The sequence below is a fragment of the Engystomops pustulosus genome, chromosome 3 (genome assembly GCF_040894005.1).
Source record: "Engystomops pustulosus chromosome 3, aEngPut4.maternal, whole genome shotgun sequence".
In the NCBI taxonomy this organism is placed as follows: domain Eukaryota; kingdom Metazoa; phylum Chordata; class Amphibia; order Anura; family Leptodactylidae; genus Engystomops; species Engystomops pustulosus.
The window spans coordinates 204947345-205019433 of NC_092413.1; the positions used below are offsets into that span (position 1 = coordinate 204947345).

At 45.9% G+C, this 72089-nt stretch overlaps 2 protein-coding genes across 2 annotated transcripts; both read right to left on the reverse strand.

Annotated features, from left to right (window-relative positions):
- Window positions 1-5295: 5295 nt before the first annotated feature.
- On the reverse strand, window positions 5296-18301 carry MATN3 (matrilin 3). Its single transcript, XM_072139659.1, has 6 exons — window positions 17931-18301; window positions 12108-12677; window positions 8700-8822; window positions 6825-6947; window positions 6641-6745; window positions 5296-5656 (listed from the first exon to the last, which is right to left on the reverse strand). The coding sequence occupies exons 1-6, from the start codon at window positions 18169-18171 to the stop codon at window positions 5607-5609; spliced, it is 1212 nt and encodes a 403-aa protein (XP_071995760.1). The 5' UTR covers window positions 18172-18301; the 3' UTR covers window positions 5296-5606.
- Window positions 18302-21874: 3573 nt separating this feature from the next.
- Window positions 21875-38789, reverse strand: LAPTM4A (lysosomal protein transmembrane 4 alpha). The gene is made up of 7 exons (XM_072143628.1): window positions 38595-38789; window positions 29055-29175; window positions 26866-26942; window positions 26329-26451; window positions 25478-25573; window positions 23887-23985; window positions 21875-22375 (listed from the first exon to the last, which is right to left on the reverse strand). The coding sequence occupies exons 1-7, from the start codon at window positions 38691-38693 to the stop codon at window positions 22283-22285; spliced, it is 708 nt and encodes a 235-aa protein (XP_071999729.1). The 5' UTR covers window positions 38694-38789; the 3' UTR covers window positions 21875-22282.
- Window positions 38790-72089: the final 33300 nt, after the last annotated feature.

Here is a 72089-nt window from a genome sequence, read left to right on the forward strand (position 1 = left end):
CCCTTTAATCTTATCATATAGTGACAGAGCATAAATGTCCGCCAATCTAGCAGACTCAATTTTGGGATTGGGGAAAACCCTTTAAAGGGAACCTGTCACCAGGTATTACCCCCACTAAACTACTAGTGCCCACGGGCAGGGTATAAAATGTCCTTTCTAAATTCCTTCATTTATGTGAAATCTCACTTTAAATAAAATTTTCCCCCAAGTCAGGCAAATATGACTCTTCTCACTTGAGATGAGTCAAGTTTAGTGGTTGCAGGGGTAGTGTCACTTCAGAAGCCCAAATCTTTTATTCTATAGCACATACAAGCATGTTTTTGTATCATATTAAAGATAAGATCCAGCTTATGGTTCTGTGATCTACAGGACTGGACCTACAGGCAGTTAAAAACAGGCAGGAACTGGATCTTTATCTGCAGCTTGCGTTTCCAATAATGTCTTTAGCTGCCTGTATCTCTGGTTCTGTAACTCTGTTATCTGAAAGATGAGATTCTTATCTCTAATATGACACAAAAAGCATGTTTTTAGGTGCCATAGTTTGGAAGTGACACTCCCCCTGCAACCACTAAACTTGACTCATCCCGAGTGAAAAGAGAGTCATATTTGCCTGACTTTGGGAAAGATTTTTTTTTTTTATAGGTAAGTGGGTGTTTACATGAAAGAGGAAATTTAAGAAACTACATTTCACAACCTACCTGAAGGGGCAAGTAGTTTATTGGGGTGAAAGGTTGTTTTTAAATCATAAAACATCAATAAATGGTTGGTTCTTTTATTGGTTTGTGGGCAAATCTACATACATTTTACATACAAAACAAAAAAAACATAAAAGACACAATAGTGTACACAGAAAAAAAGGTGTTTTATTGTGGAATGAATGACATTTGCTGAAGCAGTGGAACAATGGTAGTATGAATCAACAAGAGACAGAATGTCAACTAAAAGACATTTAGGGGGAAAAAATTTTTTTTTTATTGGCAGTTTTATTTTTATAAATATCTTTTCGACTCGGAATTTGTATGTCATAAGCGATAACTCTTTTATTCGTACGATTTGTAGGATGTAATGCTTCACAAAACATCATCCAGTATAATAATGGCAATGTTTCGGGGATGAAGGATGCAGGTAGTAGTTGGCATCGACCAACATGGAGTCCAATGCAAAAAAAGTGACGCCCAACTAACTGGGCCGTTATCAAGAAGATCATGGTCAACAACTGCAGGACTTCTAAGCTTTATAGGAGACCCTGTGTGCTGAGCAAAATAGTAGCAACCAGTAAGCCCGGAGCCTCTAAGTGACAGAGAACAACCACCACCAGTAATATGGTAGTTTATCACACGCACAGAAATATATGTTATATTTATACTCCGATAATGCTAGTAGACACTGGCGCGCTGTACACTAGAAACGCCAGACCACTCTCAAAGCTGTTTGGCGTATTCATGAGGGGGGCGGAATTAGGGTGACTGCCACATGACGCAAGGCAGTCCCCACCGGCCTATGGAGTGGGCGGGGCCGTCCGAGGTGCTGCTTCTTCCCCGGACCGCCCCGCCCACTCCATAGGCCGGCGGGGACTGCCTTGCGCCATGCGGCAGTTACCGCCCCTAATTCTGCCCCCCTCATGAATACGCCGAACCGCTTTGAGAGTGGTTTGGCGTTTATAGTGTACAGTGTGGCAGTGTTTGTTAGTGTTATGGGAGGTTTCCGATAACGCTAGCAGTGTAACCCTGCTGCGTCTGTTGTAGCACTAGTAAGCAGTTCCTAGTGCCATTTTTAAGGGTTACAGGTCCTCTTTAACTTAAATGTCCGATTATTTTAGTGGAACCTGCATGCAGGGGCGTAACTAGAAGAGGCAGGGCCCCATAGCAAACTTCTATAAACTTGCATATAACACTCACATATATACACATTTATATACCTATATATAAACATACAGTTCTTCACTCATACACACACATTTATACACACTTACACACATATAGAGCATATGCACATCACATATACACACATACAGCACCATATACAGAAGTACATCATATATACACACATACAGTATATATACACACCATACACCATATACACATCACAGATACGCACACATATACAGCATATACACATCACATATACACACATACAGCACCATATACAGAAGTACATCATATATACACACATACAGTATATATACACACCATTCACCATATACACATCACAGATACGTACACATATATAGCATATATACATCACATATATGTTATATACATATTATACTGTACAATGTGCAGCATAATATGTATATAATGTTGCACATCCTCCATTCTTTAGTGTGGCAGGTTTAATGACGGGGCCCCCTGACACTGCTGCTACCTCTGTAGTTACGCCCCTGCCTGCATGGCTCTTACACAAACTGTACTGCATGTTGCTTCTGAAATCCCGAAAATCCGAACCATACCAAAATCAGCCATATAAACTGATCCTAAAAGAGTGTCCCAGTGGGGGAGAAGTTTTATGTACAATTCTGGAAAACAAAAACAGTTTTTTTCTTCAGTGAAAATCAGGTTGAGGTGGGTCGCCCCTATAGCCACTATTTAGCTTTGTGTTGGTTCTTAGATATTATTTTCATTCTGAGCCACGTTAAAAGATTTCACCTGTCCGAAATGTCAGAACTTACAGTATCACATACTCACTGGGGGTACCAATTTTAGGATCCCAAAATATTTCTTGTATGTCCTACCCACTGTCTTTCCATTTTATGTCTGTGGGACATATGTTAATGTCTTAGGCTACATTCACACCGTATGGAGGACGTATATACGGCCGACGTATATATGGCCGATATACGTCCTCCATAGACGGCAATGGGCACACGGCACCCTATGGGAGCGGTACGGTGCAGCACACGTGCGGCACCATACCGCTCCGTACCCGGGAAAACCATAGGACCTGTCCTATCTTTTCCCGTAATACGGCGCCGTGCACCATGTATCCCTATGGAGAGGGGCGGGGGTGAGCTGCGCTCACCTCCTCCTCCTCTCCCCGTGCACTGCCGTTGCCTGCTACGGTACGGTACGGGCGGGTAACGGCAGAATGAATGCAGCCTTAATGCTATTTGTGAATGTTCTATAGGGCAGCAGACTCCATCCACCGGCTACTATGTAAGACCCAGTGTAGGTATAGAGTACATTGGGGCAGATTTATCAACCTGTCTAAGAGTAAGAATGTGCTTAGTTGCCCATGGCGATCAATTACAGCTCTCCTTTAAAATATTCATGAGCACTGGTAAAATGAAAGCTAAACTGTAATTGGTTGCCATGGACAACTAAGAACATTCTTACTCTTAGACAGCTTGATAAATCTGCCCCATTGTCTTGTTCTTGTGACCCGTGGGGGCCTTGAAAGCCCCTTTAAATTGTGAAGCAGAGGAGCTCATCAAATTTTCCCTCACATTACATTATTTATAATAAAAGAAATGTAGGACTAGGACCATAAAAAAATTGTGTATGCGACTGAGAAAGATAGGAATAGAGGAGAAAATGGGACAATAGGTCTATAGGAATATAGTGAAATACACAAATAAGATGCGAAAACATAAAAGTTGCGTAATAAAATACAAAAAAAGGGAAGCCTGGGGAGTAATCATACACGGGGATAGAAATTATTTAATTATATGTTTTTTTAAGTCATTAGTTTGCTTTATTTGTTCAGTCTACCCACAGTTTAAAGGGATTTGACAGATGACAAGATCCCTTAAAGGGAATTAGTCACCACGATTTACACAACCGAACTAACTGCTATGTTACATATGGCTATGCTCACATATGCCACCCATGCCTATATTTTTATTGTCCAGCTGCTTCTTCCATACCAAAACGTCACTTTAGAAATAAACAAATTAGCCTGAAGTGCTTTGGCAGAGCACCTCAGGGCTCCGGCTTCACATCTCGATGGACCCAGGAGTGATGTAGCTGAAGGGGGTAGAGTAACAGCGGGTACTGTTACTACTGCCTGGTGTAAAAATAAACACAGTCACATATGAAAATTCGCCGGCTGCACCGATTGAACAGAAGCGGGGACAGGAACGCCCCACGCCAGCCGGCCGCCCACCCTGGCGTGACACCGAAGCCCTGATAAATACTCCCCAAGGAAGTTTATCATTAATATCTCTGTAGGGTTTGGAGCTCTGTATCAGAAAAACAGACTACAGGCTGTCCCCTACTTAAGGACACTCAACTTACAGATGACCCCTAGTTACAGACGGACCCCTGTGACCTCTGGTGAAGCTCTCTGGATGCTTTTCCTTAGTTCCAGGCTGCAATGATCAGCTGTAAGGTGTCTGTAATGAAGCTTTATTGATAATCCTTGGTCCCACTACAGCAAAAAATTTTGAAAATCCAATTGTCACTAGGACAATTTTTTTTTGTCAGGAGCTACAATTATAAAACATACAGTTCTGACTTGCATACAAATTCAACTTAAGTACAAACCCAAGGAACATGTCTTGTACATAACCCGGGGACTATATAAAGCTCTGATCTCTTTAACTATACATTAAAGGGATTGATCTGTTATAACAACAGCACTGCAAAGATCAGGCTTTGAAGCTAGCGTATCTGCACTTTGTAGACAGTTGTGTACATTGTATAGTGGCTGTAAATGGGAGCTGAGCTGCAGTACCCCAACATGGCAACTATGCAGTGTATGGAGCTGTGCTCTTTTGGTTACAGTAGGATCCCTTTGTCTGACCTTAAACAATCTGTGTCTTATCACAGATAAATTATGAGTATCTTAGTCTTGGACAACCCTTTAAAACAGCATACAAAACCTTAACTCTTAAAGGTGTTGACCACTTTACCTCATGATTTTGTAATGTGTGTGTCGGGGGGGGGGGGGGCAGGATATGAGGTAATTTACCAATACACATCTAGTAATAGTTCTGCTCCGCTTTCTTGATATGTAAAGTGAAGCCTCCGGTCTTTTACCTCATCAGCCAGAGATTCCTGACCATAAAATGGCGGCAAATGGAGGGTCATGTGATCTCTAACTGTCCATGGGCAATCACACAGGACCTTATGATAATATTCATGAATATAACCAAGGTCCGGACAGGACCTTATGATAATTTTCATGAATACAAGGTTAAGGTCCTGGCATGGCGATTGTTCATGGACATATAGAGATCACATGACCCTCCATCTGCGGCCATTTTATGGTCAGGAATCTCTGGCTGCTGAGGTAAAAGACAGGAGGCTTCACTTTACATATCAAGAAAGCAGAGAAGAACTATTATTAGATATTGGTAAATTACCCAGTATCATGCCCCACACACATTACAAAATACATGAGGTGAAGTGGCCAACCCCTTTAATATAGGGATAAAATATGGAGATTCTCTTTAAAAAATGTGATTTTTTTTATTGATATGGGTTGAAACCAACTCTGTGGCCTATAAATAACCCCTCCACCTCCGACTGTACAGGACAAGTATCTTCTCTTCACTTTCCTTCTAACTGAACCAGCAAATGACGGTAATAAGGAATAGCGACACAAAGTACAAACAGCGCAAAAGCTTTGATTATTGCACAATACAGAAAGTCCATTCAGTTTCTCCTTCAGTTTCTTTTCCCTTCGTAGACTTGTAATTTTCTTGTAAGCTCATCTAGTGCATCGAGGTTAAGGTGGACATGACATTGGCAGAGGTGTTGGGATAAGAGGTGCAGAGACCTGGTGCCTAAGGGGGACCCTAGTGATAGAAATCCATACGCTCTGGATGTATGGACGGGTTACCATGGGTGAAATTCAAAAACTTACCTGACTATGATCAGTAGACACCATCAGGTCCAACTGTGGCGCTAATGCAAATAAGCAGAGAAGAGTCATATTTTGAATGAGATGAGTCACTTTTGCAAGGCGAGGATCACTTCAGACATGCCTATCTTTATCTTTCTATAGAAACAAGATTTGGTGTCATATTAAACAAATGAATCTCATCTTTCAGAACCACGGATTGTGGTTTTCTGAGCTACAGAACCAGAGACACATGCAAGTCAAAAGGCAGAAATTGCAATTTGATCTGTATATCACATTCTCATCTATTCTTTACATATCTGTATAGCTCTTTAATATGACACCAAAAGCCTGTTTGTAAGTGCTATAGAACAAAAGGTAGTGGCATCTCAAGTGACATTAACCCTCCAACCACTCATCTTGACTCATCTCTAGCAAAATATGACTCTTTTTACATGACTTTGAAGGAGATTTCTTTCATAGGTAAATGGGTATATATGGACATAAAAGAGTGAATCATAGAAAGAATATTTCACACCCTTCCTGAGGGGACTAGTAGTTCAATGGGGTAAAATCTGGTGACCGGTTCTCTAAAACTGGAGGAAAGATGTGGGTCAACAACCCGCTCCTCCACACCAATTCTCAGTTTGGGAGAAGTGTCAAGGAGCTTCATACAACACCTGATATTTGGAGGTTACGTTTAGAGGACATTCTCCAGTACATAGAACTAAAGAGCCTCAGGAATCTGTGCAGCGCCACACCTGGTGCTATAGAGGTACTACAGCTCATGTGATATCTCTGTATCGCTCCATGATGGACGGTATATCAGGGCTATTAGTACTCGCCATACAAAGGATATGTTTTGTAGTCAGAGACTCGATATAAGTGTTGACTTGGCCTTGAAATGCCACCAGACTCTCACACTTGCAGGGATCTTCTATCTGCACCGCACTCCGCGCCTCCTCTGTAACAGAGCAATACAGGGTCACCGCAGTCATGCAGAAGAGACGGACATACAATGAATTGATCAGGTAGAACCTCACGTGAACACGTCTTCTTGTCTGGGTTGAGAGAATAACCGTCACGACACTTGCATTGATAAGACGTAGCGGTGGCCACACAGATGTGCTCACAGTCATGTCTCCCCAGCGCACACACGTCTATACCTGACACAGAGACAGAAGCATAGGAATACTACATCCTAATCATGGGTGTAACTAGCAGGGTAGCAGGTACATTATCTCTGTACTGTGACATCACTGTGTGTATTATCTCTGTAGTGTGACATCACTGTGTGTATTATCCCTGTACTGTGACATCACTGTGTGTATTATCCCTGTACTGTGACATCACTGTGTGTATTATCCCTGTACTGTGACATCACTGTGTGTATTATCCCTGTGCTGTGACATCACTGTGTGTATTATCCCTGTACTGTGACATCACTGTGTGTATTATCCCTGTACTGTGACTTCACTGTGTGTATTATCCCTATACTGTGACATCACTGTGTATTATCCCTGTACTGTGACATCACTGTGTGTATTATCCCTGTACTGTGACATCACTGTGTGTATTATCCCTATACTGTGACATCACTGTGTATTATCCCTATACTGTGACATCACTGTGTATTATCCCTGTACTGTGACATCACTGTGTGTATTATCTCTGTACTGTGACATCACTGTGTGTATAATACCTGTACTGTGACATCACTGTGCGTATTATCCCTGCACTGTGACATTACTGTGTGTATTATCCCTGCACTGTAATATTACTGTGTGTATTATCCCTGTACTGTGACATCACTGTGTGTATTATCTCTGTGCTGTGACATCACTGTGTGTATTATCCCTGTACTGTGACATCACTGTGTGTATTATCCCTGTACTCTGGTATCACTGTGTGTATTATCTCTGTACTGTGACATCACTGTGTGTATTATCTCTGCACTGTGATATCACTGTGTGTATTATCCCTGTACTGTGACATCACTGTGTGTATTAACCCTGTACTGTGACATCACTGTGTGTATTATCCCTGTACTGTGACATCACTGTGTGTATTAACCCTGTACTGTGACATCACTGTGTATATTATCCCTGTACTGTGACATCACTGTGTGTATTATCCCTGTACTGTGACATCACTGTGTGTATTAACCCTGTACTGTGACATCACTGTGTGTATTATCCCTGTACTGTGACATAACTGTGTGTGTATTATCCCTGTACTGTGACATCACTGTATGTATTATCCCTGTACTGTGACATCACTGTGTGTATTATCCTGTACTGTGACATCACTGTGTATATTATCCCTGTACGGTGACATCACTGTGTGTATTATCCCTGTACTGTGACATCGCTGTGTGTATTATTCCCTGTACTGTGACATCACTGTGTGTGTTATCCCTGTACTGTGACATCACTGTGTGTGTTATCCCTGTACTGTGACATCACTGTGTGTATTATCCCTGTACTGTGACATCGCCCATATATACATTATACAGTTATATTAAATGCTAAACTTCAGGCATCCAGCAGCCACCCCAAGGAGAGCTTACAATATACTAATACTACAATATACTAATTCTAATACTAATACTACAATATACTAATACTACAATATACTAATACTACAATATACTAATACTAAGTTAATATTGAGTTCAATATGTAAGCAGTACATGGAGTGATCTTGAGCTCCTCCTAGTGGTGGCAGCCGGAATTGTATTTTAAAAAGTTAAGAACATACAGTCAAGATGGGGAAACTCCCTGTTATTCGCGTTACCACGTGCATGCTGCCTCCCCTGGCCACATCTCTGTCTTACATTGAGCCTCATACCCTGTGCAGCCCTCAGCAGTGACATCACCCGCCTATGACTATGGCCTTAGCTGACTTATCCTCCTTACGTGAGCACGTCTTCTTGTCCGGGTTCAGCATGTAGCCATCACGACACTTGCACTGGTAGGATGTAGCGGTGGCCGTACAAATGTGCTCACAGTCGTGTCTCCCCGGAGCACAGAAATCGACTCCTAGATAATAAAAAATATTACAAAATTCAACTTATCTTTGAAACGCATTGAAAAAAACTCTCACATTTAGTATAACATTTCTGGAGTACAAAGCACTTTGTTTTGTGCACAACAATGCATCTGCAGTGTAGCAAAATTTTAAATTTTTTTCATAATTTTTGCCAAATCCCATAAAATTACCATTTGCAAGTAACACCTAAAAGGAACCTGTCATCAGGAAGGTCATTTTACATGATGACGGGTTCCAATAGCCTCTGTCATGTTGTTTTGAAAAGTGCCTTTGTGGTCATTTGAATAATTGCACTGCTTTATAAACATTTCTTTAGCATAACCTGGCTCCAAACCAGTAGTGTCTAGTGAGTCCCAAGGGGAAGAGGGTTCAGTTAATTTGGCACAAGTCATCTTCTCCTCAATCTTTCCTACCCTCATCCACTTATTGCCTTCCCCCTCCCTCAGCTTCTTCTTTGCTCCCTCCCACCGCTCACTGCTGCAAGAATTTCTCATTTGAATTGCTCCCCCCCAGGACTCAGCACACACTGCTGGCAGGGAGCCAGGTGATGTTAAATAAATTACTAAAAAGTACTGAAATTATTCTGATGGATGACAAAGGCATTTTTTAAATCAACATGACAGATGCTATTGGAACCTGTCATAATGTAAAAAATGACCGTCCTGATGACAGGTTCCCTTCAAATCCACAGCATGCCTAGCCAACAGCATAGATTTCATTATCTGGTATACAAACTTCACTCACATGTGCAAAACGTATTCAAGGAAATCTACCACATGGCTGCACACTTACATGCTGGGATCTTTAACTTTATGCAAAACAGCCTCAGGGGCTCCTGGCTACGTCACCTCTTTTCAGCATTTATGCCCATCTCCTGCCTTTGAATAATTAGCAAACGCCAGGCGCTTGCAGAAGTCGGGAAGGGGCTTCCGTGACATAGCCAGAAGCCCTTGAATCTCATTTGCATAATTGTAAAAGACAGACATTTTTTTTTCTCTAAAACCAAGCTATTAGAAGCAAAAAGAAGAATGGATCCTATGGCACACACTAGCATACAAGCCTGCTTGGTTCTTCCATATAAGTTTGGCTCATCTCATGCCAGGAAGCAGCTGATAAAAAATTGTGGGAATTTGATTGGCTAACACTAGACCCCGCCTCCAGCCGCAAATGTGCTCTGGTTACAGCAGCTGAAGTGTCTTGACCCCCTCACAATCAGTCATAGATAAAACCCTCAAAGTGCATTTTATGACCTGTAAATCTATAGCAATTTTGCTGCAAAATAGATATCCGAGAAAAATCTCCTGGTCATAATAACCCTCTATGGGTCAGAATATCATCATTCTTAGAGCCAATCACTGACTTATAATGGTTAACATAAAAAAAATTACATTATATTATTATTGCTATATTATGTATTAGAACATTGAAAACATTTACTGTGAGTCTTCAGGTGACTCTTTAGGTTCTGGAACCGTAGTGGGGTCTACATCTGCCCCAACAAGTGTCATTCAAAGGGCATAAAGTTAAATCTGGATGGGTTTTATTACATAAGAACATGAAAAGTGCAAATAATCTATTTTATCACACAAGGTACATCTTATATCACGTCTTAGGTTCTGCCATCTGTCACCAGATCGCTACTTAAGGTTTTTTTTCAAGTAACTCAGGGCAATTTTAGTTTCCTCTGTAGTACTTAGGCAAGTAAAAATGTTTTTTTTTTTTACAAAAAGTAAAAAATAAATGTATTTTTTCTCCTTTAAAATATATGGTAGGAGCCAGAGCTGAGCAGGTTGAAAGCCCAGGACCAAGTGCCATGAATTTGCTGAACTTATCAGGTTAATCCAGGAGACATAGAAATAATTTATGAAAACATCTCCAAAAACTCTACACTTTTTCTGGTTGTATAATTGTATGTTTATAGACTGTGATGTTTATCTTTGTGTAGAACTTCACCCTCATTATACAAAACCCCCAAAACAAGTTCTGAAACCACATAGCCTCTAGACCAGTGGTGGCGAACCTATGGCACTGGTGCCAGAGGTGGCACTCAGAGCCCTCCCTGTGGGCACCCAGGCCATCACCCCAGCATGAAGTTCACAAGACAGGACTCAAAGAATCTTCCTGGAGAATCTTCCTACAATGATAGGTAAATTTGCCCTCCTCCTTTCAACTGCATTGGTGTCTCTAGGAGCCTGTACGATTGAAAGTTGTCAAAAAACAAGGAGAAATAAATTACTGCTTAAATTGCTGTGCTGGCACTTTGCAATAAATAAGTGGCTTTTGGTTGAAGTTTGGGCACTCAGCCTCTAAAAGGTTCGCCATCACTGCTCTAGACGTTACCCAATATTTAACCACACATTGGCCCTTCATCTTCTTACTATGAACATCATGCGTCTCCACCCTGTGTATAGTTATGGCCCCAATAGTCAGTACCCCAACGTACAAGTCTCGTGTCATGGTTATGCTCTTGCCCCCATCTCTGAGGTGAATTTGGCATTGGGGTTCCCAAAAAGATTTGTGTTTTGGGTTTTCCTAATGCTAAACATTGACCCATGAGCAGCCCTGGGGCCACTCTCCTCCTCAATCCCCTGTTCTAGCTTGTCCCCAGCTTGGACTTGATATCTCAGCACTAGTTGTGTGGAGAGGAGACAAAACCCAGAGGAGCAAGAGAGTGGCGCCCCATCACACCGGGGTGTGGAGAAGGGGCGATGTGGGTGCCCTCGCTGGCTCCCTGAGCTGACCATTTTTTGAATGGTGAATCCCACCACTAGGTTTGGTCTATCCCTTGGTCTCCAAGGCTCCATGTAGGTTTGTGTAACGCATTATAGAGAAATCCACCCAAAGATTTTCATCCAAAGCTTTTCCAAAATGTATGGTAACATCTCAGTGGATTATGAATCTTTCTTACAGCCTTTGAATTTGGGCAAGCCTTTCCTACTCCAAATATGGGATGATTTTAAGTTGGACTTACAACAACGTGAGAGATGATAGGATATAATTCTCTTCTTCTAGGTAACATGTACAAAATGATTCCCTTTTGCAACAGTGTCGTAAAGCAGATTGGTTTTAAGTTTAGGGTCAAAACAGACCCATCCGAGTACATAAGGATCCTCAAATGACCCCAGACTGTAACATAATAATGAGCCCAAAGGTCGAGCAAAAGACAACCCAATGTGAAGGGTATTCGAGGCGGTTTCTTTGGATTGATGGATGGTGGGACCTTGAAATCACTGGTGGATAAAGTCCAGATCAACAGTGAGTATACGATAACTTACCACAAAGAGACTCCTTAAACATGGATGTAAGTTTTTCAATTACTCCATAAGTTTCCACATAAAAGACATGATCATCTAATGGTGCGCTGGCCATCAGCTTCAGAGACTGTATGTCTGCCCTATCTACTCCCACCGCATAGATCTCTATACCAGAGGCCCGGGCCTTGGCTGCTACATCCTGAACCCTGTCTTGAGGTCTGCCATCTGTCACAATGATGGCTACTTTAGCTATCTTAAAGGTTGCGGGACGAGCTCCTGATTCCACAGTAAAAGCTTCATCTAGGGCCGTCTGTATGGCCAGTCCCGTCATGGTGCCAGTGGACAGAGGATTGATGAAGGAGATGGCTTTCTTCATTGCAGCTTTATTAAAGTAGGTCTTCAAGAAGAATTCGGTCTTCACTGTGCTGGCATAGTTGACCACGGCTACACGAGTTGCACGTTCACCTATATCTAATGTATCGACCATGTCTGAAAGGAAGATCTTGACTTTCTCAAACTCCTGAGGACGAACACTGCGGGAACTGTCGATTATAAACACCAGATCCTTGGGCCGGCTCTTACAGGCATTGTCTGTAGGGATAGAAGCCCATGGATACATGTTAGATGTAATCATATTGTAAGGTAGTACTAAAATTAGATCTGATGGATAATACCAACAGATGCAGTAGTGAAAAGGGTTAGCTAATATCTGGACCAAAGGTTTACCAAATTAAATAGGAGGCTAAGCTGAGGCCTGGTTTAAGATTAGACGTAAAGATGTTCCTGGACTTTAAAAAAAAAGTCCACTTTTAGGTGGATCATCAGTTTCATATCTTTATTTTGGTGGAGCTTTGTTTTTGTGAAACAAGCTTCCAAAGCCTTTCAAAAGTTATAGAGATACATGATGAAAATTTCTGTCTGCTGGCAGTCACCACTAGAGGGAGCTTAAGAGTCCAATTAAAAATAATGGAATAAAAAGAGTCACATTTTGATGTTCCTTCACTTAGAGTTAACATTTTGTTTGTCTCCGTAGTCTTGTATCCAGATAACCTCCCCCAACGCAGAATTGGGCTTGTTAGTTCCTCACTAGCCTAAGGGTAAATCCTCCAGTTGCCCGTTCCATCAATTGATAACAAAATGCTCCATATTTCAAGGGATAGAAAGTGAACTCAAAATTTGGAATCACACAGAACCATTGAAACTAAATGAATGGAGGCTACATTCGATAAGGTTGGAGGTCCCTTAACGTATAACCAGGTCTTGGGGAGTAGAAGTCGGCAGCCGATCATCTGGTACTTCCACATAAGGTGGACTTTGGAAGGACCTTTGGGATCTGCATTATCCGCATGGTGTTCCTCACACCTCCGCCATCAATCAGGACTGTTTGCCTCGTGAGCTCAATGTCAACAGTAGCCTGAGAAGGAAACCTGGCTATCCTGGAGCGGTGCTGTCTAGGTTTACTCAGGCATTACATACGTTCCACTGAACTTATACTTCTAGTTTATTACAAGTAGCTCTATGGTGGCAATTATAGAAGAACCCAGAACCATGGAATATAAGAACTTCATTCAGATCATCCAATCCAATCAATTCCTTGAAGCGGAGATGAGCTACAAAAAGTGTCTGTCTTTGGAAGACCCATCAGGTCTAAGTATGACATAAACCCCTATTGAACCAAACACACTTACATGCAGGTGCGTGCCCTCTGGTAGGATATGCTTATCTTTTAGCTCCTATTTTAACTAAAGTGAGACTTTAAAAATTATGCAAATTATACATATTTTTTGTAACTTTTTTTTGTAAAAACAAGGACATAAAAACATAAAAAAGCTAAAAGAAGGGCAGATCCTGGTAGAGGCGGCGTACACTTGCATGTAAGTGTGCTTGGTTTACAATCCTTCATCCTTTATATTGGTGTGGTGTAATACCTCATTTACACTGTGGGGGCGCTGTAGGAAAAGTGAACACTTGCTGGCAGCTCCTCCCACAGATTACAGCTGATCGCTTAAGAGCGGCCAATGTTAATGGGAAGCATTTGACAAAACAAAGTGGCTTTAGTATTCAAGGGAACCAATTACAGCGCAGCTTATATTTATTTATTTTTGAAGAAAGCGTCACTCTGGTCGCAGGTTATGGTGTTTAGTGATCTGCAAAAAGGTGCAGTGATAATATCCTCCGTGTTCCCAGGCTCATCAAATGTTAAAAGAGGATTGAATATTTGGAAAAAGGAACTAAAAAATCTCACATTTATATAGGACACACCCTCAACCAATCATGTTTCTTTTAATCATAAATACTATATATAACCTCTATTAGCATATGCAAATATCAATACAGACCACAGACCAGTCCCTTTAAAAGACCACAAAGCAGATATAAACAAAATATAAACCCCAGACCAGACTCCTGTGTACAGATCCCAGACCAGACTGCTGTATACAGATCCCAGACCAGACTCCTGTGTACACACCCCAGACCAGACCTCTGTATACAGACCTCAGACCAGACTCCTGTGTACACACCCCAGACCAGACCCCTGTATACAGACCCCAGACCAGACCTCTGTATACAGACCTCAGACCAGACCCCTGTATACAGACCCCAGACCAGACCTCTGTATACAGACCACAGACCAGACCCCTGTATAAACAGACCCCAGACCAGACTATTGTATACAGACCCCAGACCAGACTGCTGTATACAGACCCCAGACCAGACTGCTGTATACAGATCCCAGACCAGACTCCTGTGTACACACCCCATATCAGATCCCTGTATACAGACCTCAGACCAGACTGCTGTATACAGACCACAGACCAGACTGCTGTGTACACACCCCAGACCAGACCTCTGTATACAGACCTCAGACCAGACTGCTGTATACAGACCCCAGACCAGACCTCTGTATACAGACCACAGACCAGACCCCTGTATACAGACCCCAGACCAGACCTCTGTATACAGACCCCAGACCAGACTATTGTATACAGACCCCAGACCAGACTCCTGTGTACACACCCCATATCAGATCCCTGTATACAGACCTCAGACCAGACTGCTGTATACAGACCACAGACCAGACTGCTGTGTACACACCCCAGACCAGACCTCTGTATACAGACCTCAGACCAGACTGCTGTATACAGACCCCAGACCAGACCTCTGTATACAGACCACAGACCAGACCCCTGTATACAGACCCCAGACCAGACCTCTGTATACAGACCACAGACCAGACCCCTGTATAAACAGACCCCAGACCAGACTATTGTATACAGACCCCAGACCAGACTGCTGTATACAGATCCCAGACCAGACTCCTGTGTACACACCCCATATCAGATCCCTGTATACAGACCACAGACCAGACTGCTGTATACAGACCACAGACCAGACTGCTGTGTCCACACCCCAGACCAGACCTCTGTATACAGACCTCAGACCAGACTGCTGTATACAGACCCCAGACCAGACCTCTGTATACAGACCACAGACCAGACCCCTGTATACAGACCCCAGACCAGACCTCTGTATACAGACCCCAGACCAGACTATTGTATACAGACCCCAGACCAGACTCCTGTGTACACACCCCAGACCAGACCCCTGTATACAGACCCCAGACCAGACCTCTGTATACAGACCACAGACCAGACCCCTGTATACAGACCCTAGACCAGACTTCTGTATACAGACCCCAGACCAGATCCTTTTATACAGATTCCAGACCAGACCCTTGTATACACACCCCAGACCAGACCACTACATACTGATCCCACCCCAAACCAGACCCCTGTATACAGACCCCAGACCAGACTTCTGTATACAGACCCCAGAACAGACCCTTGTATACACACCCCAGACCAGACCACTACATACTGATCCCACCCCAAACCAGACACCTGTATACAGATCCCAAACCAGACTACTGTATGCAGACCCCAGACCAGATCCGTGTATACAGATTCCGGACCACATGCCTGTATACACATCCCAGACCGCTATATATATAAACACCCCAAACCAGACTCCTGTATACGGACACCAAATTATACCCCTGTATACACTCCCTAGACCCCTATATAAACACCCTAAACCAGTCAGGGATCTCCTTTACACATACCCCAAACCCTTGTATACAGACCAGACCCCTGTATGAGTTCACTTCAAATACTAAAATGTGTCTAAAACACAGCATACTGCTTCTTAGACAGTCTTTTTTAGATTTATCTCCCCCTATATGTTTTTGGTACCTTAAAGGGGTGTTCCCTTTTCAGCAAATCAATGTTATTGTTTGTATAATGAAAATGTATAAAATTTTCCAATATACTTTCTTTATCAATTCCTCACAGTTTTCTAGATCTCTGCTTGCTGTCATTCTATAAAAAGCTTCTATGTGTTCTTCCAGTGGACATAAATCTGACCATGGTCACACAGGTGCAGGGCTCGTTATAACCCACAGCTCTGAGCCGTGCACCTGTGTGACCATGGTCGGATTTATGTCCACTGGAAGTAAACGTAGAAGCTTTCCATAGAATCACAGCAAGCAGAGATCTAGAAAACCATGAGGAATTGATACAGAAAATATAACTTTTCATTATACAAACAATAACATTTATTTGCTAAAATGGGAAAACCGCTTTAAGTACTTTTTTTCCTTTATATTGTATTTCATTATTACTTTTGGCGAATTTTTTTTAAATATTTCATATTATATTTTATTATCTTTTTATGTTCTAAATGCTTTTTGTTTACTTTAGTTACTGAGTAATTTTTTTATGATTTTTGAGTGTCAGAACATTACATTGAGATAATATATATATTTATATATTCTTTATTACAATACAAGATTCTCAGAGACTTGTACCAGTATTTTTAATGTTACACATGCGCCATGTTACCCTTGTAGTCTTCGTCTATGGGTTATGCTCTCTAGATATTATATAAAGATCAAACATGGGAATACAGTTTAGTAGATCTGGAGTCCTCTTGGGTCCAAATCTACTTTTTTGGGTCATTTTTTTTAATGTATTATTTCAAAATTGATTAATTAATCTCCAGTAAATCCTATTTTTGTCAATTTATTTTTTAGTTTATATATTATTTTTTATTTTATTTTTTAAATACCATATTATTCTAGGCTTATATTGTGCCCATGCTTATATCCTAATCTGATTTCAAGGAATAGGAACAGAATCTGTGCAGATAAATAGCTACAATGGGTTATAATGTAAATTGTATCAACTTCTAATCTGATAAATTGTATCAACTTCTAATCTGATAAATTGTATCAACTTTTAATACGTAATAAAATATAAAATGAAACCTATAAATGATAAAATAATGTTGTATATGTAAGCAAACACAACGGACAAAATTATTCACCTGGGCTAAAACGTAGTACAGGCGGTCCCCTACCTAAGAACACCCGACTTACAGACAAACCCTAGTTACAAACAGACCTCTGGATTTTGGTAATTTACTGTACTTAAGCCTCAGGCTACAATAATCATCTGTAACAGTTATCACAGGCGTCTGTAATTAAGATTTATGGATAATCCTGGTTCTGAGAACAACCCAACATTTTTAAAATTCAATAGTCGTAGAGACCTAAAAACTTTTGGCTTGGGTTAAAATGATAAAATATACAGTTCCGACTTACGTACAAATTCAACTTAAGAACAAACCTACAGAACCTATCTTAACCCGGGGACTGCCTGTATATTGATTCCACAATTTTCTTGCAGATTGTGAAACAATTTGGCAAAAAAAATATTTCATGGAAGAATTCTGGATGAAGCTGAATTCAGTAAATATCTTCATATGAATGGAGGAGGCTCCTACCTGTTGGCTGGTTGACTTGGAGGGTCTTGGTCTCGGGCTTGGGGCGCACATTCCCAGTATGGGGGGGACTGGCTAATATTCCAGGTCGGGGTATTGGCAACACTGCGCTGCCATGGACCAGGGGAGGATAGATGTAGCTGTTATGGATGGGGTATCCATACATCCGGTAATGGGTCCCATGAACTCCCACCAGCAAGAAGCCAAATGTACAAAGAAGAGCCCCGCTCCATAGCGGCTCCATGCTGAGGGGCTACACACAAGCCGAGGGTCTGCTAACAGCTACAATGAGATAGTGTCTGCAGAGGGGATGTCTGCCAGGTGTCTTGTAACACAGCACTGACCACTACAGATCCCACCCACCCCTCCTGAGGATAGCGAAATCCAGCCCTTCACCTCTCTACCCTACCACCTTGTCCGGTCAGGATGCCCCCATATATAGAGGCGGGTGTTCAGGCAGGGTCATCACTTTCCAAAATTGCATGAGAAAATAAACACACAGAAGAAGGTGGATTTCAGCAAAATCTACATGAATGCGGCTCCCTGTATAAAGGAGAAGATACACAGTTTCCAAATTTGTGGATTCTTTCAATTGACATGTTATGTTCTTGCTGTCAGTGAATGTGAAGACTCCTAGATCTATTCAGAGGCAGTAATGCTGCACATAGCTCGTCCGGCTCTCAGCAGAGACCATTGTATCCAATCTAGACAATTCTCTGTGGACTCAAGACTGACACATTGTAGCAAACTACCAGAGAGCTGTGTACAGTGTTGATGTACTTAGCTCACAGAGCATTGGCTAAACAATGGTCTCCACTGTGAGCAGTACCAGCTATGAATGGAACAAGAAGACTTTTTTTTCACTGACAGCAAGCACATAAGCTTTGTCTATAGCTGGTAGTTTGCTACAATGTATCTGGGTGGAGTCTAGGCTGTTTAGCTCACAGAGCATTGTCTAAATACAATTGTCTGCACGTCTCAACTGAGACTAACTAGCAATGTACAGTAGTAGGCAACAGAATGCAATGACAGCAAACAGTGATACTGATATCTCTGGTGACAACAAATTAGCCCTTAAACATAGGATTGTTGATCAGTGGGGGTTTCAGTAGTGGGACCCCAACGGATCATGAGAATGTGGGTCCTCTGTACCCTGAGATGAACAGAGAAGCCGATGGCATATGCGCTGGATGCTCTATTTATCTCTATGACCCTGGCAGATATAGCCGAGTACAGTGCTCTATCTCCATCAGCACCAAAGAGATGAATAGAGCAGCCGGCGCATGCGCAACCATCTGCTATGTTCATTTCAGGGTAACCCCCATTCGTGTGATCTCTGGGCGTCCTATTACTGAGACCCTGCCGATCAGCAAGCACAAAGTCAATTCATTTATATAGCTTGACATACTTTTCTTAATGTCACTTATCCACAGTCTGGTAGCTGGAAGTCTAACCAATGGGGAAAAAAAAGGAGTTTCCCAAAAGTCCATGTTATATGGGATGGGAACATCAGCAAGGGTGTCAAAATGGTAAAAAAATAAGGACTAGATGGATGGGGGCACAGTTCTAATCATTGGAGATCCTAATAAAAAGAGAATTTTTTGGACAAAAGGATTGTTGCTAGTTTTGGGCCAACCCCTTTAAGGAGTTATGGTAGATAATTATGGACACAATTCTCATCCTATCAAGGACTCTAGCAGCGTCATAGACCCCCTATGGAATTCTCCCATCCCATGCAGTAGTGGGGTCCTATAGGTGTTACTGGGAATTTGTCAGCCCCAGAATGTGACAGCTCCTGCGGATGAAGGGTCAGTGACATTTGGCCTTGTTGTGTGTGCAGCATGTGACAGGACAGTGCCATAGTATGTGCTGCGGACAGAGGGCGAGAGAAGACTAGGGAACCAGGAGAACAGTGCCACTCATCCTTAGGTTACATGCACATGGACGTTGTGGTTGTCCGTTTTTTTTCTTTTTTGGGGGGGATGGCACACTGACACATAATGGGAGATTTATCATTATATTATGTCGGAGAGTAAAACTGTACTAGTAGCTCATGGCAACCAATCAAAACTCAGCTTTCATTTTATAAACTGCTGTGGGAAAATGAAAGCTGAGCTCTGATTGGTTGTCACGGGCAACTAGAACAGTTCTGCTCTCAGACACTTTTGATGGATGCACGTGTATCTCTGTTTTCTCACTGATCCGTGTGGAAGCTGCAGAAGCTCGGAGCAGGTCCTATTCCTGCCGGTGTGTGAATCCTGTGTCTTCCGATTAAAAAGTCCATGGGAACTTAAAAAATAAGGACAACAAACAAATATCCATCCATGTACGGTCCGTATTTGTGACTCTTCAAGTGATTAGTCATCATTAACCAGCCTTCTGTTTTTGCAGACATCTGGTTCAGAACCGGATTCTAGAATGGGTTGTGGATACGACACTTGAAGCCCCCAGAACAGCGCAGGTGGCCCCAAAGGGCTTTTCTGGTCTCTCATCGAATACGGATTCTGCTTTTGGCTCCGTATGAGTGACCGCAGGATAGGTCTTTAGTATTAGATCCCCTGTATGGAGCGAGAATTAGAAGGCTGTGTATAGTAGAAGCAGCGCATGGGTGGGGTCACTATACACATGAGGACAAGACATCCAGGGACATGGGACAAGTCACCTGCGTCTCAGGTGTTGGACCCTCTAACTGGGAACCAATGTCTTATCCTTCAGAAGTTTCATTAAAAAGAACCTGTCAGCAGGTTTTACCCCAATAAACTACCATCCCCTCGGGTAGTGTATAAAATATGGTTTCTATGTTCCCTCACCCGTTTACCTATATTAAAAAAAACCTCCCCCATAGGTAAATATGACTCTTCTCATCTCATTTTCACATGAGATGAGTCAAGTTTAGTGGCTGCAGGAGTAGTGTCACTTCAGATGCCCTATCTTTAGTTTTACAGCAGAAAGAAGCTTTTTTTTGTGTAAGAATCTCATCTTTCAGAACACATCAGGCTTATGGTTCTCTGAGCTGACAGGTTCCCTTTAATATGAAAATCTGAAAATGGACCAAAAGTGCAGCAGAGAGCACCACCAACCGGCAAACCCCTCATCGGAACACCTACGGTATTGTACGTCCCAGCTATGATCAGGCCTCGTGCCAGGCCAGCTATGTTCAGACCAATGTGGCTCCATTTCTGTTTTTGTTAAAGGACACCTGTCATCAGGTCTGTGTCACTAGTCCTGTCACCTCTACCTGTTGGAGCAGCTCACAAGGATCCCATCCCAGCCTTTATCTAGTCATTTCATACATTAATCATTGTAAAATCACATATTTTTTATCATGTAAATGAGGCTGGTCACATGGTCAGAGGCAGTGATGTCACCCCTGTTACCCCTCCCCTCTCCTCTCCCTGCTCATGTCTGTGTGTAATGTATAGTAAAGCATGGCTAGTGTGTGTGCTGCATCTGCTGACATGCTGCATCCTCCTAATATACAGGTGAGAGACACAGACATCAGCTACACATGAATCTGACATGTTCTGCTGTAACATGGCTGCCTGGAGCTGCTGTATCTCTCCTATACACACACACATGCACACACAGGCTGCAGGGGGCGTGGCCACCAGGAAGCACATCATTATACAGCCTCACATCATTATACAGGCTGTCAGTCATGCACTGGGGGTGTGGCTGTACCTCCCACTCATGAATAGAGTGGACAGCTTGAATATGCTAATGACTCATTGGACATTTCACAGGTCATTTGCATACAGCTTTAGGACCTCATTGCTTAGGTTTACAGGCATGTAGAGGGACAATGAAGGGATAAAGGCAATGCTCTCTAAAGGCAGTTTATGAAAATATATTAAGTTTAGGGGGGTTATTTTGCATGACAGGTTCTCTTTAATTTTGCTAAATATTCAACGAATGGAAAAAAAAAAAAGCACACACCAGGCTAATGGTAAAGTCTTATATTTTTTTATTTTACTCAAGAAAAATATTTCTTCTTATTCAGTCTCTCACTTGCGGAGCGACGAAAGCACGGTCAACGATATGTTACAAGGTTCTCCAGGAGTGAAAGGGTTAAGGCGTGAAAAGACGAGAGAGGCAACAAAAGAAAAACAAATATGATAAAAAACAAATAACACTAAAGTACCTATAATCATCATCATCCCCCCTCCCCAAAAAACGACTTCCCTCGTAAACGTTAAATCGGTAAGAGATTGTCATAAAATGTAACGTAAAGTAAATCTTCATGTTAAGGGTTAAGGCAACGTAAGCATCGGGTTACATAAAAATATCTTGGGGAGGTTATTCTGCAGGGTGAGCAGCAGGGGGCGCTGGGTAAAGCACGGGGGAGACGCCGGAGGTTATAAGTCCTTCTGTGCGGGGATGTAAGGTGGGGGAGGGTCCTTTTCCTTTTCGGGCATCTTTATGGCCATCTCATATGTTGGCAAAATGTACTGCAAGAGAAAGTGTCGGTCAGCGCAGTCATCACAGAGAATATACAGGGGGTCACAGGTGCTCCAAAATGTGTCCCAAATGTCTCCCATATCACAATGTAGAGGCTTTTAAACAGGAGGAGAAAATTTGTGGCCACAAACAGCAATTAAAATAATCAGCTTTTGATGGATATGCAAATCAGCCTGCAAGTGCAAAGGGGGTGGGTCAGATATTTCTACAGACAGTGCGCACAAAGGCAAAGGCTAAAAGTGGAATAGTAAAACTTTCCATGATTGACAGAGGAGTACTTTTTACAATTACAATTATGCTAATGAATCTCAAGGGCTATGGGGGGGGGGGGGGCATTACCAGAGTCCCTTCTTGCTTTAGCTTCACAGGCTGTTACACTGTGCAGGAGCACTTTCCCCTCTCACTGTGTGAGATTACACCAGGCAAAGGAGTGTGGAGAGAGCAGAGGTGAGAGTGTAACAGCCTGTAAAACTACAAAATGGAGGGGCTCTGGTAAAACTCCAAAAAGAACTTCAGACTCCTTAGCATAATTGTCACAGTTGATTTAAGAAGGGAGGCGGACATGGATACTAAGAAGAAGAAATTACTACAGCCTTAGTGCCTGGATCTATGAGTAAGTGCCCCAAGTTTATGACCAATTTGGCAAGCTTTGTGCAGCGCTGTGTAGTCTGTAGGATCATCGTCATCATCAATATTGATGGTAGATTTCCTTTAAAGGGGTGGGACACTAATACAGAACTTTAGAGGGGCAAATATAAGACTCCTATATTGTACTTACCCCCATAAAAAATTCTGTGTAATCGCTGGGACTCTTATGTCCTGCTGGCTTCTGGAGGAGGCCATGAAGTCATTAATATCTGCATGCTCCCTCTGTCATAACCGCTCCCAAATCAGAGGAAGGGGTGTGTCCAGGACATCCACACAGCTTTCCAACCACTGATATGGGGGTGGTTATGACAGAAAGGGTGTGCAGATATTACCGACTTCACGGCCTCCTCCATACCCCAGAATCCAGCAGGACTCTGGACGTGGCACCACCTCCTCCTCTCCCCGCACGCTGCCGTGTGTCCGCCGTGCTATGGTGCGGCGGACCACGGCAGTGTGCATGTAGCCCAAGGCGCGCAAAAAATCCTTTGATTTTCTCAGAAATCAAAAGGTGCGCCTTATAGTCCAGTGCACCTCATATATGAACCGTACTTACAGACAACAGCTGCCTTGAACTGTGCACAGGTCTGCCACCTGCTGGTCATTCATCCTTATAACCAGGTGGGCCTTATATATGAACCTAGATGTCTTAGCAGGCATTTATTGATGGTGCGCCCTATAATCCGGTGCGCCTTATAGTCCGAAAAATACAGTAATAAGGAGTTTGCCTAATAGTCTTCATTTTAGGTAGCATCTTTCCATCATCTCAATAACCCCCAACATCTCATATACAGAGCAGCTGTCATACTGAGCCCCATTCTGAGTCACCAGGCATGGTGCATGCATGTGCGGTTACCTGTGGAGGGGTCTCGAAGGCGGGGTACACGGCAATCTCTGGCATGTTCCTGTTATTTATGTACTTGTAGCAGTTCCACACACAGTTCATCAGATAGGCCTGTAGAAGGAGGACACAAGAGTTATGGAAACACATGCGGGACAACCCTAGAACTGGTGGTGGTCCTGGTACACCGGACTGTGTGACAGCTGAGCCGCCCATTGTGTAATGACGGTAATGTATACACCGCAGGATACTCCATTTTTTACTATTATTTACACCCATTCAACGCCTGTTACAAACATAATATATGCGGCTTCACTGCAGATTTCATACAGATTGTCAGACACCATAAGACCACATCACTTTCAATCTCTCCAACTAAAACCCTATTGCAATTAGGGTTTGCACCAATACCAGAACTTGAGTGCGGTAGCGATACCTGGAGAAGTATCAGGATACTCAATATCATGCTATCAAATATTATCTGGATTCAATGTTTTGGGTGTGGTCACATGAGGTGGTTACATTGAGTTTAGAAACGCAATGCAAATGTACAGGGGGGCGGGGCTCAGCCCAATCGCATATGTGTTTCCAATGAAACGCATGCGATCACCAACGATCAAGGTGAAGGTGGTCCTGGTAATGTTAATATATGTAAAAAAACCCAACAGATAATAAAGAGACATGTAGAACGATCTCTGAGAAGATCCATCTCTGTATACCAGTGCATGAGGCTTTTATCACAGTGTAACTCTATGGAGGCTGTAGGGAAGCTCTTAGTTACATAAAATCCTCCCATTGACAACCAGTAAGCCCATTGTCTAGTGGATGGCTGCGCTGTAACTCTATGGAGGCTGTGTGTTCAAATCCTGGGCAAAAAATTATTTAAATTGAATAACATGAACTAATTTAAAGCCCTGTGTCTGGGGAAGCCCCGGGAGATGTAGAAACACCATATATGGACAGATGGTGACATTTCCCTAACCCAACACCTCTATACAAAGGATTCCCCCACCCATCTATACAAAGGATTCCCCCGCAGACAGATACTAGGAGTCAGCAGAAGTCATTCAGTACTGAAAGATGTCAGAACCCCGGTATTGAACTGTTTGGAGTATGAAAGTATCGCACATGTATTGCGGTTTTGATGCATCTTGCAATACACATATTCTCCGCATACATATCCATGAAGAGAATCCACTGTATTACAGGCCACGTGTATTCTCTAAATTGTGCTTCCCTACCTAACCAACACTTCATGTACCAATGACCCCCAGAGACATCAGTCTGCAGATGAGCGTCTGATGTGAGTACATGGACTCACCACTAGGTGGAGCTATATTTTATTTTTTTGGGACTAGAAGAGGAGCTAAACTGTATGCAATTCCCTGCTGGCAGCTGCATTGTATAAGGAACACGTGCAATGCAGAAGAATTCAGATTTCCTAGCCCCTCTAGTTAACCCCTTCATGGCCAGTGGTGGATTTACATTGTCCATTTCAGCTTCCTCAAACCTCTCAACGGGGCAGAGCCAGTACGGCAGGTTATTGCCCTCTCTCTCCATACCTTGTAACCTGCATGTATGTTCGTATGTATACACGGATCCTTACCTTCAGGATAATGATTAATGCACCTGAAACCAGGACAATAAAGAGGAGGCAGCTGGAGTCCATGGCGAGCATGTCATCTTTATAGGGGAACTCAGGCTGCAAGAGGAACAGACGAAAATAAAATTAAGATTCTATAATAAAAACTACTGCCGTGATACTAGGAATACTAATAATCATCCATTGTTCTTATGATAACCATACGGCAAGAAAAAAAAAATATATAAGATATGGGGATCTGAACCATACAAAAAACTAATCCTGTTCCATTTAAAGGGACAACTTCACTTTTGAAAGTTGCACCAAGAGTGTGGCTGGACAGTACAGTAGGGAGAAAAAACCACCTACTTCCAGTGCGACCTCTGCCGTATCCATCATTGTTCAGCAGGGGAAAAAAAATCCAAAACCCATCCTGATAAACCAGGGACATTACTCATAGATCCAGGCACTGTGACATCTTCTTATATATTTCTTATCCATGGCCTCCTTCCTTCTAATATCAACTTTTAAATTATGCTAATGAGAAGTGCTTTAGGGTGGGAGGAGGGGCTTACCAGAGACCCTCCTTTTTGCAGCATCACAAGCTTTTATACTGTGCAAGAGCACTCCCCTTCCTCACACTTTGGGCGGTCTTGCACAGTGTAACAGCCTGTGAAGCTACAGCATCAAGGGGTTCTGGTAACAGCTTCTGGCTCATTAGCGAAAGAAGGGGGAAGGAAGGAGGCCATGGAGAACAAAAACAGCAAGATTACCCAAGTCCCCATGCTTGATTTTGATGGTAGAATGCCTTTAAAAGGCTTATAAATTTTTGCTTTTTTTGATGCATGGTGTAAATGCATCCTAACATCACTTACCAATTGCTCTAGATAGTCCTTAATCCCGGGCAGGTAGGTCAGGGAGCTGATGGCCAGCAGACACGTCAGGGCAAAGTCAAAGAGCTGGTAGCAGAAGAAGGGGATGAGCCAACCACCGCGGTGCTACAAGAGAAGGACAGGGCACGTTAGCATCACAGCACATCCCCCAAATTAGGCAGAACTGGACCCAAACACAATAAAGAAAGGATCATATCTCCTGGGATCAATTCTTTGCAGTTTATAAGATCTCTGCTTACAGTCATTAGGGAGTACAAGATGTATCTACAAGGGCATGTTCACACATGGCAGATAAAATCCATTCCATCCTTGGGACTACAGAGGTGCCTGCAGCACGTCCAAAGGAGAGCGAAAATAGTGCTACAAATCTGTCACATGTGAACATACCCCAACAAGCAGAGTGACCATGACACGGATGTGGTGACCCATGAAGTTTCCTATTGAGTGACTTCACATATCCAACACTATGTGTGACAAGTTCCCGGGGCTGAGCAGATGACTATGGAGGTCAGAACTCACCGTGATCGCTCCGTAAACCATCATGGCGCTCATTGTAAACATCAGGAGGGAGATGGCGAACAGGACGCAGGCGTTCTCTGCAAAACAAGACAGCGAGACGCGAGTTACAAAATACTGCCCCCCGAGCCCTACAGATTATGACATTCACTGCCGTCCAATCAATCTTACGGTATAAGCGAGCAATGCATCAATGAAGCCAATGCCCGCTCACTCAAGGGAACACAAGACCAGAGGTGGGACACTGAGGGCTCAGATACTGCAGAAGACCCCCGCAGAAGACCCCTTAAACTGTTAAAGAGGACCTGCTATCAGGTTTTACCCCATTAAATTTCTATCCTCCTCATGTGGGGGATGAAATGTCCTTTCTGGAATTGCCTTCTTGAATTCTTACCCGTTTACCAAAAAAAAAAATCTTTCCCAAAGTCTTGCAAATATGACTCATTTTCACAATCAACGAGTCAAGTTTAGTGGTTGTAGGGGTAGGGCCACTTCAGAAGCCCCTATATTCGGATTCATAGTGCCTAGTGTCATTAAAGAATTTCGCTCACGCGCAACACGCTTCCGTTTCACATTGCATTATAGGGCTGCGTCCCGAACAAGTCGACCGCTCTCCTGGTCCCGATACTGTTGTTGTTTATATGCTGTTACCAATAAATCTTTATTGAACCATAAAGATAAGAATCTTATCTTTCTGATTACATCAGGCTTATGGCTGTGTGAGCTACAGAACCAGAGATACAGGCAACTTAAGGCCTAGCTGGACATACAAGCTGCAGATAAAGTTCTATAAAGCCCATTTCTAAACTTCCTGTATGTCCAGTTCTGTATCTCAGTACCATAAGCTTATATTTAATAGGACACAAAAAGTTTGTTACTAGGTGCTATAGAACAGAAGATAGGGGCTCCTGAAGTGACACTGCCCTGGTGACATGAAAATGAGGTAAGAAGTCATTTTTTTTTTAAATAGGTGAGCGGGTGGAGTTGCAGGGATTTTTTTCTTGTGTTTTTTTTTTTTTTTTTTTTAAATTAGTTCATATATCCGTATAGGGGTCCTTCCGAAGATGGACTGGAATAAAGCATGCTACAGTTTTATCAGTTACACAATACACCATTGTGGGTCCATATATTGGCTGGTGTAGAAATGGACAATGCATGGACCAAAACCATAGTTGTGAGAAGGCACCCTAAGCACTGGTGCGGGACCACTGTGCAGTATTCACCGATGGTAGATGCTTAGTACTCACCTCCCCGTCCCATTGTGCTGGGCTGGAATCTGCTTTGTGTATTTGTTGGAGCGGACGAATTTTTCAGTGAAACACTTATTCCGTATTCAAATTAGTTAATGTATTCACTCCACCGGCCCTGCTGTGTCACCAGCTCCCTGCAAAGACCGAAGGCAGGACAAAGCAGGGCCGGAGGAGGCAATAAATAAAATCCGGTCAGAGCACCTCAGACTAAGGCTGCATGAACAGGAAAGTGTGTCCACATGGCTACGGCCTCTCCATAGAGAATAGTGGCGCTTACAGCCAAAAGATAGAGAGCATGCTCTATCTTTTTTGTGGCCACGGTACAGTGAACACACTGTACCGAGCCTGGGCGCCATAGACAACGAAGGGGGCGATGTAAATGCAGCCGTAAATTTGCTGCCGTATATACGCCCCCCCATACGTTCATGTGAATGCAGCTTAAGAATGCTTTTACCCGGCCTTATGTGGCAGCTGTATGTACAGCGGCTATAGCATACGGCTGCCACAGGACTGCATGGTGCACGGCGCATGTACCGTTACATTGCAGCATAAATGATAGAATGAGCTCCGTCTTCGGGCGCGAGGCGCTGCTTCCTATAGAGAGGGGGAGGGGTGAGCAGCGCTCATAGCACCAGGCGATCGTGTGCTACGCTCAGGTCCCAGGTATGGCACATATTAGCGTGAAGGAAGCCCAATTTGAATACCAAATAAAAGTTTTTTACTAAAAAATGCATCCGATCCAACGTATATATACACCAAGCAGATTCCAGCCCAGCGCAAGAGGACGGAGAGTCAGTACTAGCCATCTACCATCAGTGATCAGATGGTAGGTGTCCTTTATTCAGGTCAGTACAGTGTCACATCACATTGATACTTGGACTCCATGGAGCAGTAATCACGTGCTCCACGTTTCCCAGCCACGTATAGACAGAAGCATCTCACCCGCCACTTTCTCGGAGGCGTAGTAGTTCCCGATCACTTCATACTGAATGTCCACTGTTGGCACCGTATCGGGGTGCGTGACCTTTACAGTCAGAAGGATTCCCATCAGCAGATTCACCACCTGGAGGAGAGAGAGAGGAAATGGTTAAACCCTTTGTGCCAAAAATATCCAGATGTATAGAGTCTAGTGATAAGACAAATGTATACAGTCTCTCCTCTCTGTGCAGCCTATATTAGGGAGTCCTTGTATATTTGGGGGAGAAATGATCGTTGCAGATCACAGGGACTTCCATTGATGGAAATTGACAGGATCCCCATTTTCCTCAAGTGGAAAAAACCTAGTCCTGGGAAAGGATTAGCTGGACCCCTATTCTTGTGATCAGTAGAGATCCCCTGTGCACGGTCCAGTACAGCGGAGCAGTGGGCCGCTCAGGGCCGGCAGTGTTACTGCCTGCCAGCTCTGCAGCCCCCCCCCTTTATCCTAATGTTATGTACCTCCTGTTTCCAGGCTACAATCTCATATCGGGAAGTAAAACTAATTCTGAGACAAGGTCAATAAACTCGCTCTGCCCCAACACGGCGGCCGTGTAAACACACTGTGGACACTGGAGAGGCTGCTGCACCTCTCCTGTCAGGAATACAGTAGCCAGGGGGCACGGAAGATGCTGACGGTGTCTTGCCTTAGGCTATATTCACACGAACGTATGGGGGACGTATATACGGCCGACATATATACGGCAGCACCGTTCCGTAGCCGGGAGAAAGATAGGACATGTCCCATCTTTTCCTGTAATACGGTGCCGTGGACATATTGCTATGGAGAGGGGCGGGGGTGAGTGGCGCTTGTCCCCTCCTCCTCTCCCCGGCGCCGATGTATGCCCGCCGTACTACGTGTGAATGTAGCCTTAGAGGATGAGAATAGTCACTAATACATAATAGTCTTCTGAATAGACCTGGGCATTTGTGCTGGTGGTCCAACCACTCCCCTCCCAAAAAGAACAGTGGTCCACAAGGAGGCCTACTTGTGTCACCCCAAATGATTGGACACTTATAACCTACAGCTCTAATAAAAGCTCTAAAAGTCTTTTCCGGGTATTACAGTGGTCACTTGCACAATGCAGAGAGCACAGAGCACAGCAGTGTTAGGACATGACACCAATCCTGGCACATAAATGCATTTCTCACATTCCTGCTGCTACTAACACATAAAACAGTATACGGATCTCCAGGGACAAATGTCAGATCCCTTTAAGTAAAGGGTGATATGAAAGCAAAATGCCCTGCCGTGCCTGTGTGTACCATCCGGGATTACGTACAAGACGACGCCATGACGGCAGAGTCTGCGTATACATCAGACCCGGAGGGCAGGGTTGTCATTGGCAGCCGGTTTCCTCCAAGCCTTATGTCACTCTCGGGACTCAGAACCGGTTTTACCACATTTAGAAGTTATCAGTTTCCTCTTTTTGTTTTCCCGCACACATAACCATATGTTACAAAAACATGAAAACCAACCCAAATCAGACTGTAATAATAAGGGACAGCTCATTGTCCACATCACGGACGAGCGTGCATGTGTATTGAGCCAAGGGCAGGGACTGGAAGGAGCAAGTGGTGCATCCTCAGCCTTCACTCCGGTCACTACTATAAAGGGAACTGCACTTGTAGCGTAAGGACTGCGAGATCTACCCCAGTGGTAAGTCAGCAGCCATTACACATGCATCAGATTTTGTATACGGAAGGGTGGGGGGGACCACAATCCACATCTGAGGATCCGCTAGATGTCAGTAATCCAGGGTGGGATGGAGTTTCTGCAGCAAATTATTTCCTACAATGTGTGAACGGGATTGTCATAAACCCCCATGCGCTGCTCTGCTACTGCTTACGCAAATCCGCGTGCAGACAATCCCAAGACATTTGGGGGGCGGCTTACAAGAAGGATGTCACAGAAGTGGCTGCTGTCCTGCCTGTATGGGGCACTATAGGCTCCCCAAGAGCCTGACCCTAGTAATCACAGACTTACCCTATGGATAAAGAAAAGCTACTACTGTGGCACAACCCTTGACAGATACAGACACAACCTTTGTAGAAATGTTTATTGGCTCCAAGTGCTGTCAAATTAAAGGGGTTGTCAGGTCATAGCTAACTTGCCGATTGGTGGGCGTCTCTGTGATGGGACCCCCACAGATCACAAGAACAGTGGTCCGTTGAACCCTTGTTGCACCCGAGATGAGCGTCCAGTTACACATGCGCCGGCTGCTTTGTTCATCTCTATGGAACGGATGGCGATAGATGAGTGCGGCGCTCAGTTATCTCCATCAGTGCCATCGAGCACAACAGAGACGCTGGTGCCCGCGCAGCTGCCTGCTTAGTTTATCGCAGGTACACAGGACCCTTGTTCTCGTGACCCGTGGGGGTCCCTTCACCAAGACCCCCATCAATCAGCACGGATAGGGGCTAACTGTCTATCCTCGTACAACCCCTTCCATGAGGAAGTGAATTATTCCTCAGATCTAGCTTGGCAACCCCCATCACCGCGGGTCTCTGTTGGTATACGGAGGATTGGGGGTATGGAGGGGTGACGCCACACCAAACAGCGTGCACCCGCTATAGCCAAACAACACCGAACGACTATAGCGGCTGAGTACAGTCAATCGCCACTAAGCCTCCATGTACCAAAGGAGACTTGTGGTAATGGGTAAATGGTAATGGATAAAAATTACTTCTTTTCAAGTAAATACTTAAAAAAATTAAAACCTCAGATCCTGGACAACCCCTTTAACAACAATTACGGAAATTCTCTATCACAGAACAAAATAGAAATCAGGTTTATGAGAAGCTAACGATGAGAATTTCAGTCGTTTCCTTATCTGTGATGACAGAAAACTGCCCGGACTGGATCCTCTCAAGGTCTTCACACAGTGGCAGCCGCTGCGCCCGCTCGGGGGCAAAGTCAAGGTCTTTGTAGACTACCAGCTCTGTGGTTCCTACCCCTCACCCCATTACACATTGTGTATTTGTTACAAAACACAGAGGCCGATATACAAGGGAGATAGCGGCCAGACCCGAGCGCCGCCCTTATCTCCTGTGCCATCTGCTGCTGGAGTTACCAAAATATACCAGATTGTCTGACATACACCTACCCTGAGAGAAGCTGCCAGCAGATACATAGCCACATCCACACTGTTACTGTCAATGTCCTCACACTGCTGTGCTCTTACTTCACTGCCCTCACACTGCTGTGCTCTTACTTCACTGCCCTCACACTGCTGTGCTCTTACTTCACTGCCCTCACACTGCTGTGCTCTTACTTCACTGCCCTCACACTGCTGTGCTCTTACTTCACTGCCCTCACACTGCTGGGCACTTAGTTCTCCGCATTGAGCTGCTCCACAACCCCCCCCCCCTTCTCTGATCCCCATTATACTTTTGGTTGCCCTCTCTTCACACTTGTGATAAGGTTTCAGTATCCATGAAGATGTCACCAAGATCCACGAGGTTCTCACAATATAACAGAACCTACAAGATGGAGAGAAGCCGGGCTCTGTACTTGGCCTGTACGAGATACAATTAATGTGCCCATTACGAAAGATTCTCTGCACCCCCTAACACTTGCCACGTAGCATCTACCTTCACAATGAGGAACAATGGACGTTACCCATGAAAAGGTCACCGCAAGACAGGAAGCTCAGCGGCGGCAGAGGAAACCAGAAGATTCCTCAAGGTCACTGCTGACTTTTTTTTATTTTTCTAGGTGCCATGTGCCTTAAAATTAGGGTGCAAGTTTTCCTAACTATAATTCATTTATATAGTGCACACAGATTACGCAGCGCTGCACAGAGCTTGTCAAATCAGTCCCTGTCCCCAATGGGGCTCACAATCTAATCAACCTACCAGTATGTTTTGGAGTGTGGGAGGAAACCGGAGGACCCGGACCATTGCAAACACTATTTTTCAACATAGACCTGTACATGGGTGTCGGGACATGGTTATGTGGGGCTATGCTGACTTCTGGACTATGGCCTCCGTCATTCTGCTCCTATATTGGACTAGAACTATTCTGTTTTAAGCAGGACTTATCTGTTCATTATTTTCGGTGGAATGTACACATCGGATGAGAACATGTCCTAAGCAGTGTCAGGCTGCATTCACATGAACGTATGGGGTATGTATATAGGAGCTCTCCTTATGGCTACAAGAACGGCCGTACTGCTCTATTTTGTATGTAGAGGGGAGGGGTGAGCAGCGTGCCCGACGAATACCCACCTGGCCGTAGCCGTGTGGGAACACAGTGTGAATGGCGCCTTATTTTGCAGGGCAAGCTTTACTGATTGTTAGTAGCTATTACAAGCAACTTGCATGAAATGTTCCTTCAAGAACTCCATTTTTTCTGCAAAATCTCCCTCAGTCTCAAGTGAAGATGAGCAGAGAAGAGTCAGATTTGCGTTTCTTATGGGCTAAGTTTTTACGGTTTTCAGTGTGCGCCCCAAATGACACCTCTCCTTTATTCTTTGGGTCAGTACAGTCACAGGGATATCAAGTTTAGGCTACATTCACACTACAGTATGGGGGACGTATATACGGCCGATATACGTCCCCCATACACTTCTATGGGCTCACAGCCCTGTACGGGAGCGGTACGGTGCAGCACACGTGTGGCACCGTACCGCTCCGTAGCCCGGGGAAAGATAGGACATGTCCTATCTTTTCCCATATTACGGCGCCGTGTGTCATTAATTCCTATGGAGAGGGGCGGGGGTGAGCTGCGCTCACCTCCTCCTCCTCTCCCCGCTCTGCCGTGTGCCCGCCGTGCTACGGTGCGGCGGGCTCACGGCAGTGTGAATTTAGCCTAATATAGGTTTAATTGTGTTTTAATACAACTATGAAAAAATGAAAACATTCTGTACAAAAAAAAAAATAAAAAAAATAATTTTATTTTACTTTAATATGACACCTTGGCATGTTTCTGGATGCTACAGGGAAACGGGTAAGATTTCAAATTGAAGAGGGAATTCTAGAAAGGACATACTCGTACTCTACCTGGATAGTTAATGGGGTAAAATTTGGTGACAGGTTCCCTTTTACTCCAGCTCCAGTGACAACAATTCTAAGGATACAGGCAGTCCCCGGGTTACGTACAAGATAGGTTCCATAGGTTCGTTCTTATGTTGAATTTGTATGAAAGTCGAAAAACTGTATATTTTATAATTGTAGCTCCAGACTAAATTTTGTTTTTGCCCCGGTGACAATTGGAGTTTCAAAATTTTTTGCTATAATGGGACCAAGGATTATCAATAAAACTTCATTACAGACACCTTACAGCTGATCATTGCAGCCTGGGACTATAGTAACATCCAGAGAGCTTCACCAGAGGTCACAGTGGTCCTTCTGTAACTTGGGGTTGTCTGCAAGTCAGGTGTCCTTAAGTAGGGGACCGCCTGTAGTTGCATCATGCTGTTGGCTTCTTCCTAACCTGAGATCTAGCCTGGTTTATCCTTCAGCTTCTTATAAAATCATATCCAGCTTCTCTTGAAGTGGGTGGGCACTTCCTAGTTGTGACATCAGCTAAGGGCACTGAGGGCATTTATTTGAATCCGGACAGCAGGTTTGTAATTGGGTGGCCTGAAGCACGTGATCAGTCACATGCTTGTGACATCACTCGAGGTCCTATTTTTTGCAATCCTCTCCTACAGCCTCTCCCAACAAGCTGTAGCCATTACAGTTTTCCGTGGTTACCATAAAGCATAACAAGAGGAAAGTAGCCTGGGGATGACAAGGTAAAATCTCTACTTGCAGGTAAACACCTACGGACAGCGAATTAGAGTAAATTAGAGAATTAGTGCTGAGTTAAGCAAAAAATTTTTATACTTTACAAATCTTTGTGCATTACATCTGCATTGCTCTGAGGGGAGTGAGGATGCCCCACCATCGTATGGCAAAAAAGTTATTAAAAAGTTGTCCAGTACTGAAACTTTTGCCCGGTAGTGGATCTCACAGCTCATAATCCCGGGGCCACCGACTGCAGCCTAAAATCTGGAGCAATCATCATCATCAACCTACATCTACGGTATCATCTAGACGTTCCCAGAGACAATGGCTTCCAGAACACGAGAGAAGAACACGGCTCCGTCATCTCTCCTTCAGCTCCTGAAACCTGACGCTCTCCCCGTCTCGCTGCCAGTGATGAGGACAGAGAGCGGCTGCTAAAGGCTTTATAGTAAGAGGACGTCTCTCCAGCGAGACGCTACTGAAAGGTCACTTAGAGGGACACCGAGCAATCTCATGGGAAGCCAACAGGAAAAAATAAAACTCTATCCAAATTTATCACTGGAGGATTTACAGCAGCAGGAAATGACTGTGCGGGATCAGAGACCGCAGCGGTAACACTAACCCTGTGCTACTAGGAGCAAGGTCACACCACGTTACATCAGCAGTACTGCCGAGCAAGTATCACAACACAGATACCCAGGGCACAAGTACCCCACGTTACTGGAGACTCCACCATACCCCATACTACAGAGATATAATCCCCATCATGAGGGAGGGACTCCTAGCAGAGATAGGAAGAATCCTAACCCTGCCGTTCACTGTGTGTGGGCGGAGTAATCAGGACTCTCCCAGTCAATCACTGTGTGTGGGCGGAGTAATCAGGACTCTCCCAGTCAATCACTGTGTGTGGGCGGAGTAATCAGGACTCTCCCTGTCAATCACTGTGTGTGGGCGGAGTAATCAGGACTCTCCCTGTCAATCACTGTGTGTGGGCGGAGTAATCAGGACTCTCCCTGTCAATCACTGTGGGTGGGCGGAGTAATCAGGACTCTCCCTGTCAATCACTGTGGGTGGGCGGAGTAATCAGGACTCTCCCTGTCAATCACTGTGGGTGGGCGGAGTAATCAGGACTCTCCCTGTCAATCACTGTGTGTGGGCGGAGTAATCAGGACTCTCCCTGTCAATCACTGTGTGTGGGCAGAGTAATCAGGACTCTCCCTGTCAATCACTGTGTGTGGGCGGAGTAATCAGGACTCTCACGGTCTTTCCTATAAGTCCAATATAACAGATCTCAGCTGCTCACCCCTCATATAGGGCAGCAGAAATCACCCGATAGTTCCCTGGTAGTGAACCTACACTATGGATGACCTGAAATCCTTCCTATTGTCAGAAATGCAGGAAATTATTAACATTCAGTATGGAAACTCATCAGGCGTCAGTACAATTCCCTTCCCTCAGGCTGGAGAAGCTTTGTGTGTCACCAGAGACTATGAGGCGTTCCTGAGTCCAAGTTTTCCACAGAATAAGTGACTGTGCAGCCCCTCGGTCACTACATTAAGTGACCCCAGGCCCCATAATACTCTGTACCGAGCAGCTGCTCCATTAAAAATGTATAGAAGTGGTGGAGAAAGCTACCACAGCCCCATGCACGCTGCAGGACCTAGAGGAACGGGAGCTGAGAGACCCTCATGCTAGAGATTGGGGGGTGGCAGTGTACAGACATTTATTACTTTACTCTTCTTATATGATCTATGGGGGTCCAGCTACTGTTAGAATCAGCACTAGTGATGTCCTTGTCTAGCCTCCTCCATAAGGCCGGATTACATCTACAACCCCATCACTATTGCCCTGTACTTCCAGCAGCACAGGCCCCATGACCTCCCCATGAGGTCACTAGCTCCGTTCACATAACCTGCAGCTCAGACAGGACTTGTGACGACTGAAGCTTGTACAGAACTATCCACTAGCTCAGTTGTATCTAAATACGTAGATGCCAAGACCTGAGATCACCGAGCAAGAAGCTGCAACCAGAAGAAGAGAACTAGGAAGCTGCACACTAGGAGGAAGTACAGCGAGGAGTCAGACATATGGCGGAGGCGTCCGGGCTAATATACTGCTCATGGATCCTACTTACTATTACATCTAGTGTAACGAGACCCCTATGTACCGCCATCATTTACACCCCAAAACAGTCCTGAAATCTGGACCTGCCCTCTCACATCGCATATTAGAATCCCCTTTAGTTTCTCAAGCTTCTGACTCATAAGTGGCCCACCTTACCGCTGACCCAATTCTATCCACCCCCCCCCCTAATTCTCCTTCCCCTGGCCCCCATTCTATCCATCCCCCCCCCCCATTCTATCCACCCCCCCCCTTTCTCCTTCCCCTGGCCCCCATTCTATCCACCCCCCCCCCATTCTATCCACCCCCCCCTTTCTCCTTCCCCTGGCCCCCATTCTATCCCCCCCCACTTTCTCCTTCCCCCCATTCTATCCACCCCCCCTAATCTCTCCTTCCCCTGGCCCCCATTCTATCCACATCCCCCCCTCTCCTTCCCCTGGCCCCCATTCTATCCACCCCCCCCCCAATTCTCCTTCCCCTGGCCCCCATTCTATCCACCCCCCCCCCAATTCTCCTTCCCCTGGCCCCCATTCTATCCACCCCCCCCCCCACCCTTTCTCCTTCCCCTGGCCCCCATTCTATCCACCCCCCCCCCAATTCTCCTTCCCCGGGCCCCCATTCTATCCACACCCCCCCCCTATTCTCCTTCCCCGGGCCCCCATTCTATCCACACCCCCCCCCCCCTATTCTCCTTCCCCTGGCCCCCATTCTATCCACCCCCCCCCCAATTCTCCTTCCCCGGGCCCCCATTCTATCCACACCCCCCCCCCCCTATTCTCCTTCCCCGGGCCCCCATTCTATCCACCCCCCCCCCCTATTCTCCTTCCCCGGGCCCCCATTCTATCCACACCCCCCCCCCTATTCTCCTTCCCCTGGCCCCCATTCTATCCCCCCCCCCCTATTCTCCTTCCCCTGGCCCCCATTCTATCCCCCCCCCCCCAATTCTCCTTCCCCTGGCCCCCATTCTATCCACCCCCCCCCCTTCTCCTGGCCCCCATTCTATCCACCCCCCCCCCCTTCTCCTTCCCCTGGCCCCCATTCTATCCACCCCCCCCCCCTTCTCCTTCCCCTGGCCCCCATTCTATCCACCCCCCCCCCCCCTTCTCCTTCCCCTGGCCCCCATTCTATCCACCCCCCCCCTTCTCCTTCCCCTGGCCCCCATTCTATCCACCCCCCCCCCCTTCTCCTTACCCTGGCCCCCATTCTATCCACCCCCCCCCCTTCTCCTTACCCTGGCCCCCATTCTATCCACCCCCCCCTTCTCCTTACCCTGGCCCCCATTCTATCCACCCCCCCCCCCCACCACCCTTTCTCCTTCCTCTGGCCCCCCATTCTATCCACCCCCCCCTTCTCCTTACCCTGGCCCCCATTCTATCCACCCCCCCCCCACCACCCTTTCTCCTTCCTCTGGCCCCCCATTCTATCCACCCCCCCCCCCTGATAATATCAGATCTCTGCCCCCTGTCCTGACTTTGTACCCAATCATTCCCCCCCCCCCCTATAGTCTCCTAATTCTGCTTATACACAACCCCCATAACTAATCACACTGCCCCCTACTGCTAACCCCTGATCATGCACCCCAGGCCCCATAACAGATCTCTGCGGCCCCCACCTCCCCCTCAGTATACAGTATATACACAGAGCGGCCCTTACCATGTACTTGGTGCCCAGGATGATGGTCCCGGTGCGGACATGGCAGCAGCCGCAGCACCTGGTGCTGTACAGCCGGTCCCGGCTCCGCTTCAGATTCATGCTGCGTATTTCTCTCCCTCCGTTATCGCTTCTTGTCGGGATTAGCACCAAGCGTCAGACGCGGTACACGTAACGTCCTACGTCATCCTTGGTGGGCGGGACCTGGACGCTCCGTGCGCCATCATTGAAAATGGCAAATAACGTTCATTAGATAAGAAGGAATGTCCCGTCCAATCAGAAGCGGCTTCTGGTATTGTTGTAAGGCGCGTCCTGGCCGCTGGGTGCCGCTGTTCTGTGATTCTGTGATGCTGCAGAAGATCTGTCAAAACTTTTCTTCATCAAAACTTTCATAAAAGTTCTAATGAATGCGGAGTACATGTGATCATGTATTCTAAGGAGCCCTCCAGCCCCCCTATACATGACACAGGAGGGGTGCAAAGGTCCTCGGAAAAAATACTTTCTCCCTAAAAAAAATTAACCCTCCATGGTACTTCCATTTTCTGTTTTCATAGCCTGGCAAAGCTGAATATTCCACATGAATTCTGGGTTCAGTTCCTTGGGTTTACCAGATAATATTATTATCTAATAACCCCTATAGTCCCTTGTAGTCGCCAAATTGTCATCTGTTGGAACTCTGGGTCCACAATTGTGCTGGAGTCCGAACCAACAAAAGTAATTTTGGTTTCTCCAGGGGGATAATCCACACTGGATGTGATTATTCCAAGGATATTTTTCTTTTTTATTTGCTTTTTTTCAAAAATTTCAAAGGAACTTTAGCATCTGATCGCTTATATTTAGTGGTGGATTCGGACTGTCATGGGCCCTGGACTGTATGATTGTTGTAACCCCTACAAGTCCGAGATCAATTACCACATCTGGTACTAGAATCAGCTTCTTGGGGAATGGAGGATGTGTCTGTGGTTTTAGGACCTTTGGAGGACCTTCAAAGGTCCTGAAATGGCTATTGTGCATACCTCCCAACTTTTGTGGAGGAGAAAGAGGGACAAAATGGCGGCGCGCGAAGCGCGCCGCGGCGATTTTTTTACCCACAGAAGCCACACCCTAGCCACGCCCCCTAACCACACCCCCTGGCCACGCCACTGCTCATACCTTCAACGCATCCACTGGCACCAATGTATATTTATGTATATAATTGGGGGGCATATTCCACTCCCCCTAGACAACGAGCATGCCCCCCCCAGACAACGAGCATGCCCTCCTAGACAACGAGCATGTCCTCCCCTAGACAACGAGCATGTCCTCCCCTAGACAACGAGCATGTCCCCCCCTAGACAACGAGCATGTCCCCCCCAGACAACGGGCATGTCCGCCCCTAGACAACGAGCATGCCCCCCCCTAGACAACGAGCATGTCCCCCCCAGACAACGAGCATGCCCCCCCTAGACAACAAGCATGCCCCCCCTAGACAACAAGCATGCCCCCCCTAGACAACGAGCATGTCCCCTAGACAACGAGCATGCCCCCCCCTAGACAACGAGCATGTACCCCCCCTAGACAACGAGCATGTACCCCCCCTAGACAACGAGCATGTACCCCCACCTAGACAACGAGAATGTACCCCCACCTAGACAACGACCATGTCCCCCCCTAGACAACGAGCATGTCCCCCCCCCCTAGACAACGAGCATGTCCCCCACCTAGACAACAAGCCTGTCCCCCCCTGCGTGCCCTTTTTTGTGTGTTTGTGTTATTTTTGTCTTCCAGGACCGTGCCTGCTGTGGACTGCTTCGGATTCGAAGGATTACATCGATGACCGACAGTTCTAACAAATAAAATGGTCAACGAGGGTGTGTCTGCGTTTTTTGTTCAATAAAATTTTCTGAAAACGGTGTGATTATTTATTTTTTTGCGACACTCTTCATAGTTTGCCGTAGTGGTGGTGCCGGCTAGATGACGGTGCTCATTACTAAGGGCTGGCCTTAGTGTTTGCCTTAATTTTTTTGGCAAATTCACACTAACGCCCATACCATTACCCCGGTACCCACCGCCACCAGGGGTGCCGGGAAGAGCCGGGTACAAACCAGTACCTGACCGTCTATAGATGGTCAGGTGCTGGGGCGACTGCAGGCTGTTATTGTTGCGCTGGAATAGCCCCCTAACAGTGGCCTATCCCAGCTCAGTAATGGCAGGCTGCTGCTGCTTTTTTGTATCAGGCTGATTTGAAAAATAGGGGGCACCCCATGCCGTTTTTTCTTCAAATTTTTGACAAAAATATGCGTGGGGTCCCCCCTTTAAAGGGGGCTCCCAGGCTGTTTCCCCCATTTTTACAAAAAAATGGGGGGAAAAACGGCATGGGGTGCCCCTATTGTTCAAATCAGCCTGATACAAAAAAGCAGCAGCAGCCTGCCATTACTGAGCTGGGATAGGCCACTGTTAGGGGGCTATCCCAGCGCAACAATAACAGCCTGCAGCCGCCCCAACACCTGACCATCTATAGACGGTCAGGTACTGGTTTGTACCCGGCTCTTCCCGGCACCCCTGGTGGCGGTGGGTACCAGGGTAATGGTATGGGCGTTAGTGTAAATTTGCCAAAAAAATTAAGGCAAACACTAAGGCCAGCCCTTAGTAATGAGCACCGTCACCTAGCCGGCACCACTACTACGGCAAACTATGAAGAGTGTCGCAAAAAAATAAATAATCACACCGTTTTCAGAAAATTTTATTGAACAAAAGACGCAGACACACCCTCGTTGACCATTTTATTTGTTAGAACTGTCGGTCATCGATGTAATCCTTCGAATCCGAAGCAGTCCACAGCAGGCACGGTCCTGGAAGACAAAAATAACACAAACACACAAAAAAGGGCACGCAGCCACAGGGGAGGACATGCTCGTTGTCTAGGGGTCAGGGGTAGACATGCTCGTTGTCTAGGGGGGGGGGGAAATGCTAGTTGTCTAGGGGGGGGACATGCTCGTTGTCTAGGAGTCGGGGGGAGACATGCTCGTTGTCTAGGGGGGGGGGAATGCTCGTTGTCTGGGGGGGGGGACATGCTCGTTGTCTAGGGGGGGGCATGCTCGTTGTCTTGGGGGGGGACATGCTCGTTGTCTAGGGGTCAGGGGGAGACATGCTCGTTGTCTAGCAGGGGGAAATGCTCGTTGTCTAGGGGGGGAAATCCTCGTTGTCTAGGGGGGGGACATGCTTGTTGTCTAGGGGGGGGAGACATGCTCGTTGTCGCAGTAAAGGGTAGGGGTCCTATGGAGCGCAGTAAAGGGGAGGGGTCCTATGGAGCGCAGTAAAGGGGAGGGGTCCTATGGAGCGCAGTAAAGGGGAGGGGTCCTATGGAGCGCAGTAAAGGGGAGGGGTCCTATGGAGCGCAGTAAAGGGGAGGGGTCCTATGGAGCGCAGTAAAGGGGAGGAGTCCTATTGAGCGCGCAGTGAAAGCCATAAAAAACACATTTGATATTTTCCTTCCCGCTTCCCAGTACAGGGCCTGGAATATTTAATACTGTCACTAGGAAGTATAATTTGTTACGCAGTAACAGGCCTCACACAGCTCTGTACGTGGAAAAATAAAAAAGTTATTGATTTTTGAAAGTGGGGAGTGAAATATGGAAACGCAAAAATCGTTCCGTCAGAGTAATGGAGCAGGCGGCCGTGTATGACCATTCTGCTCCATTACTGTCATAGAGCGATGACATGGACCTTATGTGGACCCCAACAGACCCCTCGTTTTCATGATCTATGGGGGTCACATCACTGAAACCCCCACACATCAGCAGGTTAAGCCCTGTCCTATGGATAGAGCCTAACTTGTATTTGTGGGAAAACCCCTTTAACCCCTTAACGCTCTGCGCCGTAGCTCTACGACGCAGAGAGTATAAGGAGTGTATGAAGAGGGCTCACGGGCTGAGACCTCTTCATACAAGGTGGGGGGTTTTGCATGTTGCAGAAAACCCCCACCGCTAATAACCGCAGTCGGTCATTGTCGCCGGCAAAGTCTTTTTTACGATCGCTGTGCCCCCGAACGTCATCGGGGGCGGCGATCGTTTGCCGTGGTAGCCTCGGGTCTTCTTTTGACACGAGGCTACATGGCTTCTGCAGGTTCGTTACAATGAGCCAGAAGTATTGCAGTATATGGTAGGAGCGATCTGACCATCTAGGGTTAATGTACCGTAGATGGTCTAAGAAATAGTGGAAAAAAAAGAAAAAACAGGTTTTAAAAATAAAAAAAATTTATAAAATATTAAAAATTCTAATCACCTCCCTTTCCCTAGAACGGATATAAAACATAATGAACAGTAAAAATCACAAACACATTAGGTATCGCCGCGTCCCAAAATGCCCGATCTATCAAAATATAAAAACGGTTACGGGCGGCGGTGACCTCCGAGGCGGGAAATGGCGCCCAAATGTCCGAAATGCGACTTTTACACCTTTTTACATCACATAAAAAATGAAATTAAAAATGATCAAAATGTTGCACAGACCTCAAAATGGTAGCAATGAAAACGTCGGCTCATTTCGCCAAAAATGACCCCACCCCCAGCTCCGTGCACCGAAATATGAAAAAGTTATTAGCGTCAGAAGATGGCAAAATTTTTTTATTTTTTTTTTTTGCACACATTCGTTTAATTTTTGAAAATGTATTAAAACACAATAAAACCTATAAATCCGGTATCACCGCGATCGCACCGAACCAAAGAATAAAGCTGACGTGTTATTTTGAGTGCACAGTCAAAGTCGAAAAAACTGAGCCCACAAGAACGTGACACGTGCGGTTTTTTAAAAAAAAATTTCCACATTTGGAATTTTTTGCAGCTTCGCAGTACACGGCATGTTAAAATAAATAACATTACGGGAAAGTAAAATTTGTTACGCACAAAATAAGCCCTCACACAGGTCTGTACACGGAAACATGAAAAAGTTATGGATTTTTGAAGTTGGAGAGCGAGAAATGAGAGGAAAAACCCTCCGTCCTTAAGGGGTTAAGGGATTAAGTATATGGTACAATAAAAGCAGAATAGAAGGGCACTGGGGGGGTTAGGGATGGGGGCAGGGGGTCTATGGAGGAAAGTGTTTAACCCTTTAGCTGCTGCCTGCAGTCACTGTAGAGTACCTGTTATCACACTGCAGCAGCTGCACACACTCGGCTCTGCTTCATCAGAGGAACTTCAGTGAGGAGCAGGAGGAGGTGGGGGCAGGGAGCCATTGATGTAGCAGAGCTGGAGAGTTCCTGCCTGCACGGAGGATGATCCCCTGGGGCTGCTGTGCAGCGGCAGTGCAGAGAACATGACACTCTGCACTGCTCCATCCATCCATCCATCCATGTGCCTGCAAGTGGCAGCCTGAGGACAGGGAGGGCTCTGCCTCCCAGGGGAGGGGATGGGGGAGGTGCCGGCTCTGCAGCAGACAGCCGGGAGCTGGAGAGGAGGAGGACGCTGCACCCCGCCCCCTGGCTTCTCTGTATCCTGAGCAGGACGGGGGCGGGACTCGGGGGCGGGACTCGGGGGGGCGGGACTCGGGGGCGGGACAAAACGGAAAAATCCGTGAAACCGCAAAAAAACCGGGACTTTCACTTAACAGTCCGTGCAGGCGGGACAAGGGTTAAAAAACGGGACTGTCCCGCCCAAAACGGGACGGTTGGGAGGTATGCTATTGTGTACAAATGTATTGAGAGCAGGAACAGATGTACAAGGATTTCATGGGTGAAGGTTCTTCTCAGTATAAAATTTGGTGGACGGTTTGGGTGGCCATAGGCCTCCTAGAAGGCTTGAACCCTGGGCAAACCACCTATATTATAATCCATTACTGCTATTATCATAGATTGCAAAATTTTAGTCCAGGTGCGTTTTCGTCTGCAAACAAAGGATTGGGATATTTGGAAGGGGTCAACTCTTCTGACATCTCTTTTTTTAAATACTTGGATTTCTAATAAAACAACAATTCTTTAGCTTTTTTTGTAATAGAACTTTATATTCAGCCCCCAATTATGTGATGCCATCAGACAACAGACAGTAGACCGGGATCTTACTAGATGTCCCCTATTGAGGGGGAAACCCTTTGTGACCGCGATCCACTGCTGATGAGTTGATCTCAAGATGATCTGTAGTCATGCGTCTACTGGGAATCTCCCAATCATAACACGATATGTAGTGTAAGCAAAAATATCTCTTTTTTTAAATTTTTTTGTGGTTTGTCTTTCTCTGTAGATCTGAGTGGACAATTTTTCACATGTAATCAATGATGTAATCTCTCCCACACAGATGACATGTCAGCTAACCTATCAGTATAGTATGCAGTGTGGGAAGAAAGTAATTATAAATTAATAATGCCAAAAAAGTATAAAAACGGGGAGGGGGGGTACAAAGATTACATTTGGAGCCTGCAACAAATTTTAAATTAGTCCTGTTAAAATGAATGGAAACTCAAAGGATCACAAAATAAATATAGGGTATTTACCATCTTAAAGGGGATGTTGTTATATCAATTTGTTTAAGAACGAGGGTCCCATTCTCGATAATCGAGAGAGCGCTCTTGTATTTCCAACTCTCTCATAGACAGATAATGAGAGTGCTGGAGATAACTGAGCTCTGTGTTCAGGAATACCTAATACTCTCATAGCATTGAAGGGGGCAGCAGCTCGACTTGCTGCTCAATGAGTTATTGAGAACAGGAATCCTGTGGTGGGGTCTACTCTTGTGATAAGTTGTGCTCCCAACAGTCAGACCCAAACCAATCAGTTTATTAAAGGCAGTCACCAGGTTACGTACAAGTGAAGTTCTGTTGGTTTGTTCTTAAGTTGAATTGGTATGTAAGTCGGGTATGTTTTATAATTGCAGCTCCGGACAAATAATTTTTTGTCCCTGTGATCATTGCAATCTGGGACTATAGTAAAGCATCTAGAGAGCTTTACCAGATGTCACAGTGTGCAGAGAGGTCTGTCTGTAACTAGGGGTCGGGTCAGTCGGGTGTCCTTAAGTCGGGGGCTGCCTGTTTTTGACTATTCTGAAGATAGATGGACAACAACCAGACATTATACAATGCCTTTATGTTAGCCTTAGGAATGCTGATGTAGAAAGATCACCAAGGCCCTTTATGAGGGTGTGATACACATCCATTCAGTCATACGGGTACAAAACATGCTGGACACATCACGAGAACAGAACATAAAATGCCCATGTCACATATGGAATTACTTGGTCTGCAAACACTTGTGGGACTTTGGGAGGTCTACTCCGTCATTTAGAGGTCTCACTTCTGAGAGAGTTGGCAAGAGATTGGACCTACACTGATCAGAAAGTTATCCCTTATGCCGTAGGCATGGGATAAGTTTTATACTTTTCACTTCCCCACTTCCATTTAAAGGGGCTTTCACAGTATCTATAGAAAAGGGGATGAGTATCAGATCACTGGGGGTCCAACCCCAAGATTAGTTGTCCACAAGAGCCAAAGTGAGTAGAGAAGTGGTGCACCTGTAGGACCAGCGCATCAAAGGACTCAATAGAGGGGCCTATCTCCGCTCCATGCACCTAAAGGCACTTCCGGGTTCACATTCTTGTGATCTCAAGGGGCCCCAGTGGTTGGACCCCACAGCGATCAGACATATATTCCCTCTTCCTTCGTTAGGACATAGGCATCATTCTCCGCGCTTAATTTGTGAAGATATACGAGTCCGATTTCCAACTTCAAACTCTTAATTGAAGTTTTCTTTTGCTGCTCTAATTTCCTTTGCCACCTGATGCCGGCCGGGGCTTACCACTTCATTTATACTCTGCAAAAAACAGCAATGAATCTCTCCCAGGTTTCATTTTTCCAAGAGGTCATCTATAAGGCCATAAATCAGCAGACCGCCATTCTCCTGAGTGACATCAGCGCAGTAAATTCCTTAAGGCTGGAGCCGAAGGAATAAAAAAGAGAAGTCGAGAGCGTACAGATGCCCCAATAAGGAAACCGAGAGATTAATGTCCAGATCTGCATGGCTTGAAACGTTACGTTCTAATTACAGTTCTGGAGGCCTACGAGCCAAGGAAAATACACATAAAGGTGGTTACAAAAGAAATCATGGGAGACCTCTCACCTGGTCCTTATTATACAATGCGCTAGACGTTTTACTGCCATCTTTACTGCCCCCTTTCTGTTGCTAAAAGTTGACAGATTTTTCGACATAACAAGAAATGTGTTTTTCATTTTCCGCCAATCAGACCCACGTTGGCCGGGTCATCTGCTGAGCCTGGGAAAAGGAATGAAAAGCGTAGAGAAGGACATTTCTGAACTCTCTCAGCCACTCAACGCCCTCCGGGGCAGACTTAGCCACCAAGAATCAACAGGTTTTCAATTACAACTGGTATATTCATCATGGCAAACGTCACTCCCTCGGTGGAAAATGGAAAATTGGAGGAAAGTTTCCTCCTCGTTACTATTGACTTCAGTCATTCTTCGAACAGCTGGCCTTACCCATCAAGGTTCTGCAACCCAAAGTAAAAGTAATTTTTTTTTAACGTTTCTTTTCAGGAATTTAAGGGACTAGATCAGTGGTGGCAAACCCATGGCACAGGTGCCAAAGGTGGCACTCAGAGCCATTTCTGTGGGCACCCAGACCATCACCTCAGGACAGAGTTCACCAAATAGGACCAAATCCACCAAATCTTCATGCAGTCCCAGGAAACTTAAGAGATCCTGCTCTCAGTGCTATTTTAAAGCAAAACTTCATTGTCTGTTTGGAACAGAAGTGCATTATCCTATATTTGGCTTAGGGCTTAAGCAAAGGTATTTTCACCTTAAAATACCCCGCAGAGGACAATGGACCTTGCCCAGGGAATTACCATATTGAAATGATGGCGCAACCACCGATGGCTACGACCACAGATGGTACCAGAAGCAACAATCAGTAGTCTGACCACACAAATCCGAGCTCATCACTGAGTTCAATGCAGGTCGGAAGAGGCAGCGATCCAGAATCAAGAGTCAGCCCAGTTCACAGTGAAGACTTAGACAAATACCATGACAAGATATGGCACAGTGTAGCGAGATTACAAGATATGATCGTGATTGATATACAGTGGATGGAGACATATGACGGCAGCCCTTGTGCTTACTCATGGTGTACAGGAGTCTTGCACATCGGCTCTTTGTGTATTATGTCTAAAGACTATGATGTAAAAATTCAGCCCAGGGCTTTGTTACCATGACATGAAAAAGTCGTCTGACCGGATTATTTATCCATCAGATCAGCCCCGTTGTTTGCAGACGCATCGAGGCCGAGTCTGACATTTACTTTCTTCTCTGTTAGAAGTTACTGGAAGCACAAATCCAATGCATCAAGCAGAGGAGTCCGGCTGTGTGACCCTGGCTCCTGGGAAGGAGGTTTACCATAGATTACATTCTAGATCTTAATTAAAGATATGGGAAGAATTGCTGCTAATCCAAACATAATTGTAACCTTAAAGGAAACCTAGCATCAGTAATCTACCTATTAATGTAGATCTGATGGTAGGTTCTGTGAGAAAGTGAGAGGTGTTGTGTGGGAAAACCGCTATCTGTCTTACAGGCAGATGAAATGCTGGTGGTAAAAGCCCTGGGTTTGTCTGCAGTAACCCAAGGGTTAATGCAGACATGATAAGCAGGAATAGTCTGTTTTGTCTGTGTTGGCCTAGCTAACACAGACACATTGGTAATGTCCGTACTGGGCCTGCTTATTATGGAGTAGGGGTAGGCTGGTAGTGGGACTCCTACTCCACCCGGGCTTCGGTCCTGGGCTTTTGTATAGCCCACAGGTGCAGGTCACAGGCCTCGTTAGGGCCTGATTTAGTCTGCAGGCCAGAAGCAGTAGGGGAGGCCCTACCTGGAGAGCTGAAAGCGAGATTGCATTCTCACAGCAAAGGTAACTGAGGGTCTCCTGTCTTGCTGCTGGCCAAGAGCGTGTGCCAGGCAGCCTGGTACCCGGATAGCTAGGGTCCTCAAAATGTATTAGACAGCGCCTAGCCGGGCAGGAATTACTTTTATAATGTTTTTGCATGTGCCTAAGCCAAGGCTGAATTTGTGTTCTGTTTTGCAAGTGTGAATAAACACTTAAGTTGGACTTTTAAACCTGCGTGTGTCACTGCTTCCTGCACTGCTACCAGTCAACTACCAGAGCAATTCCCCACATATGGTGGATTGGAGCGGGCAAAGTGCAGTGAAGTATACACTAGTGCATGTCCTGGAAGTTGACAGCACTGAAGCTGCAAGCCACAGCCATGGAGGAGTTAATCAAGCAGCTTGTCCAGTCCAACGTGCAGCAGCAAGAGACAAACAGATTGCTGCTCCAGCAGATAACAGCCCTGACCGCTGCTCAGCAAAGGACTGTCCCAGCAATGACGGTGAAGGACGCCAGGAAAGAGGTCCGCAAAGCTATGACCAAGATGACCGCCGAGGATGATGTGGAGGCCTATCTGACAGGCTTTGAGAGGGTGGCCACCCGAGAGAGGTTGCCACAGCAACACTGGGCAGAGGTGTTGGCCCCCTTCCTCGTCGCTGATCCCCAGCAGGCATACTACGACCTGAGCGAGGAGGATGCCCGGGACTACTCCAAGGTAAAGGCAGAGATCTTGGCCCGACTAGGAGTGGATCAGCATCTACGCGCTCAAAGAGTGAATAGCTGGAGATACCAGGAGGCGCTACCACCGAGGGGGCAGATGCACCAACTTGTTCACTTGGTCCGCAAGTGGCTCCAGCCGGAGACATCCACCCCAGCCCAGATGGTCGAGAAGGTTGTTTTGGACCATTTCCTGAGGGCCTTGCCGGGTGAGATCCAACAATGGGTGGGACACGGGGACCCGTCTGATGCCGATGCGCTGGTGGGGTTGGTGGAGAGGTTTTGTGCCACTCAGGCCCTAACAAAGAAAGCCCCTTATACCAAGACAGGCCTTAAGGCACGGAAGGTCTTGTGACCCACAAATTCCCGGGGCAGGACAACGCCCAATGTCCGGGAAGTACCCCATGGGAGGAGGAGGGGGGAGGCTCCCACCTGTTGGACCTGCCATGAGCCAGGTCATATTGCAGCCCATTGCCCCAATTCCTCAGAGCCCATGGACTGCAGTTCCGCCAGAAGGGTTTCTCTCTATGCTGCCCCTGTCTACACAGCTACTAGCCCCGACTCTGCTGATGAGCGCCACTTGTGCCGGGTGACTGTGGCAGGGCATCCAGCGTTGGCCCTGCTGGACTCAGGCAGTCGGGTGACCTTGATTAATGGGTCCCTCACAGACCCCAAGGCGGTCACAGGGCGCACAATTGGAGTCCTGTGCATCCATGGGGACGTAAAGGACTACCCCACCACAGTTATTAACTTCCAGACCTCTTGTGGAGAGACACTACATGAGGCAGCGGTTGTCAAGAACTTGCCCCATGACCTTATCTTGGGACGGGACTTCCCCATGTTCTGGACTCTATGGCGGGGAAACCAAGAGTTGGGGGGTTGTTCTCCTGTGTTGTCTGGTCAGATCTCTGAAGCCGAGCCTGATGACCCAGACTCTGGAGTTCCTGCCGTAGGGGTGACCGCCACAGAAGATGGAAGTGTAATGTTTCCCCTAGATGTTATGGCAGGCGAAACTGAGGAGGTAGTGACAGGACCGCAGTTGTCTGATTTGGAGGTATCCCGTGACAACTTTGGTACTGCCCAACTCCAGGACCCCACTCTGGTCCGCGCCAGAGAAAATGTGGTAGAAATTAATGGCGTACCTCAGCACCCAGGTGCGGATAAGTTGTTCCCTCGTGTGGTGGTAAATCAGGAGTTATTGTACCGCATTGATAAGGTCCACGGTGAAACCCGGGAGCAGTTAATGGTACCTCAGCCATATCGTCAGATGGTGTTAGACCTTGCACATAAGCATGTGATGGGAGGGCACCTAGGTACCACAAAAACTCTGGAACGCATCTTGCAGCGTTTTTACTGGCCAGGAGTATATGATAGGGTAAAAAGGTATTGTGAAACTTGCCCTGATTGTCAATTGCATGCTCCCATGGTACACTTTCGAAGTCCGTTGGTACCTCTGCCCATTATTGAGGTACCCTTTGAAAGGGTCGCCATGGATTTGGTCGGTCCTTTAGTTAAATCTGCTCGGGGGCATCAGCATATCCTGGTAGTCATGGACTATGCTACCCGATATCCTGAGGCCATCCCACTGCGGCACAGCTCTGCGAAACTAATTGCTAAAGAGTTGTTTGCCATGTTCTGCCGGGTGGGACTTCCCAAGGAGATCCTCACAGATCAGGGGACTCCTTTTATGTCAAAAGTCACCAAGGAGCTATGTCGGCTCTTTAATATTAAACAGTTACGCACCTCTGAGTACCATCCTCAGACGGATGGATTAGTAGAACGGTTCAACAAAACTTTAAAGAGTATGCTAAAAAAGGTGGTAAACAAGGATGGGAAGGACTGGGATGTACTATTGCCATATTTAATGTTCGCCATCCGAGAGGTCCCACAAGCCTCTACTGGGTTCTCACCGTTTGAGTTAGTGTATGGCAGACATCCCAGGGGTCTCCTGGACATAGCCAAGGAGACATGGGAACAAGAGCCCACCCCCCACAAAAGTGTAATAGACCATATCGCAGATATGCAGGACAGGGTGGCGGCCGTCATGCCCATCGTCAAGGAGCATATGGAGGAGGCACAAAGAACCCAAAGCCGGGTTTATAACAGGTCAGCAAAAGTAAGGAGCTTTAGTCCCGGTGATCGTGTGTTGGTGCTAGTCCCCACTGTAGAAAGTAAGTTTCTCGCTAAATGGCAAGGACCGTATGATAAGCAGACTTATCATGTAAATCTGTTGAAGGCCTGGAAAGACAGAGAGAGTCTGCATACAGAGATGGTTCTGGCTAGTCCACCTCCTGCGATACCCTCACAGGCTGCAGATAAGCGAATAGTGCGAATAGCCGATACCCTTACCAAAGAGCAACAGCGAGAGGCTCGAGAGTTTGTAGCAAGAAATACAGATGTGTTCTCAGAGTTGCCAGGCTACACATCTGTAATTAAACATGATATTGTCACTGAGCCAGGGGTAAAGGTAAGATTAAGGCCGTACCGAGTCCCTGAAGCTCGTAGACAAGCCATATCAGAAGAAGTTCAGAAGATGCTGAAGCTAGGGGTTATTGAGGAGTCCAAAAGTGAGTGGGCCAGTCCAATTGTTCTAATTCCCAAACCGGATGGGACGTTGCGATTTTGCAACGATTTTAGAAAATTGAATGAGGTGTCTAAGTTGGATGCCTATCCCATGCCCCGGGTGGACGAGCTTATTGAGAGACTAGGGGGTGCTCGGTACTTCACCACCCTGGATCTAACTAAAGGATATTGGCAGGTACCCCTGACAGATAGGGCTAAAGAAAAGACAGCCTTTATCACCCCTGAGGGCCTTTTTCACTATGTTGTATTACCGTTTGGGCTTCATGGGGCCCCCGCTACCTTTCAACGGTTAATGGACATATTGTTAAAGCCACATAGGAGATACGCCTCCGCCTATCTAGATGACATTATCATCTACAGCCAAGACTGGGCCAGTCACTTGGCCAAGGTACAGGCCGTAGTGAACTCTCTAAGGGCAGCGGGCCTGACTGCAAACCCCAAGAAGTGTGCGCTGGGAATGGAGGAGACACACTATTTGGGGTATGTGATCGGTCGAGGTATAATTAAACCTCAGATCAACAAGATTGACGCTATACAGGGTTGGCCTCAACCAGTGAGCACAAAACAAGTCAGGGCATTCCTGGGCATTGTAGGGTACTACAGACGGTTTATACCAAACTTTGCCACCATGTCCGCTCCCCTGACAGACCTGCTGAAGGGTAAAAGGCCGGTCATGGTGCGGCGGAATGAACAAGCAGAAGGTGCTTTTCAGGCATTGAAGTCTGCGTTGTGTGGATCTCCCATCCTCATTGCGCCAAACTTCAAGAAAGAGTTTATTGTGCAGACGGATGCGTCAGATGTAGGACTGGGAGCTGTCCTGTCTCAGGAGGTGAATGGCGAGGAACACCCCATTACCTACCTGAGCAGGAAGCTCACGCCAGCTGAAAAAAATTACAGTATCGTAGAGAAGGAATGTCTGGCGATAAAGTGGGCATTAGAGTCCCTACGGTACTACTTGCTGGGACGACAGTTCCGTCTCATAACTGACCACTCTCCTCTCACGTGGATGAGTAGAACTAAGGAGAAGAATGCCAGGGTCACTAGGTGGTTCTTGTCCCTCCAAAATTTCAGTTTCATGGTGGAGCACAGAGCCGGGAAGCTACAGGGCAATGCGGATGCCTTGTCCCGAACGCATTGCTTAATGTCAGGAGTTCGCCCCGGTGGGTCTGAACTGAGGGGGAGGGTATGTGAGAAAGTGAGAGGTGTTGTGTGGGAAAACCGCTATCTGTCTTACAGGCAGATGAAATGCTGGTGGTAAAAGCCCTGGGTTTGTCTGCAGTAACCCAAGGGTTAATGCAGACATGATAAGCAGGAATAGTCTGTTTTGTCTGTGTTGGCCTAGCTAACACAGACACATTGGTAATGTCCGTACTGGGCCTGCTTATTATGGAGTAGGGGTAGGCTGGTAGTGGGACTCCTACTCCACCCGGGCTTCGGTCCTGGGCTTTTGTATAGCCCACAGGTGCAGGTCACAGGCCGCGTTAGGGCCTGATTTAGTCTGCAGGCCAGAAGCAGTAGGGGAGGCCCTACCTGGAGAGCTGAAAGCGAGATTGCATTCTCACAGCAAAGGTAACTGAGGGTCTCCTGTCTTGCTGCTGGCCAAGAGCGTGTGCCAGGCAGCCTGGTACCCGGATAGCTAGGGTCCTCAAAATGTATTAGACAGCGCCTAGCCGGGCAGGAATTACTTTTATAATGTTTTTGCATGTGCCTAAGCCAAGGCTGAATTTGTGTTCTGTTTTGCAAGTGTGAATAAACACTTAAGTTGGACTTTTAAACCTGCGTGTGTCACTGCTTCCTGCACTGCTACCTGTCAACTACCAGAGCAATTCCCCACAGTTCCTATTAACTGACTACGGTAAACCCTAATACTTAGCTAACCCTATAACACTTTGTAAGCTAAGCTAAACTTTATTTACCTATCTTTCTATGTAATATGGCGCCGTGCGCTGTATATTCCTATGGAGAGGGACTGGGGTGAGCTGCGCTCATCCCCTGCTCCTCTCCGCAGCGCCGATGTATGCCCGCATTACTATGGTACAGTAGGCATACATCGTTTGAATGTAGCCTTATATGTATATTTTCCAGAGAGGGTACTGGGGTTTGGGAGCAAAGGTGACTCCACACCCCAGTAGCCGCTGCGATCTCTCCCTGCATGCACATTCTCAACACAATCCTACTACTACTCCTGCCGTTCACTGCTCCCACATCAGTGCCAATGGGAGCGCTGCTATATGTGTGCATGCCGGATTGAGACCGAAGGGCTCTGGGGTTGTTACCAGAGCTCCTCCATGTTATAGCTTCACAAGCTGTTACACTATGCATAAGCACCTCTCCCCCCTTCTTCCAGAGCACTTCCCCCTCCCTCTGCCTGCTGTAATCTCACACAGTGGGAGAGGGAAGCACTTCTGCACACTGTAACTGCAGCCGGTGAATCTACAGCATGGAGTGGCTCTGGTAACAACTCCAGGGGAATGCTGGATCATTAGTATAATTTTTAAAGTTGATGTTAGAAGGAAGGAGGCCATGTATAACAAATATAAGAAGACTACCACAGTCACAGTGCCTGCTCTTGGTAAATCTGGTCTGTATTCAGGATGTGACACAGTTGCACCTTTTTTGTTTGGTGAACTTTAGTTTATGCTATTGCAATACAATTGTGTCGCAGATCAGTTAAAAATGTAGTGCAAACTAGGAACATAGGGGGTATAGCACAGTGGTAGAGCATTCGACTGCAAACAAAGAACATACACCAATAAGTCTTGTTGGACACAGTGGGGCACATTTACTTACCCGTTCCGTCGCAATCCCCGAGGTGCATTGTCCGACGAGGATTCGGAGCTGCCTTGATTCACTAAGATTGTGCGTCTAATTTCCTGCATGTGTGGCTTCCCCGCTCAGGTCCGCCGGAGATCACCTTCTTATTCCTGGTGCATGTAAGTGCATGGCTTGCGACACAATTTTGAATGTTAAATCCTGCACTTAGTCCGAATCAGTCGGGTTGTCCAACGGCCTGCCCCCGATTTGTGTCGCATGAAAGTTGGCAAAATCCGATTGCTGCGCATTTAACTGGTGAAAATGCGGTCCGCAGACCCTTAGTAAATGTGCCCCAGTGTAGCCACAACACAAAAGTGGCGCAAACATTGTTTAAATACATGTGCAAAATTACTCCCTTCCTGCCAAGGCCCTTTTTAGTTTTTGTGTTTTTCATTTTTCACTCCCCGCCTTCAAAAATCTGTAACTTTTTTTATTTTTCCATGTAAAGAGCTTTATAGTGATGGTATTTAATATTCCATGCCATGTACTGGGAAGTGGGGAAAAATTCTAAATGCTGTGAAAATGTTGAAAAACCGCATTTGTGCCATTTTCTTGTAAGCTTGGATTTTACGGCTATCACTGTGCGCCCCAAATGACATGTCTACTTTATTCTTTAGGTTGGTTTGATCACGGGGATAATACATTTTTATAGGTTTTGTAATGTTTTCATACACTTACAAAAATGGAACCTCTTGTACAAAAAAAATCTTCATTTTGCTACTTCTTCATAGTTTGGTGTACGGAGCTGTGGGTGGTGTCATTTTTGCCACTCTTTTGGCCATTGTAACACCTAGATATGTTTATTTATGAACCTTCCATTGTAGATTTTGCTTTATGGATCTTGTCTTATTGGAAGAACCTATTACATAGGCTCGACAAGAACCAACAGGTCGCATGCGCACCCATGTGCCTCCATGTTCCCCCTCAGCGTTGCAGGCTCACTCACCTCTCCACGATCCAACATTGCATTCTGCGATCCGGTGCGCGTCCCCGCCTCCTAGGCTTCTCGAGATTTAAAGGGCCAGTGTGCCGCTAATTGGCACTGGCCACCTGGTATTCTAATAAATAGCCAGCCTCTTCCCTCATGCCCCACTGGATCTTTGTGCTTCCATGCCATTGAGAAAGGTGTGTTCCTTGATCTGTGCGTTTAGACTGATTTCCTGTTGTGACCTTGATCTCGTTCCTGACATCGCTCCTGTGCTTCCTGTCCTGATCGTCTGCTACGTCCCCGACTCTGTTCCCTTGCTGCTTGCCCTGACCTCCTGCCTGTCCCGATTCAGTCTCTGCCTTACGATTCTGCACCTCCCCTTGGCCACCACCGCGGATAAAGTCATGGCTGTGGAGCGACCTGGTGGCACCGCACCAAGTCCAACCTGCTTTGTGGCCGCCTCTGGTGACAACCGGGTACCACTTAGACTCTGCTCCCAGGTTTTGGCTTATGTCATCATCCGTGGTGGTTCAGTGGGTCCACTACCGCTGAATCCTGACAATATCCCTGTATAATACTAAGCATAGCCTGATGTATGAATAGTGTAGGTGGATAGTGACACACAACCAGCTCTTGTGTAATAGTTACACATCATACACTAATACAAAGACTAAGCCACATGTACAGTAGAATGAATCACATCATATGATTACAATCACCTCCCACACACATTAGTAGTAACACTGCACAGTAATGTGTGTACAACCCTGTGTCTGACCAAGGCTCCCAGAGGGGAGGTCACCTAACATTTCCAGACTGCAAATTACATTTTTTTTAGGTTTTAGTTATAAACAGTACAACACTGATTTATTGCTTCACTCCAAAATCAGACACATTTATCCCCAAGATAAACAGAGGAGTCTCCAAAGTTGTTTTATTCTACTAATACTGGCGTGAAACTCCCAAATGTATCAATTCTTTGCTAAATTTCATTCTGGATTCAGTGAGTTATAATGTACATGTCTGTGTATTGTATGTGTATATGGAAGTATAGTATAGTCAGCCATTTAACACAATTTTGACTTCACCATATATTGTAAAATATTTCTGCCCTATTTTGTTTTTCATTCCTTTATACCTTGTCATTCCCCTGCAGGCAGAGCTGCGTACATTTCAGGTTTACACAACACAATCTTATTGTATCCACATTCCAGACTGCACAAATACATCAAGTCCTTTAGACTTGGAGAGAACTTATCACATGATTTCTGCTGCATAGTCACAAAGCAGAATATGAGAGAGGTAAAAGCCGTAAAAAGAAGAGTAAATCTTGACAGGACTCTTAGAAGATACAGTGAGAGTCCTGATTACTCTGCCCACACACAGTTATTGACAGTGAGAGTCCTGATTACTACACCCACACACATTGATTGACAGTGAGAATTCCGATTACTCCGCCCACACACAGTGATTGATAGTGAGAGTCCTGATTACCCCGCCCACACACATTGATTGACAGTGAGAATTCCGATTACTCCGCCCACACACAGTGATTGACAGTGAGAGTTCTGATTTATCTGCCCACACACGGTGATTGAAAGTGAGAGTCCTGATTACCCCGCCCACACACAGTGATTGGCATTGAGAGTCCTGATACCCCGCCCACACACTGTGATTGATAGTGAGAGTCCTGATTACCCCACCCACATACAGTAAATGGCAGTCAGAGTCCTTTTAGACCTCTGGAGTCTAGAAAGTGCTATACAAATGCTGCAAGGTCAGAGGAGAATGAAATCAACACTCTGAGTAGGGCATATGTTGTTTGAAACTACTTCTACACAGGTGGGCTTGAAATTGAGCTGTAGTAAAACTGCCATGACCTGTGCCCCTATATAGATAAGTAACAGCAAAGCCAACTGTAACACCCCACCTTCACAGCCAACAGACGTGGCGGTGGCGGTGGCGGATTGGGGAAAATAATCGCAAGTACCACAGACGAGGCGCAGAAGCCTGATAAATAACCCCCATAGCCTCTAAACCTATTGCCTCTTGTAAGACTAAGTCGTTTATCTCTGTTACCCTTTGGAAGACTTTGAAAACCACTAAGCCTTTTATCTCTTGTAATAATAATAGTATTCTTTATTTATATAGTGCACACAGATAACCTAGCGCTGCACAGAACTTGCAAATCAGTCCCTGGCCCCCATGGGGCTCACGATCTAATCAACCTACCAGTATGTTTAGGAGTGTGGGAGGAAACCAGAGGAGCCGGAGGAAACCCCACGCAAACGCTCTTTGCAGATGTTGAGCCTGGGCGGGACTTGAACCCAGGAACGCCAGCCACCGTGCTTTTAGGATGTCTGTAACCACCAAGCCTTTTTTAAAAATGGTAATAATCATCTGTTATGGATCTGGCCTATTTGACTGAATCTCGTCCCTCCTCTAAAAGGAGACCAAGACCTTCATGCCATGGGCAACTAAGAACATTCTTATATTTAGACAGCTTGATAAATCTGCCCCAATGCTCCTTAAATACCAGGATCGGTAAATGTACCAGAGATTGTTGTACTTGGAAATAGAGTCACAATAAATTCTTGATGTAATTCAGATGGTTATGTTGATGTATGTGACGACAGGACTACAGTGTATTAACACATATTACTTACCCGGTACTTTCGCGATCCAGCGGCGCGTTCTCCGACCAGGATTCGGGTCTTCCGGCGATTCACTAAGGCCATGCGCCTGATGTCCACCAGGTTTCGCTGCTGCACCGAGGTCTACTGGAGTTCACCTGGTTCTTCTCGGTGCATGTAAGTGCTTGATTTTACGACACAATTCGCTTTTAAAATTCCACGGTTTTTCCGAATCCGTCGGGTTTTCCGTCGGCCCCGCCCCCGATTTCTGTTGCGTGAAAGCTGGCGTGATTGCGGAGAAATCCGATCGCGTGCGAAAAAGTCGGGAAACCTGATGAAAGTCGGGCCGCGGAGCCCTTAGTAAATGACCCCCAGTGATTCTTGTTCGTAAAAAATAGGACATGCCCTGAAAATAAGACCTAGCGCCTATTTAGGTGAAAAAATTAATATAAGACCTTTATTATTTTTTGGGAAATACAGTGGGGCTTATTTACTATTAATTTACTTTTATCAGATTTTTTGCGGAATTTGCGCCTCTGTGACAGGGATTTAAAAGGGAATTGTGTCGCACGTGATCAGATTTTGGTGCAGCTGCACTGCTTTCATGCAACACAAATCTGGGGGCGGGCCGTCGGAGGATCCGACTGATTCGGACTGGGCGCAGGATTTAAGATTCAAATTGTGTCGCAAGATCAAGCACTTACATGCACCAGGAAGAAGAAGGTGAACCCCGGCGGACCTGAGCGGGGAAGCGACACATGCAGGATATCGGGTGCACGATCTTAGTAAATCCAGACAAAATGCATTGACGTCGGACAAAGCACTTGAAAGTCCTGTTCATCTGTATTTACATAGGAGGTGATAAAGGCAGCAAATACAATACAATAACTTATGCAATCCAGCAGATAGTATCAGTATGGAGGAGAAGTACGTGATAAGGGCCATGAAGATTAATGGAGCATCGGGCCGACATGATAACCCTCAGATTATCTGGAAAGGTCATGTTGTCTGTACCAGGTCCTATCCCCGTTATATATTATATGAGATACAATCATCATTTCTCCATTGGTGAATTATTTTTAACCCTCCGTAGGATTGTAAATTAGATAAACATATCGCTCCTATGTGACTGCTGTTACAGCTTATAGCAGTGTTACTTTTTGGATGAAAGTATTCCATCACTTGGCTCTAACTGTAAAGAATCCTTTCCTATATTGATTTCGGAATCAACTCTTCTGGTTCTTTATATATTTCTATATGTATTCTATATATTTTTGTAACCTCACATACATGTAAATTTGCACTATACACACATGATAATTCTTATATGAACTGGGAAAGTTTTTCTGCCAGTACTCGAGATGTAAAGAACCCTTTCCTACAGTATATGTATCTCTAAGTTACCCTCACACCTTGTGTTCTTGGTGTAATTCTTGGAGTGAATAGATCCTATTCTAATTCTTTAAAGGATGTTCTCCAGCATGTAATAAACTTTTTCTAAATATAGAAAATTGTTAGTCTAGTTAGTATCCTTGTCACGCATGCGCGGATATATCAGAGAGTGCAGAGGATCATGGGATTTGAAGGAGGGGCGTCAAAGCCATCTTGGATCCTCAACCAAGCTGAGAAGATAAAAGGGAAGCAGGGAAGTAAGACATAAAGAATAAACTAAGGTAGGCAATTTTTAATGGGAAAACATATGGTGGAAAGCAATATATATTTTGACCGGAACTATAAACATTTTTATTTTTAGATAGTGTGGCTGGAGAACCCATGGCTTCTGCCCAGGTCCCCCCCCACTACAAATGAAACTGCAAATAAGTAATAACCCCCATTGCCATAGTACTGGCTGCTATATGCAACTACCCCACCAGGGCCTAGTAGTGTATGGGGCAGATGTGAACCAGGAAACGGGTGTTTGTCTTAGTTGTGGCCTAGGCATGGATGTCACTGTAGTACAGTCCTGGCTCAGGCCTCTTCTACACCCATCAGGGCCAGCAGTGTGAAGTTTCCGGTGCAAAGTCGGGCCATGCATCACATTTATTATGCAGAGTCCAACATAAATGTGTGGCATGCCTCATGTTTAAGGTGCACCAAATAAGAAATGGTGCACTCAGGCAAGTGCAGGGGGCTCAAGATTCATAAAGAACCTGCACCACAATTCGTGAATCTGGCGCCCCCTGCACACTACACAGGCAAACTGCACATAGGAAACACTGCACTGTTTTTGATAAATGTGGGCCGTAAACTCAAAGGGACACATTTATCAAAAAACAGTGCAGTGTTTCCTATGTGCAGTTTGCCTGTGTAGTGTGCAGGGGGCGCCAGATTCAAGATTTGTGTTCCGACAGAACTAAGCAACTTTTTTTTGCTGCAATTTTAACATGGGGCGTGCAACACACTTCTGTCGGAGTCTCCATGATAAATGTGGCGCACAGTCCGCCCATGCACCGGAACGCCTCTTTCAGTGCAGAATTTTGTGTTGCGTCAGGTATAGTGCAGACACTTCCTAGAAAGTCCAACAGAAAATTATGCAAGGGCCTTAGTAAATGTGCCCCTAAGACTTAGCCTTTGGAAAGTTCCAGGCTGCTAGCCAATAAGACATTGCATTAACACCAGGTAACATGCTAACATTAACATACTTAGTTTACATACATTATACACACTTCATACCCATTTGGACCACTAGGTGGTGTTGTAGTTACACTAATGTAGTCTACTTGGAGGAATTGCTAGAGCACAAGCTTGGGCAGGCTGGGTTACACTCCTAGAAAGTTAGATTTCTAAATTGCAAAGCCCTGTAGGGTGATCAGTCCTACTGGGTCTACTCCAATAAGATTTCCAGACTAAGAATTCTGTAATGACCTCTACTCCAGAACATTAAATATATACGGCAGTATGGTGACTTAGTGGTTAGCACTACAGCCTTGCAGTGCTGGGGTCCTGGGTTCAAGTCCCAGGATCAACATCTGCAAAGAGTTTGTATGTTCTCTCTGTGTTTGCGTGGGTTTCCTCCCACACTCCATAACATACGGGTAGGCTGATTAGATTGTAATTGACAAGGATCAATTTTGCAAGTGCTGCGTAATCTGTGTGCGCTATATTACTAAATTCATTATTATTGTTGATGTAGAATTATGTACTATGGGTCAAGTGTTCCATAACTTGGCTCTAACTGTAAAGAATCCTTTACTATATTCTTCTGAGTAATTTCCATATAAAATATTCTTCAGTCCTTTGCATATGAGCAGAAATACATAAATGGATGTGCAATGTGCTAAATATTTCTATTGACCACACAAATAATTGTCCCTGATCAATTCCTCATGTAACCGGGGAGCGATCATTGGCTATGGCTCTATACTCCTCACATTTTCATTGATGTCTATTGTAGACCTAAGAAATCTGAAGGAAATAAGCTTTCTCTCATCCAACTCATCCTTGTATACAGGCAGTCCCCAGATTATGTACAAGATAGGTTCCATAGGTTTGTTCTTAAGTTGAATTTGTATGTAAGTCGGAACTGTATATATTATTATTGTAACCCCAGCCAAAATTATTTTGGTCTCCGTGACAATTGGATTTAAAAAATTTTGGGTTGTCATAAGAACCAGGATTAACAATAAAGCTTAACTGCAGACACGTCTGTTTATTATAGCCTGAGGCTTAAGAAAGTAAATTACTAACATCCAGAGGTCCGCCTGTAACTAGGGGTCGTCTGTAAGTCGGGTGTTCTTAAGTAGGGGACCGCCTGTATTTTTATAAGTCTACAATTTCCTCAATAAATATAAAAATTATAGTATAAAAAATACCGTTTGACACCAGGAGAATGTTTTCCTTTCCATGTTATGCATAAAACTGCAATCATGACATATTTTCCCCGTTGTTCTCTTTGCAGAAGTGAAAAACAATTCTTTTAGGAAAAATCTGGAATGATTTCCGTGTGGTAAGAAACCATAAACCTGATTTCAACCCCTTGGATGAAGTCACTGTTACACTGTAACGATGGCTCAGTCTGTGCCTGGATTTCCAGCTGTGAGATTCTGGGAACTGGAAGTGATATCTGAGGGGATCCAACCACAAACATCTTATGATATGGATCTATGGCTGAATTATTTAGGGGAGGTGGTAGAGAGGTTCTGTCAAAAATCTCAGACAAAAAAGTTCTACATTCATACATTTTAGCTAATGGAAGCAGATGAAGATTATTTCAAAGACCAAGACCTTAAAGTATTCGTCCCGCAGTGCGGCCTGCGGGCAAAACGACGCCAGGTCGGACCTGGAGTAGTTTGGCGTAAAAACCTGCCAACAAAAGCTGGCAGGGTTTTAAAAGGTAGGAAGACTTCATTGGCGGACGTGACCTTCTATGACCAAATGACGTGGAGTAGCGTAGTCGTGATAATAACCGCAAATTCTACGCCATAAAACTAGTGTAGAAGTGCAACGTTGTCCCACCAGGGCTAATGGCTTGGAAGTAGCTGGTTTCCCCTGGTACCTGAGTGGCTGACTTTAGCGCGGCCTAGTCACAGTCGCTTGGTCCAGGGGGAACAGGCCTTGTCCACGCCAGGCAGGTCCAGTGAGAGAGGGGGAGGGCACAATATGATGGAAGGTTTCCCAATGTTGCACTCCCATTGTATGTGTGATATAGGTATCCCCGGGTAGATTGGAGGCCTGTGATGTTAGCGGCAGCCAGGAATCACACAATTCTTACAATTTACAGTTTCATTATTCCAAAACTCCAATGCAGCAACGATAAAAGACCAAGGTAGAGGTCCTATCTGCCAATGTCCAAGGTAGCTGGTTGGATGCAGGCACGGTCACAGTCCAGATTCAGGAACTTGAGGCTGGAGAAGGGAGAAGCTGCTTTGGCAGCAAGTTTAGGCAGGTCCTGTAAGTAGTAAGAGTTTCAGAAGGCCTGATGGTGGAGGATTACCCTTAAGTGATAAAACAGCAGCAGGACGCTAGTCTACAGGCCGTCTGTCCTCTTAGGACTCTCTCCGGAAAGATTTGTTCTTCAACTATTAGCTGCTCCATTTGTTTCTCTTATAAAATAGAAAATAGGAGCTCTACTTATAGGGTACACAATCTGTATGGAAGGTAAAGATGCAGAATTGAGTTCCTGAAGCGCCGAATTTTCTTTCAGAGATAATTGGAAATCCCATAATAGTAAATTAATTGTTATACAATTGGTTGAAGCACGTGTAGGCCCCTGGTTTCAAGATCACTGGAGGTCCCAACTAGGTGACCCCCAGCATTCACACTCCTATCTTCCATACTGCTGATAGCGGATAAGTATGCATAGTGGGAAAACCATGTTATATGGAACGCAGTTTGAATCTTAAATATACTTAGTAAAACAAAATAACACATTCTCTAATTCAATGCTATTAATACAAATAAAGCATTTCACAGATATAATTTCAACCTGTTTCAGTCCAGGTGTTCACATTTGGTTGTCCCTGGATATGGCCATAAACTCCTGACTATGGTCGGGCAGATTCCTCTGGCATGAGTAGCTTCTCTTGTACAGCAGGGGGAGGGGCAGGAGGCAGAGAGCACTTCAGACACAGGTACTTCCTGTTCGGCAGCAGAGGAGACAGCAGCAGCTCTACAGACAAGAAAAGCTCTGGAACAAAGCTGAGTGTTTCATTGTGTCTTATAACACTGATCTCATCTCTCTATGTGTCAGATACTAGTACAATGTTCAGAAGTTAAATGAAAGTGTATATAAACCCTGTACCCTGATAATCTAAGCACATTGTCAGCACACAGCATCTCACAGCACAAGAGGGATCATGACGTGTCTGCTTCACACTCTGGAATCTTACACTGCCATCACTGAGTGATAAGAGCTAAAACAGCAAAAACACTGAGTAAAATTGCAAAGTAAGGGGTTAAAACTGATCACTAGGGGGTTCATATTTGAGAACTTTCTCTCATGGTCAAACCCTGTCTTACTTCTGTCTATAGAGTGAAAATGAATTTATAGGTTACTGATCTCCCAATATCAAACAATGAGACACAACACACCGGCCCACATTTATCATAACTAGTGCAGTCTGTACTATGTGCAGTTTGCCTGTGGAGTGTGCAGGGGGCGCCAGATCAGTCAGTCTTCATGAATCTGGCGCCCCCTGTACTGCTTAGAAAGTGCGACCAATTTTTTTTTTTTGTGCACTTTGTTCAAGATGCAGAATTGTAACGCAAACAGAATTGTGGCGCAAAGTCCGACTCAGCAGTAACAGCCCCTCTAGGTGCAGAATTTTGTGGCGCGGCGGAAAATACATGTGCAAGCAGTTTGCACTTTCTTTCTAGTGCAAAGTCAGGCAGAAAACCAGCCCAAGCACTTTAATAGATTTGGCTCACTGTCTAACCTTTCTCAGTAACCAGGCCTATTATTTACAGATCTAAGGGTGATGGCACACGTGGCGTTTTGAACACATTTTTGGCCCGTTTTTAAGTAGTCCGTCAAAAAATGCATGCATTGAAAAACGCATTCGTTTTTTGAAAACGCATGCTTTTTTGACCAGTTTCAATTAAGATAATTGGTCAAACCTGTCAAAAACCGATGCGTTTAAAAAAAAAACGAATGCGGTTTTTAACACATGTGTTCTTTAACGGACTGCTTAAAAAACGGGCCCAAAATGGGTTCAAAACCCCACGTGTGCCATCACCCTAAATCTACATCTTCATTTCCTGTATTATCGATTTTGCAACACAAATCGTTGTCTAATTTCCATAATCCCACGTCCGCTCTCGATCGCCACCTGCAGATCACATGTGGTACTGCGGCATACTGCACAATTTTAAAGTTCTATTCTCTTCTTTTATTTATGACCCCCCCCTCCCCCCCCCCCCAAGTCGCAGGCTGTCAGGGCATGCTGGGAATTGTAGTTTTGCAACAGCTGGAGAGTAACAGGTTGAAGATGACTGATTTTCCCCTGTAAATGGCTGCTTGAAGTTGAAATTGTAGAAATTGTAAAGCAGCAGTGAAAAGGTTAATATTAAGGCTTTTAATGCTTTTCCATAGATCTTGTTTTCTTCATGATCTCATCACTGTTTCTCTTGAGATTCTTAGGCGAGGAGCAGCGTATGGCAGCCACAAAGGGGTTTATCAGCTGCAGTGTATGGCCGCCATGGACAGTCAATGGCCCTTGTGTGTTCCAGACTGAATGATCCTTTGTCCTCTACCTGCGTCTGCTGAATTTACGACTATTCTAGAGGTAATCTCCTCACTAGATTTCCTCTCAATAACAGGATGCAGATGTTCCATGTCCCAGAGCGGAGAAACTCCGAATGACATCACCGCAGAATATGTCTGTAACCACAAGAATGATCAGGGATCCCGGCCGTGTAGGATGTGTATAGGGGGAGATGGGCGACGGCGGATCCCAGGGCTTCAGGGGGAAATATTTTGTCATCAAAGACATGGACAGACACGTTATGTCCTAAAGACAGGAAAATATCTGTGCCTCTTGATTAATAAATCACCTGCGCTAAAGAGGTGCTTGAAAATGGCGTCGCTTTCATTGTGTATTAAATAGCTTTAAAGGGGCGTTTTGCTTATTGCAGGGTTCCCTTTTACATTGGGTCTGATTTGGTGGTGGTCAACGTCATGGGACCCCCCCACCATCATGTCCCTTATGAAGATCACCACTAGGATCTTTAGCTCTGTTCCCACTGGCGTCACTATCATTATAAGATTGGGGGTCCCATGTGCCCCCTATGCATGGAATGGCAGACCTAGAAACTCTGATACCTTGTGACCCCCATTGATTTACGGAATATGATGGCGCTATATAAATTAAGATTATTATTATTATTATTATTCCATTTCCGCTGAGACCCCCTACCATTATTATTACAGGACTCCCATTTGCCCCCTATAAATATAACTGCAGGGCAGCTCTGGAACCTGTATCCTTATTCCATTTCTTCTCCATCTATGAAAATGCAGGTCATCACTAGGATCTATAGCTCCGTTCCCACTCAGACCCCATTGGGGGTGAAATTAATCATAAGTCTTTTAGAGTCCGGTGTTCCCCCTATACATGAGACTGCTGGATATACATGTTGTGAATAGGAGATAATTAGTTATTATTCTATTATAACGACTATTATTCTATTATTCCACTACTAGGGATACACAAGAATCCGCTCTTCCATGTAGTTGTCCTGTATAGGGGGAGAGAAGTGGCTGCCAGTCACCTCTACCACCACTTATCTCCAAGATCAGATCATATCGTTTCCTCCATCAAACCTCAGCCACAAAGAGACCGGTAATAAAGATCTATTATAATAATAAAGAGCACAGCAGGACAAGATATGGACATAAAATAATAATTCTGGAGGATTTATGTGTTGTACCTCCGTCTGGAGAAAACAAGGTTTAATCACCAGAGGGGACAGGGCTTCTTTACTATGAGAACTGTGAATCTGTGGAATAGCCTGCCTCAGGTGCTGGTCACAGCAGGGACAGCAGAGAGCTTCAAGAAGGGTCTAGATGCCTTTTTACACCTAAATAACATTGATGGTTATGTTATATAGAATTGTTTCCCCTAAATCCCTTCCTCATCCAATCCCTTCCCTTCCTTGGTTGAAGTTGATGGACATGTGTCTTATTTCACCCGTATAAACTATGATACTATGATACCTCTGTTATTCCACCTAGAAATGTATGAATAAATTGACAAGAGTCTGATACTGGGGCGAAAAGACAGGGGCAATACAAGGAAAAGTGAATGTGTCTACTGTATGGGGGCAGAAGGGGAGATATGACTGCTTTATAGGGACATGTAAGGGACCATTACTAAGAAAAAGGAGGCAATTATTACTGTATGGGGAGGGGGGGGCAATGTAGATTACTACTTCTGTATATGGCCAAAAATTAAGATATTTCTACTGTATGGGGACACAAAGGCAGATATTATGGTTTGGAGACAAGCAGGGGGCATTATTGCTGTGTGTGGGGACACTGCTACTGTATGGGTGCACAATGGGGAGATTACTGTATAGGGATTTCTGCAGGGTGTCATACCACTTTTGAACAGCAGGTGGCAGGTTTGTCACAAAAATAAACCTGCCCCTTAAGGAAAAAAAGTCTGATCCACATTTCCAAAACCTCAGCTGTGGTAATTAATACTAGCTCATGATCATATTTTGGAATCAAAATCCCATGATTTATAGAGCAGAATCATCAGATGTTTATGGTTTTCGTAGCAGAATCTGTACCAGTCCCTCTTATATGCAAGTCCCATATTATTTGGTTTCTAAAAGGCCCCTCATGTGTCTCTTACCTTTGCAGAATCTATTGCTAAACCACTAAATAAACAACTGTTTCTACTAATAATAATGTAATTTAATGTAACTCAGGATCAGTACAGGATAAGTAATGTCATGTATGTACACAGCGTCTCCACCAGCAGCAGAATAGTGAGTGCAGCTCTGGGGTATAATACAGGATGTAATTCAGGATCAGTACAGGATAAGTAATGTCATGTATGTACACAGTGACTCCACCAGCAGCAGAATAGTGAGTGCAGCTCTGGAGTATAATACAGGATGTAACTCAGGATCAGTACAGGATAAGTAATGTCATGTATGTACACAGTGACTGCACCAGCAGCAGAATAGTGAGTGCAGCTCTGGGGTATAATACAGGATGTAACTCAGGATCAGTACAGGATAAGTAATGTCATGTATGTACACAGTGACTGCACCACCAGCAGAATAGCGAGTGCAGCCCCGGAGTATAATACAGGATGTAACTCAGGATCAGTACAGGATAAGTAATGTCATGTATGTAAACAGTGACTGCACCAGCAGCAGAATAGTGAGTGTAGCTCTGGAGTATAATACTGGATGTAACTCAGGATCAGTACAGGATAAGTAATGTCATGTATGTACACAGTGTCTCCACCACCAGCAGAATAGTGAGTGTAGCTCTGGAGTATAATACAGGAGGTAACTCAGGATCAGTACAGGATAAGTAATGTCATGTATGTACACAGTGCCTGCACCAGCAGCAGAATAGTGAGTGCAGCTCTGGAGTATAATACAGGATGTAACTCGGGATCAGTACAGGATAAGTAATGTCATGTATGTACCCAGTGACTGCACCAGCAGCAGAATAGTGAGTGCAGCTCTGGGGTATAATACAGGATGTAACTCAGGATCAGTACAGGATAAGTAATGTCATGTATGTACACAGTGGCTGCACCAGCAGCAGAATAGTGAGTGCAGCTCTGGAGTATAATACCGTATGTAACTCAGGATTAGTACAGGATAAGTAATGTCATGTATGTACCCAGTGACTGCACCAGCAGCAGAATCGTGAGTGCAGCTCTGGAGTATAATACAGGATGTAACTCAGGATCAGTACAGGATAATTAATGTCATGTATGTACACAGTGGCTGCACCAGCAGCAGAATAGTGAGTGCAATCTCATTCTGCTGTGAACTGCTGACGGGTGTGGTTGTTTGTGACTGAGCTCCTGCACCACCTGGTGGAAGACCAATCCACCCAGGCCTGCTCTCTCCTCCCCAGGGAGGGAGTGGGTTACTGGGATGAGTGAGCCAGGAAAATCCCAGGCTTCTGCCTCCCGGACCAGGCCGGCGGGGGGCAGGAAAAGCCAGATACCGGCCAACATGGAGGGGGTGAGAAGATCTGCCCGAACCCAAGGACGCAGCGATGTGACCTCGGCTGCCACCCCCAAGACCCAGGGAAGCCGCAAGGTCTCCGGAACACAGAAGATCAAGGCAAGTAACATCAGCCTGAGTGCTCCTCCTGGAAAGCTGAGTGACTGTGCGGGAAAGTTGGGTGGTTCAGCTGGAAAGCTGGGTGCTCACGGAGGTGTGCAAAAAGCATGGGGACACCTAAAGGCCCGGGAGTCTGCTACCATCTATGGCTCCCGGATTGCTGAGCACCTCCGTGAGTACGAGGAAGCTGGCAAGGCGATGAATAGGCTCCAGGAGGAGATAAGGGAGACCTTGGCCCTAGCGGGGGTGGCTACACAGAAGAAAAAGTCTGATCATCTTAACACCATTGACAGACTTAAAGCCGAGGTCACCGCTCTGCAGGAAAAACGACGGTTGATCCGGGAGCACAGCGGTCCGTTCAGGGAAAAGCTGGAGAATGACGCCAGATTTAATGACATGCGCCAGGAGAAGCTGAGAAAGCTGAAGGGGCTTCAGATCCAGGCGGATGAAGGCGATGGCGATGATGAGGAGGATGAGGAAGACCTGCCGTGTCCGTCTGGTGGCCTGCACCAACACCAGCAGGCCTCGCACGACAGGCTGCCTGCAGAGCAAGCGCCATTACCATCAGGCTGCGGCTCTGCCAACCTGGAGGAGGAAAGTGATGACAGCGGCCAGGGGGGGGCGCTAATGGCTCAGATCCGTCAGCTTGAGTCCCCAGTTCACCTCCAAAACTTCTCCTTCGGCGATGAGATCCCGGATGACGACCTAAAGAGAAAGAAGAGAGCCAAGAAGACCAAGGCGTCTCAGGAGGTGAATCTGGTGTTTCGTCCCCTCCCTGTTCCCTCCGGGCGGGCAGCAGTGCCAGCCTGTCGTGTAGGCCCCGTTGCCCAGCCCAGCACGAATCCTGCAGTGGACTCGGTGCCAGGGTGCGGGGAGAGTGCAAAGCCACGTTCCATCATGGTGCAGAGCACCAGCCTTGTTTGTAGTAGCAAGGATGGTGCAGGGAAGGCATCGGCCGAAAGGCCGGACAGTGAGGGCGATCCAGCAGGTCCTGGTACTGTGCGCTGCCCCCCAGTGGGTGGGGGGGGTGGCCCTGTGCCAGGGGCAGTGGCGGTGGCTCCTGTGGCCCCTAGCGCTGGGGCTGTTGCTTGCTCCGGTAAGCAGCGGCAGTGTGATGGGGCTGCTGGGGCTTGTAGTGCGGCGCCTCCCAAGCGTCCTGTGCAGCCTGCAGGAAAGGGCGCAGGAAAAGTTTTATTTTGCATTGGATCATCTGACCCAGGAGATGGTAACAAGAGACTGTCCGGACTTCATAAAGAAAAGAGACCTCATGCATCTAGCGAGCAGCGGTGCTCAAACATTAAAACAGCTGGTCAACAAGGGGTTAATGCCAATGAGGCAGAGGGCACAAGTAAGATCGGGGTTGGAGCTGCCTCTTCTCAGGCTGTATCAGCTATGGAGGTGGCTCTACCCCCAGTGTCCAGTGACGCCGAGGCAACCCCAGGTCCTCCTGGCCCAGCTGGTGTGAGTGATGCAAGGAAGCGAGGCAGTATTGTACATAGTGTGGTGAATGTTGGGGTGGTGAATGGTGCTGAGGGGGGTGATCCTGGTGTGCGTGCTGGACCATCTGCACCCCCAGTGGTGGCCGCTCCCATAAGGAGCTATGCGAGTGTCACCGCTGGGGCAAGTGGGGTTAACTCCTTGTCTCCTGGCTCTGGGAACAGCGTTTTGCAAAGGCGTCTTCTGGAGGCTCTCAGGAGAGGGGAAAAGTCAATCAATGTAGAGGGGAGAGATGTTGATCTGTCCTTCTGGACAGACAGGCATGGCCTGGCAGCCTTCCAAGAGAAAAGGGGGGGAGAGACTGTATGGTCTTTACCCACAACCGGGCCCGGAGCTGCCCGTAGGAATGTGGTTCGTCTTCGCTGGAGGGGCAGTGACGCATGCCCACCCAGGTCAAGGGTGGTGGAGCTCCTCCTGAAGATGAACTTCAGGGCTAGTGACATCTTTGCCCTGATACATCCTTATGGTACTCCGGAGTTCGATGTCAGCTTTGTTCGGCCGGAGGGCTTAGAGCTCTTCTGGTCGAATTATGAGCTGGCAAAGAACGAGCCCGCATGGCGAGACTTTGCTGTGCAAGCAGTGTCTCGCCAAAACGCAGTCAAGAAAGTGACCGTTTTGACCCGTAACGAGTCACTTTCTTGCATGGACATCATGACGTGGCTAAGTCGTTATGGCGAAGTAGTTCAGGTACCTCAGAAAAACCGCGATGAATTTGGCATTTGGTCTGGGGCCTGGACCTTCATGATGAAGTTGAAGTGTTCAGGCGGCACAGTCGCCCACATTCCTTCTTCAGCCTTTCTTGGGCGGGACAGAATCCTGATTTTCTACCAGGGGCAGCCGAAGGTCTGTCACAGGTGCGGTGACCCCACCCACTTTAGCGCCAGCTGCCAAGTGCAGAAGTGCGCTTTGTGTGGTGGGCTAGGTCATCTCGCTGCATCCTGTAAGGACATTAGGTGTAACCTGTGTGGTGAGCTCGGTCACCCTTTCAGCCGTTGTCCTCGCTCCTTTGCCAATGCGGTTGTGACCCCAGTGGAGGAGAGCCATGAGGTTGCTTCTGCTGGGGAAGGTACCAGCAGAGGTGGAGGAGCTGAGGGGCCTGTGAAGAAAAGTAAGAATAAGTCACCTTCTCAGTTGAGGCGGCTTGAAGCCAGACAAAAAGGGAGAGAACTGGGGAAGCCTCAGGTTGCTGGGGTGACCCTTGGTCCTTCCTCAGAGGCTGGTCATGCTACTGAGGCCCTGAGGGATGATGAGTTGGATGAGGAGGTCAGGAGGATGGAGCGCGAGAAAGGTGCCATGTCCTCCACGTCCTCCCATTATGAGAGTATGGATGAGGATAACAGGATTTGGCTAGAAAATAAGCGCAGGCAGAAAAAGAAAAAACGCGGCCTATCTAAGGTACCTAAGGAAGGGAAAACTTCCTCCCCTCTGGTTGAGCTTTCCAACCGGTTCCTCACCCTCGATGAGATCGCCTCCTCGGAAGGAGAGGCTGAGGGTGGGGTTCTGGAGGTGGCGGCGGAGCAGCCTGCAGGGGGCGCCGAGTCTCTATCCTCTGGGGATGCTGGGTCCTCAGAGTGGGAGACTGACTCAGAGTCAGGAGACAAGGACGAAGGAGAGGGTGGTCCGGGTGGGTCCTTGGGGGCCAGTAATAACATGGACACCTCAATTTCGTTAAAAAGAAGTTGCCCCAATTCTGATGGTAAAAGGGAAAA

Excerpts from the sequence above, each read along its gene's own strand:
- MATN3 (XM_072139659.1), bottom strand. The coding sequence starts at position 18,171 with ATGGAGCCGCTATGGAGCGGGGCTCTTCTTTGTACATTTGGCTTCTTG. Across the intron at positions 8,823-12,107 it reads GTTTAAGGAGTCTCTTTGTG|GAGTCGATTTCTGTGCTCCG; the intron begins GTAAGTTATCGT and ends TTTATTATCTAG. Across the intron at positions 6,948-8,699 it reads GGACAAGAAGACGTGCTCAC|GTATAGACGTGTGTGCGCTG; the intron begins GTAAGGAGGATA and ends TCTCTGTGTCAG.
- LAPTM4A (XM_072143628.1), bottom strand. The coding sequence starts at position 38,693 with ATGAATCTGAAGCGGAGCCGGGACCGGCTGTACAGCACCAGGTGCTGC. Across the intron at positions 29,176-38,594 it reads TCCTGGGCACCAAGTACATG|GTGGTGAATCTGCTGATGGG; the intron begins GTAAGGGCCGCT and ends TCTCTCCTCCAG. Across the intron at positions 26,943-29,054 it reads CGCCTCCGAGAAAGTGGCGG|AGAACGCCTGCGTCCTGTTC; the intron begins GTGAGATGCTTC and ends CTTGTTTTGCAG.